Genomic DNA, 72,089 nt, shown 5'->3' with positions numbered 1-72,089 from the left:
AGGTGGGAGCACATAAATGCCCCGGCGGGTGCCATGGCGCCCACGGGCACCACGTTGGGGACTACTGGTCTAGATATACTTGATCCTGCCTCAGTGCTGGAGGATGGACTAGAAGACCTCTCAGGGTCCCTTCCAGCCCTACATTTCTGTGATTTTTATGACGACTCAGATATCTATATCTATAGTTGTGCCCTAAGTCCCTTGGCCCATGACTTGTTTGCTATCCAGATTCTTATCTCTCATCTTCATTACTGTAACTACTTCCTCTCTATCTTCCCTGACATCCACATTGTGTCCCTCCAGTCCATATAAAATGCAGCTGCTAAGATCACCTTTGTTGTTCTTGTTGATTCCTTGTACTATCTTTCACTCTTCTACATAATTTAAGCTGCTTCATGTCAATGCCTTCAAGACCTTTCACAGCCCTACCTTTTGCCTTATCTATTTTTGTCTTCTATTGGCTCATCCTCACACCCTTTGCTCCACTAGTGACACAAGATTTGATCCAGAATATTTTTTTTGCTTTCCCACAGCTGGCTTAATCATTTCTCCATGCCATCCCCTTGTGTATCAAGTTGTGTGACATACCCACCCAGAACTGATCTGTATAGAACAACTAGGCCCTCTTTCAGATCCCTCCTGAAGATCTTTTACTGTGATTTGCAATAAATTAATCAATTAATAAGGTCTAGAAAGAAGGCAGTTGGAGATAGTTGACATTTATTACTGGAGGAAAATGTATATTTTTATCCCTCCCTCTGCCTGTATGCTGCTTTTCTTAGACTAGAAGCTCTTTGAGGTGGAGACTGTGTCTGTATATACGTTTGGATAGCGCCTAGCACATTGTGGGTATTACAAGATACAAATAATACACTGTAAATTATTCTTAGTTTCTAATGAACAAAAATCCCCATCACTGTCATGTGTATTTAAAAATTTACTTTTCACTGTGGGATCCTAGAAACTGCATAACAACTACCATATCAAACCTTTTTTAGCTAATTGCACTGAACAATGGTTTATTGTTGTATCTTAATAACAATTTTAAAACTAATTTTCCCAATTTTTATTCCAAATAGGTAGCGATAGGCCAATAAGCTCTTGTGGGGTAAGTATTATCAGTTGTTTGTAATATAAAAATTTGGGGATAGTGTTTTCATTTGGGAATTAGTAGAAGGGATAAAGGACGGTGAGCAGGCAGGAGTCCCAGGCCCAACCCCTGCTCTACCCCACACCCTGCCCACACTCCATCCCTTCCCCGAAGCCCTCACCCGTCCAACCTCTTCCTGCCCCTGTCCCACCTCTTCCCACCCTGTTCTGCCCGTCCCCTGCCTTTTACTGCCCTCTGCTCCTTCCCATACCCGAAGTGCCTCCTGCACACCACTCAACAGCTGATCACGACACGTGGGAGGCACTGGGAGGGAGGGGAAGGAGTTGATTGGCGGAGCTTACCAGGTGAGAGATACTAGGAGGGAGGGGAAGATCCACAGAGCTGCCGATGGGCACTGAGCATCCACTATTTTTTTTCCGTGGGTGCTTCAGCCCCAGAGCTCCCACAGAGTTGGTGCCTATGATTGAGGCAGAAAGATTTTGTGGAGAGGCATCATGAAGCCTACCATAAATACAGAGAGCTTGGATAAACATTTTGAGAGAGATCCTCAGTTGGTGTCAGTTGTTGTAGCTCCATTGACTTTCATTCATAGGTCTCACCCCCACTCTGAACTTTAGGGTACAGATATGGGGACCTGCATGGACTCTTCTAAGCTAAATTACCAGCTTAGATCTGGTATCACTGCCACCATCCAGAATTCTCAGTGTATGGATTACTCTCTTTCCCCCAAAAACCTTCCCCTCCCTGGGTAGCCTTGAGAGACTCCTTCACCAATTCCTGGTGAGTCCAGATCCAATCCCTTGGGTCTTAACACAAGGAGAATTTAACCATCCCGCCTTCTTTCCCCCACCAATTCCTGGTGAGTCCAGATCCAATCCCCTTGGATCTTAAAACAAGGAAAAATCAATCAGGTTCTTAAAAAGAAGGCTTTTAGTTAAAGAAAAGAAAGGTAAAAGAAAGGAAGAAAAAACTCTGGGAGATAGCGTATCAGCTAATCTCACAGACAGTAACTTGAAAACACAGGATGTTCCCCTGGGCAAAAATCTTAATACACACAAGAATACCCAAATTTGATAATTCCCTTAATTTGCACCAAGACAAGTACAAAAGAAAATAAACATAAACCTATTTATTCCTCTCTAAAACTTACTACTCTGATAAGAGGCTGGTTCCTTGATCTTTTTCACTCCGGCTGAAACTGAAAACTGACTAAACAAAGGAAACTTCCCTCCTTCCTTTTGAAACATCTTGTTCCCCTGTTGGTTCCTCTGGTCAGGTGTCACCTAGGCTAGGTGACTGTCTTAACCGTTTACAGGTAAAAAAGGCATTAACCCTTAGCTATCTGTTTATGACAGACCCTCAGCTGGTGTCAGTTGTTGTAGCTCCATTGACTTTCATGCAGCTTTGTTAGTTTATACCACATTATGATCTGTCCCCTAAGTTTTGATAAATATTAATATTTATCTACCTTTCCAGGCTGGAGAATGGAGGTGGAGGGGAATCCTGTGTATATTAATCCAGAGTTTTTGTACAGTTATTTGAAGAGCTACAGCTCATCATCTGCTTCCTGCTGCTTGGAGGAGCATAAAGCACTGTGGGAGCATTACAAACACTCCTATCCGTAGGTCTACTGGCCTATACAAAGCCCACAGGGGGATTCTCAGGACATAGTGTAGAGAGGGCATTGGAGTCAGGCATTGTTTGATATGAGTGTTTTTGCAGAGAGAATTTGATTTTAAAGAAAATGAGAGTGAGGTGGTAACACTGGAGTTAGAGAACTTTGCTAACAGGGATGGATTATTATCTAAAGATGAGTTTGATGTTATTAGCCATGGGTTCAATTCTAGTCAGGCTTGGCGTAAGTTTTCTTCCTCAAGATAGATATGGTGAATACCATAATGTTTGCTATGTAGATTATTTTCAGAACAGAATTAAACTCTGGTGTTCTGGTAGTTGTGTGAACACTAAAGAGAACATGAGAGACATGTCCTAGTGTCATTTTACAAAATGTTTCTTCCCATTATTGTTGTTCCCTTTCATCTGTGCTGGTTGGCTGCTGCCTTCCTCCTTAAAGGCTGCTGCAGTTCCATGAAGCTGTATTTATTCCATGGGCTAGATTCTGGTTACCTCTGCAGCCCCTTTACACTGCTCTGCTCTTGCAGGGCTAATGGTCTGTAACAGACTCTTGGGGAATGGCCCCAGTGCTGGAGCAGTTTAGAGCTGGTGTAGCCCTACACTGTTATTGAGGTAGTGGTGTGCCAGGATAGGGGTGCAGGAATGGGTGGGTTATGGAAGTGGTTGGAGGGCTTTGTTCTCCAGCTGTTCTGAGTTGTAGAGCAGCCAATAGACCAGTGTTTCTCAAACTGGGGTCGCCGCTTGCATAGGGAAATCCCCTGACGTGCCGGGCTGGTTTGTTTACCTGCCCCATCTGCAGGTCCGGCCGATCACGGCTCCCACTGGCCACGGTTCACTTCTCCAGGCCAATGGGAGCTGTGGGAAGCGGCGTGGGCTGAGGTACGTACTGGTTGCCGCTTCCAGCAGCCCCCATTGGCCTGCAGCGGTGAACTGCAGCCAGTGGGAGCTGTGATCAGCTGGACCTGCAGATGAGGCAGGTAAACAAACCGGCCCGGCCGCCAGGGGCTTTCTGTACACAAGCGGCGACCCCAGTTTGAGAAACAGTGCACTAGACAGCTGTGCAAAGCTGATATTGAGTTGCGCAACCTAGGGGATAAACTTGGCCCAATGTGTAAAGGTGTTTTAAGGATACAGCCAAATGATGGATGCTTAGCATAGAGTCAAGGTTCAATAAAATGTGAATTAAATATGGGTCAAATCAATTTTTAAAAATATTTTATTACTTAGTGAGGAGTTTGTCTGTAACTTTTCTTAATTTATGGCCCCTGTACTTGGATCTGCACGGGCATCACAAGCTATGCTAATACAGATCCAATTGTAAGAATTGGTTCTTTCAGTTCTTTGGGTAATGGACCTGTCTCTCCTAAGCTAGATGTGAGCCACCTAACAGACTCATGGATGCTATAAAATAGTACATAGTAATAACATATACGTTTAAAATATTTTTAGAAAATAATATGCTAGACTGGTTCACAGCATATTGAGAAAGCTATATTATTAGTATGTCCTGAGGGAACTGAATGAGTCTAATGATGGTAAATGGAAATGACTTGGCTTAACTGGGAAAGTATTAGCATAAAATAGGCAAGTGTAGAATAGTTTACTGGTAGTAAGTATCTGGCTATTAAATATGAAATTCTAAGCTCTGACTGAGACCTTGGTCAAGACTGGCAAGGATCTGGTGATATCTGGCCAAATGGTTTAATTTTATGGGATTTGCACAACCTTTTTGCAAGTTTTTGTAAGCCAGCAGAGTTTTGAAGCCATGAAGACCTTGCTCATCTATGGTTCCCCCACCTCTTATTTTTTAAAAACAAAGAGTTTATTGCATGGAATTTGCTTATCTTAAATGGGCATTAACATTGTGTAGTCAGGTAGTCAAAAGTTGGGAAATGCCAAAAGTTTCATCTTATAAAAAGAATAACATCCTCGAAGGTTTCTGGAACTTCTGAAATAACTATGTTACATTCATAGCCATGCAATTATCTCTCAGTAACCCCAGATTCTTATTTTTTAAAATATAGTAGAAGCATGATCTGCAGTTAGGTTCAGCTCAGCAGAAACAACAGCTGACAGATTTTAGTTGTTGACAGTTTAATAATGTATTTATTTTGTCAACAGGAATATGATAGACCTGTACCGTCTTCCTCATGGGAACCAACAAGGACTTCTGCTAGTGCCCCTCCTATTTTAGAAAAAAATGCCACTACTTATAACTGTATTCCTATTCAGACAACAAATCTTAAAAAGAATTTTCTCAGAATCCCTCTTTTAGAAGAAGGATTAAAACAGCCACCTGAAAGACTAAGCTCTGTAAATAGTTTCACATCCAAGTGCTTCAAAACATATCCTGACAAATCTAAGATATTAATCCAACCATCTCCACAATATATCCTGAAAGAAGAAGGTGAGAAAGATATTTTTAATTTATTTTATTTGTATGACCATAGTGCCTAGGGCCCCAGTCACAGACCAGGATCTGATTGTGCTAGGCACTGTAGAAACAGAAGACAAAGACAGTCCCTTCCCCCAATGAGTTTATCATCTAAGTAGAAGACAAAAGACAGATGGATACTGCCACAGAGAAGTACTAGGAAATGAGAAAAATTGTCTAAATCGACAGACTAGACAGGGTGGGAGAAGAGGCATAACGCACAAGCAGAATGAACAATGTGATGTCAGCAAACATGTATGTTCCACAATATTTTTAATGTGTGTTTAGGGGGGTTGGTTTAGAATGGGATCAGTTGGAAAGAAAAGAGAAGTGACAAGACAGGTGAGGGTTAGGTGTTCAGTATAACTGAAGTAAAGAGACTGCGAGGGAAGGTAGGGGGAAGAGATGGAGAAAACAGCCAGTCAGCCCAGGGCAGAGATAATCAGAACTTTCTATAGTTTTGACTGGATTGTTTGACAGTAAACAGGTCCCTGCTTTGGCTGCTTCTGTTCCTTCTGCCTGGCATCTCTGGCAATCTCTAATTTTCCACCAAGTCCATGTGGTGAGGGATCCCTCCTGGATCATTGTGCCCCCAGAGTGTGTGTGTGTGTGTGGTGTCTACCTTGCACAATTCTGGGTCCAGAGAGTGCTGGGAGTGGAAGGGGCCTTGTATGGGCCCCATTTTACCTCCTCACTTTCTGTTCCTGCTGGCTGGGGTCTTTGGCAGGCTCCTCTGTCCAATTTTTCCCCAGAGTCACATTCATTTATATATAATTTTTAAAAAGGTGGAAAATAACTCCTTACTTTGGGCTTAATTCTGCCTTCCTCTCTCATAGTGGCCTGATTCTTGGCGGGCATAAATGGGCATAACTCTAAGGAGGTCTCATGGCAGATCTGGCTTATTAATTGCAAGGGGAGTGCTCATGGAGTCAGTGTACGACTCAGTGTGAGCAAGGGTTTCACAACTGGATTTATGAATAGCATGGGTGGCTCCACGCACCAGCGCAGCAAGCTCATGCCTGGGGCGGCAAGCCGCATGGGGCAGCCTGCCATGCTGCGGGAGGTCCACCGGCCCCGCGGTTTTGGAAGCGATTCAGCGGCAGGTACACTGAAGGTGTGGGACCAGTGGATCTCCCACAGGCATGCCACTGAATCCGCATTACCAGCGGACCTCCCGCAGGCATGCTGCCGAAAGCCACGTGACTGCTGTGCTTGGTGCGGCAAAATACATGGAGCCACCCCTGACGAATAGTAAGGGTTACCAAATAGTGAGAAATACTGTTTGTTTCAAATGTGCCTTCAGTTTTAAATGACAAACTTTTGGTTTTTGGGTTTTTGTTTTTTGGATGAAAAGTTGATATTTTCCACAGAAAGGAGACCCCTTCAGGAAATTTGTCTTGTCAAAAACCAAATTTTCCATCAAAAAAAAATTTCTGTGTAATGTTTTTGACCAGCCATAAACAGAATCTCATGTGTGCCTTCATGCTGACTTCTCTGCTCCCTCACGTAATCAAGAAGTAAAGCTAGATGGAACTGATGTTGCCTGCATAGCCTTGGCCTGAGCTCATCGTATTTCATCCCCTGATGTTCTCACTGTAATCTCAGAAACCACATTTCTTCCTTCCAAAGACCTCCAACCTGGCATCTCAGAAGAGAAATCGTATCCTCTGCATATCACTTTATCATCTAGCCTGGAGCTTGACAGATTCTTAGATGGGGTATTTGAATGTTATAGTGTTGTGTGTGAAGTTCTGTTGCAGTCCAAAAAGCCACTACTTCAAAAAGATACATACACTATAATGATGAGCATCCACAGAAATAGTGCCAAACCTAACCACTGTGCACATCCTTGCCTGGTAAATTACAACTGCTACTAGTGCCACTTGAGGTATAACAAGCCCCATTATGGGGAGGACTTTTTACCTCTCAGATAAGGAATCTGGAAGCTTAACTTTTTTCCTTTACTGGGGAAGTGAAGTCAATGCTATTTCGTGTTGATAGAATTTTGATGTTTATATATCTGGGAAAATGCAATGAGGCTTTGCTCTTGTGGTTTGGGTCAAGCATTTGTTCAGACATAAAAGGAACAAAACCACCACCAGTTATATGCTATAAACCAAATCCAACTTCCTATAATTTTTTACCCTATTGAACTTTTATTTTTTTCTCTGAATAGGTGGCCAAAGTCCCATAATGCCAGAGAAAGATCTAAGAGAGATGCAATGATGATCTCCTATGAATTTTGATAGTGTACTCTGTAGAAAAGGTCTAACTGGAAATTCTGAGGCTACAAAGGGCCATTTTTACACACAAAATTATTTACTGAGAGGAAATTTGCTTGTTTCTCAGCCATGAAAGAATTCACCTAGATTTGCCAGATGGAACCTTATTTCAAATACTCTGAATCAGACAGCTCCTGCATAAATATCTATATAAGCATCCAAAAACTCAAACCACAATTAATATGAATAGGTTCAGTACATTGAAACAAATATATTCACTCACTCACTACATATTACTCTTTGTAACAGGAGAGCAGATTCTTACATTGACTCATTGCATTAGCACAAGTTGGAATCCTGAAAAGAGAAGCTGACTGATTCCTGCTGGCTTATTCGGGCATGTCTGCCTCATTAACTCCATCCTGGATATAAGGAAAATGGGACTGTCTCACTGGACAAATGGAACTAGGGTCTAGGACAGAGAGGTCTCTGCAGGGAAACTCTAGGAACAACCAAAATTAAGAAAAAAGCTTAGACTGAAGTTTACATTTTTGCTGTTGTTCCTTATGTTACCAGTACACTCAACCTAGGAAGGGAGCGATAAAGTTTGGTCTAACTACAGTGTGCATATCAGTGGTTCCCAAGAGGTGGACTGTGCCCCCTAAGGGGGTCATGGATAACATTTGGGGGAGCATGTGGTGGAGCTCGGGCCAGCCCCTAATCGGGGGCAAGGATTGAGCACTACATTTAGAGCCCCACGCCATCCCCGTCCCTGCTCTGCCACCAGCTAAGCTCTGCCCCCACCCCTGTTCTGCCCCCTGCTCCACCTTCAGCCTAAGCTCCACTGCTGAGGAAGGCTTGGCTGTGCATTAATGGGGAGGGGATGCAGACAGATTCTGTTAATGGTCAGAGTGGGGTGCAACTGGAAAAGTCTGGATACCACTGGCGTAGATTGAGTTCAGAGAGTGGGTGAGGACCCAGAGGACTGGAGAAGAGCGAACATAATACCTATCTTTAAAAAGGGGAACAAAGAGGATGTGGGCAATTATAGACCAGTCAGACTAACTTTGATTACTGGAAAGATACTGTAACAAATTATTAATTAATCAACTTGTAAGAATCTAGAGAATAGTAGGGTTATAAGGAATAGCTAACTTGTATTTGTCAGGAACAAGTCACACCAAACTAACACAATTTCCTCCTTTGTCAGGGTTACAGGCCTAGTGGATAGGGTAGACATGATATATCTTGATCTTTAGTAAAGCTTTTGACACAGTCACACATGACATTCTCTTAAGCAAATGAGGGAAATGTGGTCTAGATGAAATTACTGTAAGGTGAGGACACAACTAGTTGAAAAACTATATGCAAAGAATAGTTACCAATGGTTTGCTTTCAAACTTGGAGGCGTATCTAGTAGGGTGTTAAAGGGTCAGTCCTGGGTCCAGTAAAATTCAATACTTTCATTAATGACTTGGATAATGGGGTGGAGAGTACGCTTATAAAATTTGCGGATGACACCAATCTGGGAGGAGTCACAAGCACTTTGGAGGACAGGATTAGAATTTTAAATAGCCTTGACAAATTAGAGAACTGGTATGAATTCAAAATAAAAGTCAATAAGGAGAAGCACAAAGTACTACACCTAGGGAAAAAAATGAAATGCAGAACTACAAAATGCAGAATAACTGGTTAGGCAGTAGTACTGCAGAAAAGGATTGGGGGTGGGGCGGGTATAGTGGATCACAAATTGAGTGAGTCAATGTGATGCAGTTGTGAAAAAGGCTAAAATTCTGGGATGCACAAACAGAAGTGTTGTATGTAAAACACAGGAGACAATTGTCCTATCTACTGTTGAGGTCTCAGTTGGAGTGCTGTGCCCAATTCTGGGTATCACACTTAAGGAAATATCTTCTCTCTCTCCAATTTATTCACAGCAACAAAAATGATAAAAGATGGCAGACTGGTGGGGCAAGGGAGAAAAATAAAAACGGGCAGGCTGGCTGGGGCCAGGAATACAAGGAAAGGAAGAGACTGCAACCACCACCAGCAGCTGGGGGGGAGTGGGTGGGAAACCCCTAAAGAACTTCCCATTTGTGGAAATGTAAAAAGGCTGGGAAAGGAAAGCTGGAATATAACCCCTAGCCAAGAGGCAACAGCCAGAAGGGGAAAGAAAGCTCAGAAGAAGGTCCCAATGGGGTCAGGGAGAAGCAACCTGGATGGAGGAGCCTGAGAGAGCTTGCTGTTGGTGCAGCAGCAACAACCCAACCTTCTGGTCTACAGTTGTTTTAGCAATTTTAAGGTGGCATTGGGCTATCATGCTTGCTTGATTGAAAGGGAAAAACAAATATAGATCAGTAGAAATTTTTATGGATTGGTGTAGCCTTTTATGCATGAACTTCAGAATAGCTGACATCTGAATCAACAATCTGGTGTGCAGGTTGTCAGTGCCTTTCCAAACTATTGCTATCAGGCAGGACTCCTGGTTTTGGTAGTCTAATCAAAGGACAATTATGTTCAATCAGTCCCAGAATGTTAGCAGGATAATCAGCTATGCCTGAACCTACTCAGTCAGCGTCACTGAACATCTTTATGTAGTGTGTTCAAAATTTGGTGGATGTGAACATAGTAAATAACTGTGCTCTCTTTCAAAGCTCAATGTGCCAATAAAATGGTGAAGTATGAATGAAAGTGTCAGAATGAGAGAGAGACACTGCAAAGTATTTCAGGCAAAGAGGAATGGCATTACTAATAAAACATCTTCTTTGAAGAATATGCCTAACTAGGATTTGGAACAGTAGTGCCTCTCCCTGTGTAAGGTTAAAGGTAACCTGTAAAGCCTTTTTTTGTTCTTTACTATGTACAAAAAAGACTTGAAAAGTTTAAGCCAAAGAGGCTTTTGCTGCTTGTTTTTTACATTAGAAATTCAAATCTTCCTACTCTGGAAAACTCTATAGTGACTGAGGAGGTGGTGAAATGATAACATAAGAACTGAGAGACTGAAATTTGAACAAGTGGGAGGGGAAAGGATTTCTGGTCAGGCTGTTTAAGATAGTTTGCAAAATACTTGAACCTATTGAATGCAAAATTGAAGAAACCAAAATGCACAGCTGTTCACTCCAAAGCCCTTGCTGTCTTCCTGTCCTAGGTACTGAGTGTACAGATTTTTGGAAAAGAGAAGGCTAAAGATCTTTAAGCTATCAATGCAGTGAGCATAAGGCTCTCCCTGTGGAGTGTGGAAACTTGCTGATCACAACAAAACTGAAAATACTGTTGTATCTTGTTAAATTGATTATATACCTTTTTTAAACCGAGTAAAGGTGTGGTCTCTGAAATGCCTGATACTCTTTAATTTATAAAAATGTAAAGTGAAACATGGATTAAAAATTCATGAGGCATATTAAACCTATAAAAAGGGGTGGATTAAGGCATAGGCGTGATGGTCCCATGCCTAGCCCCCACTTCCAAGAGTCATGATGTGATGACAGTTTTAGCTTCCCATTTAAAAATAAATGTTTCTAGCTCTCACAAATGTAAAGAAAAGCTTGAAAATTACACCTGAGTATAGCTGATTCCTGTCTCAGTCTGCAAACAAGAAACAGTAGTTCCAAGAAGTATGAACTACCTTATTCATCTTAACAGAAACATGCTGTCACCCCCATGGAAAGGCAAGGATCATGGCATGGGGGCTGGGCCTGAGGGCACCATGGAGGTGGTGCCTATAGCCAGGGATTGCCTTAATTTGTCCTGGCCTATAAATTAAGTAAAGAAACAGAAATTGGAATTACATAGCCACAAAGATACCTTATAGTAAAATAGATTATATGCAAAAGCCTGGCTTAGGCCTCCTTCATGGTACAAATAAGGACGAATCTGATCTGGTCACATTCCAGAGTGTGGAGGGGAGATCTAATGGGAGAAAATAGCACTCAGTAGTTGCTCTGAATCTCAGCAGCTAGTTCCTCAAGATCCTCTAAACCAGTGTTTCTCAAACTGTAGGAAAAGCCCCTGGCGGGCTGGGCCACTTTGTTTACCTGCCCCATCCACAGGTCCGGCTGATTGTGGCTTCCACTGGCCGTGGTTCGCCGCTGCAGGCCAGTGGGGGCTGCTGGAAGCGGCAGTCAGTAAATCCCTTGGCCCGCGCCGCTTCCAGCAGCTCCCATTGGCCTGGAGCAGCGAACCGCAGCCAGCGGGAGCCGCAGTTGGCTGGACCTGCGGACGGGGCAGGTAAACAAACCAGCCAGGCTTGCCAGGGGCTTTCCCTACACAAGGAGTACCCCATGAGTCTTGCTTATATTCCCAGAATTATGGGGTTTTTTTTCTAATTTTTTTTTTTTTTGCCATATTTGGATTTGGGGACTGATTTTCCCTGGGCGAACTGCCAGAATATTTTTGGACCTTCATCTGAAATGCTGATCAGGTTGCATCCACTGAGATCAGAAAAGCATAGCTCATAAGATTAACATGAGTTTGCTAAATCTTCCTGTATTTTTCTACTAGTGGGTTAGAACTCTTGCACTTTTAAGATTCCATTTTATATATATATTTTTAATTATAGAATCTATTTTGAACTTTGTTTCTATGTTTTATTTATCTTTCAAAACTTGTGTGTGTGTGTGTGTGTCTGTCTCTCTCTCTCTCTCTGTAGACAGTCAAATCAGGTGATTTCCAGAGGTGCTGAATTAGCATGAATGAGAGCAGAAAAGATGAAAACCAGACTACCAAGTCTTAACAGTTTTGCCTTGGTCCATAATGTTTTATAATATGTTTACATGGGTATTCAAATAAATAAAAATCATGTGTTTCCAAATGAATGTAGTGTATAACTAAAAGCATACAGTTTATGATGAGGATGGTATGATGAGATTGCTTACAATGGCATGTGATCTATCTGAGACTGTTAGTAGCAACTATCCTCAATGGCTAGAGAAATGACATTAGATATGGAAGATTCTCAGTTACTACAGAGAATTCTTTCCCAGATGTCCGGGTAGTGGGTCTTACCAACATGCTCAGGATCTAACTGATCACCATATTTGGGGTTGGGGAGAAGTTTTTCCCCAGGTCAGATTGACAAAGACTATGAGGGCTTCTTGCTTTCCTCTGCAGCATATCGGGCATGTATCACTTGCTGGCCAAAACTAGAGTTAATGGTGGATTCTCTGTAACTTGAATCTTTAAATCGTGATTTGAGGACTTTAGTAATTCAGCCAGAAGTTATGGGTCTATTGCAGGACTGGGTGGGTGAGGTTCTGTGGCCTGCGATGTGCAGGAGGTCAGACTAGATGATCCCTTCTGGCCTTAAAGTCTGTGAGTCTATGTTAATTTTGGTGAATAGACACAAAGATAGATATTTCTCTTCCATAATTCTTTATTTTTGGGTGGGTGAGGTAAAGAAGTGGAGGGAATAGTAGTCTTTGCCACCTTGCTGAAATCTGCCAAATATTTTTGCTACCTGTTGTACCTTTGAAATATTGCACTGCATACCTACATTACTAGCAAGATCCTTTTCTGAAGCATTTTATACAGTTAAAAGTGGTCTGGTTTTCTTTGTGCTCACAAATATAAAACAGAGCTATGCATTGTGTGTGGTCCACTTGTTTAGTGTTGAGTGAAAATTAATTGTAGAGCAACAGATGAGAAAATACTTGTGTTGGCACTATGTGCAAGTATTAATAGTTTCACAAACTTTTTGTTGTAGGAAAGCATCAAGTGTCCCATTTAGTTTGTTAAATGTGTATATACAGATATACAGCTGCTTACTTTTAAGTGTTTTTCTTTTTTGTTTTTAATAGAAACAATTAGCCTAAGTGATCTATTGACCAGGATTGAATCAGTGAATAGTGCTATGAAGCGTAAGAAAAGTAAAAACTGTGCATCTGTCAGGTAAAACTTCATTATAAGTGGCTGAAAGACAATGAATATCTACTACTCCATTTTGCCATTTATTCCCCATCCCCTCTCAATGTTATATATGAAAGTGACCTTGTCTTCTGATAGAGTATAACTTTTTTAAAACGTATGTTCACTGTAAATTACTTAAATTTTAGAAACTAATGGGTCTATCAGTGCTTTTGAATTAATTAAATTGTAACAAATCTAGAGGGGAAACAAGGCTTTGGTTTGCCTATAGACAGTGTTACATTTATGGAGTCATCAATACTTCACAAGGACATACCGGTAGTTTATATCTAAGACTTGAGGCCTTGGCTACACTTGCAAGTTGCAGTGCTGGTGATGGGGTTACAGCGCTGCAACTCTCTCGCTGTCCACACTTACAAAGCCCAGCCAGCGCTGCAATTCCCTGGCTGCAGCGATGGCTGTACTCCTGCTCGGCTTCGAGTGTAGCGAATCCAGCGCTGGTGATGCAGCGCTGCTCATCAGATGTGGACACTAACCAGCGCTGTAATTGGCCTCCAGGGTATTAGGAGGTATCCCAGCATACCTTTTTAGCCTCTCTGGTCATATACGTTTCGCACTCTCACTGCCCTGGGGCTCATGGTGACCCGCCCTTTAAATGCCCCAGAATTTTAAAAATCCCCTGCCTGTTTGCTCAGACCAGGCGTGGCGTGCAATCATCAATCAAATCATCCACTGACGAGCCTCCGTGCCCCAAACAAAGCCCCAGCATGACCAATTGCGGACGCAAGACCTCATCAGTGTTGACGGTGAGGAAGCTGTGCAGTCACAAGCTGGCGCTCGCCGTAGAAACTATAGATACCACCTACGGCCAGATATCAAAGTCCATGCAGCATAGGGCCATGACAAGGGACGCAACTCGTTGCAGTGCAGGGTTATAAAGTAGAAGAGCTGCGAGTGACCTAATTGCAAAAAGCACGTGAGGGAAACCCCCGGCGCTCAGGTGCTGCCCCCACGACCTTGACGTTTTTACAACGAGCCGATGCGATACTTGGGTCTGACCCCACTGCACTCCGAGGACGACGATGGACGCTTCAAGAGCCGGGAGAGAGAGGGATCTACGAGATGGGAGGTGAAGGAAAACCGAGAGTGATTACAGTGGGAGACCACCCCGGAATCCAGGAGCATGCAGCCAGGATCTCATTCAGCAGCAGCAGCCAGAAGAAGCTAGCCATTCGCAGCTTGCTGGAACTGGTAGTGAAGAAACAGCAGAGGGAGACGTTATCTGCTAAAGAAGTTTTATCTTGTAAAGGATTGAAATGCTTTTGAGGAGAGGGGGGTTCGTTATGGCTGCCTGCAGCATGCCTAATGTGGAATAGCCCATGATTTGGTCTATCACGATCGTGGTAATCGCTCTCTGTAATCTACTGCAAAAGTTTCAGCCAGAGCGTGGGCATGCGCTTTCCGTAAAGTTTATAGGGAGAGCCACCGTGTTCGGTCTGTGTCTCCAGTCAGGCTAACGCGTCGCGCCACGTTGCCGTGAGGGTGGGGAGGGGACCATTGCTGCTACAACCAGGCAAGCTGCATAGGGACCAGGTGGAGGCCACATAGCTGTAGAAGACCTCTCGCTCTTCCCAGGTGACACGGAGCAGCGAGATATCTGGGAGATAAAATCCCTGTGGAAATGCACGGGATACAAATCAGTGCAGTATCACCCCCTAGCTGTTCTTGACTTTCCCCAATGCACAGAAAACTCAAGTTAATCCCAGAGTCAAGCAGCTCCCCCTTAACCCAGGTGAGCCGCGTGTGCAAGTATGGCTCCAGGAGTAACTGCTGTGGCAGATGTTGGGTGTAGGTTCAGATGCAGTATCCCGCCTAGCTGCTACCTGCTTTCCCAATGAACAGAAAACCCATGATCTTGAGGTACTTACCATCTCTTGATGCTGTGCTGTGGTCTCTGGGTGCGTGCTCCTATGTGTGTAAATGATGCTACAAATAGTCTACAAACCCTTGAGTGATGATTATAAACAATGGAAGCCTCTGTAGTAAGTGTTTCTATCTCTTCTGTTTTTTATAAGGTGTCCTTGAATCAAACTGGCAATTTTCACGGACTTCTGAAAGTGCTGCAGTGTTTTACGGCGAAAAGCCCCAAGGAAAAAAGTAAAGAAAGCTAGTGAAAGCAGTTATGAATCTGTATCCACGAGATAATAAGAGCGGAGGAATGGAGGGAAACAGAAAGCAGGAAAAAAGAACGGGCTAACAACAGAAAGGAATTGGCTGTCAAAGACGCACAAACCGGCCGATAGCGTCCTGGAGCGCCAAAAACGGACTGTATGCAGTCAATGTAGCCATGCCAGGCAGAACACTACCGTGCTTTCTTCCCCCCCATCCCAAAGCTCTCTCCATGTGCCCACTGTCTCCTCAAAACCCCTTCTCCCAGATCCTGCGTTTTACCACCACTCAGCTGCCCCAACACCTGTACGTTCACTACCAGCCCTGCAACAGCTACGCCCTACCCTTACTCAACAAACTAGTGAAACCACTCAAACCCCATCACCATGCATCATATTAATCCTGAAGTGCAGCAGGCATTGCACAGACACTCCAGGCAGCACCTATTCAACCTCTAACTGTACAGTTCAGCACCGTCCCGCCGTGCCGGTTTCTGTACTGTATTTTTAATAAAGGATTCTTGTCTTTTAAAAAAGTTTTTTATTACAGAAAGTGAAACATACTGTACCACAAGGAAAAAGCAGGCAACTCGCAAATCAATTGTAGAGCCACTGCACAAATCACTCCTGTGAGCACAGGCACCAAACATTACTGTTGGCTTTCAGCCGTCAAATTGCTCCTTAACGGCATCCCTAATCCTTGAAGCCCTGTGCTGGGCTTCTCTATTAGCCCTGCCTCTTTGGCTTGTGCAAAATTACAAGCCCTCCAGGCCGGTTGAACCTTCGGAAGATTCTCATTCGTGCCTGAATGTTTCACCCTTCCCCTTCAACAAATATATATTGGAGGCGGGATACAGGCACGCAGATATAACTGCAGGATGCTGCCTTTCCCCAAGTCTACGCTTCCGCGTAAAGAATAACCTCCGCTCGCTTTATAAACGGCCAAAAGCACATCTCCACAGTCATTCTGCACGGCGCTCAAGCCTGTAAGTTGAAACCGTCCTTGTTCCTGCTCAAGCTATTCGGTTTCATTTGATCAAAGAATTAACGGGTAATAGCTGGTTCTTTAGGATCACAATGGGACATTTCGACATAACCCAGTGTGATCTTCTGGTCTGGTAAAAAAGTCCCAGGCTGCAAAGCTTTCCTGAACAGGCCCAACTGTTCTGAAAGATGCGATGCATCTGCACCTTTCCAAGGCACAGCTTGTGTAGATGTGTGAAATCGCCCACGGTGAATCCAACAAGCGTCGCTGGAGAACCATAGGAGAAATACCCCTTTCCGATTAATGTACTCGGATGCCTGGTGGGGTGGTGCCAAGAATAGAATGATAGCATCCCATGTAATCGCCCCTCCACAGTTAGGGAAACCCATTTGTGCAAAGCCATTCAGAATGTCCTGCACATTTCCCCAGAGTCACGTTCCTGCTTAGCAGGATGTAATTAATGGCCCTTGCAAACTTGCATCACAGACTATTCCATTACAACACGGTTCCGACTTTCCACACTTCCAAACTGTGGTTCGCTGACCTGACCAGATTAGCTGCTCTGGAGTTGCCAGCTTCCATACTGCAATAGCCACTTGCTTCTCCACTGACAGAGGCAGCTCGTCAGTCTCAATGTCCCTTGCGCCGGCAGGGTTTGAGGCGAGCTCAGCACACAGTCCATGAAGTGGCTTTTCTCACTCCGAAAGTTTCTGCAGCCAAGCTGCTCCATTATCCCATACCTTGTGAGGACAATGGTGATCCCACCACTCAGTGGCTTGTTATCACCGAGCCCAACAGGCGGCGTTACCCAACAGCGCTGTGAGCACGTCCGTTTACTGGCCATGAAGCGAATTTAGTGTCAGCAGCGTCAGCCGAATCTATTTCATCGTCTGACTTCCTCCACGTGTCACTTTGGAGCTGAAGGATCAGCTTCAACCTGCCAAAGGCGTGATGTGTTGGCAACAGTCATCAGCAACGTCCTCAGCAGCTCGGGCTTCCATTTCTATTCTAGAAATCACGCGACAGTACTCACAGTGGCACCCAAAACGGGCTGGCAAAGGGAAACACATGCACACGGGGGATTGGACAGGGAAGCGGAATGAGCCTGGCACCCTTCTGTCCCTTCTCACAACAGCACACGCCGAACATGGTACAACAAGTTGCCTGTGGGATAATAGCTGCCCACAATGCACCACTCCCAACAGCGCTGCAACTGCTGCAAATGTGGCCACACTGCAGCGCTGGTAGCTGTAAGTGTGGCCACACTGCAGCGCTGGTCCTACACAGCTGTACGACCACAGCTGTAACTCCCAGCGCTGCACATTTCCGAGTGTAGCCAAGCCCTAAGTAAGATCTCACTGCACGTGTAGGATAAACTCTCTTTTCAAAGTTATATTCTACAGACTTCTTTTAAGAAGGGATTGTGTTTCACTGTTTGTTTATACACTTTAAGGTCCTGATTCATCTCCCATTGAAATCAATGGCAAAACTCCAATTCCCTTCAGTGGTGCAGATCAGAACCTATATAGCAAAACGTTATATTGACACCCAGAAACAAGAACTATAAGGAAACATTTTTATTGAGTTCACAGCATACAGCTCAATCTCCTCTTTTTAAAATGTAAAGACAGATTTTAATGACTGCGTAGGCTTTTCACAGCTTCATTTTTTCAATCCCGTTGATTGAATGCTAGAATCCTAGAGCTGACCCAGTATTCTGGTCACTAAAGTACTAGCTATTCCCCACTAGTGGGAACTTAACTGGGAGACGGGTGCTGAATGGCATAATTAGCTAATGAGAGCAATCAATCCAACCCATTAGCTGGGAACAGTTAAAAGACATAATGAGGTGCAAGGATGTGGATGGCAGGGGCCAGGGGATACATGATCTCAGAATGAGGATAACTTTTCCTCTCCCTCCTCAGAGAGTAGGCTAAGGGAGAAGTTTATGTCCATTTGAATGTTGCTGCTCAAGGCTGTACTGATGAACTGGCAAAGGGGACCCAGTATGTAACAGAATGAAGCTCTGGAAAGCCTGTACAGTCATTAAATCTGCTATAAAACCTGGAAAGCATCTAGCTTGTTTGTGGTGGTCAAAAGGATGAAGAAGGTAGCCTTGTCACAGTCTCACTTAAATTTAGATAGAAAAGAGGTTCAGAATAATAATTTTGAGGCAGCATGACAAACGAAAAGAGAGCACCAAAATGAAGTTAAATATAAAAGAGAAAATGGTTGTTACCAAGTGGGTTATTTCACTTTGAGCTTCATAGACCCAAATTTTCAGGCTTCTAGATTGTCTTGAGGTCACATTCATTCTTGTGCTAGGATTTTGCAGATGAAAATGTGTGAATACCTTCTAACTGTGTATGCCATGTATATACACTACACCTGCAAGTGCTTGCATCTGAACCCTTCAATGCTTTTTATTAATAAAAATACGTGCAAATGCTGACACTTGCACATGTGCAATTATTTGGTTATTCAAAGGACATGCGTAAGAGCTCGTGAAATAGGTGTATCCACCAAACTGTATGTGCACAATTAGAGGACAAATAGAGGCCTGGTTGAAAAAGAATCCTATTAGGTACACAAAGATTTTGGGATTGATTATGGTATTTATGCTCTGCAGCACACCATGGATGAGTATCCTAATTTGGAAGATCCTGGGGAAAACTTTGCCATAATTTCTCTTGCTTCCTAAATATGAATACTCTATGATTTTCAGATACTTCTGGCATTCCTTGGCAGCCAATCAACATACCCAAAATACTGGTGAATTTGTTTAAGTTCCAGTGGGGACGCTTTTGGTCAAAAGTTTGTAATCACGTTTGACCTCATTTTGTGTTGCTTTCAGTAACCTCTTCACACGTGTCTGAACATCAGAATGATTTTGTATAACTTTTACCCACAAGATTTATTTCAGAATTCATAAACAACACTATTTAATGCTGAAGATCATGCTCCCATTGAAGTCCAGTAACTTTAGAGATGAAAAAAATAATTGAGTCTTGTTCACAAACATTTTGGGTGAGCTGTAAGGAAAATGAAAGCATGTACAGAATTGTAATTTTACTTTTGAAAACTATCTAAAATCTAGGCAATAAGACATGCACAGGCAGTGTATTTTGGGTGATAATAGCTTTCTTAGATGGTGTTACAAGGCACATGGCTGAACGCTGAGTACCTTTAACACTAATGAAATGTATCAAACCTATAGAAGTGCCCTTACTGGAGCATCTTGATACTAATATGAAACCAAATAGAACTATTAATGCTCTCAGTGTTACTTATATGGGTGTAACAGCAGTAACAAAGAGCCAGGTAGAAGGCTCCATTTCTATCCAGAGTCCTAAAGCTGTATCTAAATTTTTGTATAAGTTAGGATACTAACAAATCTAAAATGCCTAAGGCGAAAATATACATGTACTACAGTACTGGTACCTTCCCTCTGAATTTTTTATTGACTTGTTGCTAATATTTGGATGCTCATATCTCTGGTTCATGTCCCACATTAGGCATGAAAATGCTGCTTTGGGTTTTTGAAAGTCCCTCGTGTTATTACTGGCTATGGGAATTCCTGGTGTGTGTATTTGCATCCCAACATCCATGATTGAATCAAGCTGCTCTTGTGCTGATGCTCTTTCAGCACACAGTCATTTTATAGTAATGCTGGGAACTGAGCTTTGGGATAAACATACACTGTCTCACTGTCTGGCATGTAACTTCTCCATAGTCATCAATATGTAAAACTAGATGGTAGAGCAACAGCATTGATTAAAATGGGACAAATTAAATGGGTGCGATGTTTGCTTTCTGGACTGAGACTGAAACCATACATTACTGTGACCAAGCTCACACTTTCACCGATTCAGAGAACATGTGACTAGTTGAGCAGTGAATATTTCCCCAACTTTCATATTCAGACTAGAACATGCATTTTTTTTTGTTTCTGAAAAACATCCCGCATGACCCCTCAAAAAGGCTTATTTGTAAACTACTTTGAATGCAACATTTAAAATGAATGGGATTCTTCTGAAAAACAACCCTGGAACAGACAAGAAGGCATTTGTTTGGGAGGGGGATGTTGTAGGAGGTTGTTCTCCTCAGGCTGCTACCTGAGACCTGGGTAGCCAGCATGGGCATAAGGGTACCTCTTATCCTCTCTTATAGCCTTGGGCAGTCACAAAAGCCAGGCCATAGTTTGACTCATAATGAGGAGAATGACTACAACAATCCGTGTAGAACAATGTAGGGAGTTTTCTGTTTTAAGTGATTTTTCTTTTAGCGCCTATGGTGTAGTCTTGCATTAAAGCCCATCTTACAGGATAGCATGCACATAGGCACCACAAGATCCTCTTCTCTGCCAATATGCATAAACTCTGTAATCCCCAGGGTTGACATGGTAATTGTGTCTCCATGCTCATTCATTCCTTGGCTTCTCTATTGACACTACCGAAAAGGGTGGCAGTTGTGTTGATTTTTGTGATGTGGGAAGCCTGTCCACTAGGAGCTGGAGAGCTTGGACTGAGTCCATCTACTTATTTCACATTGACGCCAAACAGCTGTTGGATGGTAATAACTTTAGGGCATAACAGATTGGGAGCGGTACATTTAATCTAGAAATTAAAGACTCCATCCCATTAGCAAGTCCCAAAGCCATCCAGTTCCCTTGATAGTGGATTTTTTAAAAATGTGATTCCTCCTTAAATAATATTTTAAACATTGAAAAAATGAACATTTATACTGTATAGTAGTAGATCTCGTCATTTAAGTATGTAATATAGGGAATATATAAAAGCTAAATGATGTGAATTTATCTTGCATTTTCAAGGGGGGCCTTCAATTTACCCAGTGTTTCCACATGCGTGCATGATGAAATTCCTTGGCTTCAGATGCAACACAAAGGTAAATGTTGTTCTTGTTAATGGCATTAGACTTTATTTGCATTATGTTGCATTCATCATAAAAAAAAGTTCTTTTGTTTATATTTTTAAATGTTATGATAAAAATATTTTGAAGCAATATCTCACTTTTGAATTTAGAAATTCCAGGAAAAGGTAGAAGGAAATAAAGAAATTAATCTTGGCTAGTTAATAATTCACTGTAAAACTAAGAGTTCATGTATTCCAAGGATACCATTGAGTAGATATCCTTTGAAATCCCAGTGGTCAGGCTTTGTGAGCTGGATTGAATCCTGTATGTCTCATTAGAACCAAAAGAAAGAAGTTACAGGATGGTTTACCTGCACCAATGCTTTGATTCCTATCTTTCTGCTGCAATATACTACTTATATGCTGAACACATATAAAAGATTCTGTCAACCCTTTGGCAAGAAAGCTTTGGTGTCTGCACATGGGTAAGAACTCTTCTTGGCTGATTGACAATACTGTTGCAGTTAACAATCCTGTGTAGTCAGTGACTGTAACAGGACGGGGGAGCCAGGATGAATTGCATTCTTGTACCATTTTAGACTCCTGGTTCTGCATCAGAATCTGGTAGCAGGCACCCCTACGCTTTTGCTGATACTCAGTGACATCAGTGTGACTCTGCATGGCTATAAGGGTCTACACTAATGGATCCTGATGTGGGACTGGAACTTTAATCACTGACTTTTTTTGAATTTTTTCATCAGTCAGTGTGCACTGAAAACTGGGTAAAATGGCTGGACCTTCCTGCAAATGAGATGTTTGTCTGAATTGAGTTTGTTACTGTTTCTGCTAATCAAGGAAAAATATGTTTGCTATAATTGCCTCATTGAGTATATCTACACTGAAATTAGAAACCTGTGGCTAGCTTGTGCCAGCTGACTCGGGTCCACAGAGCTCAGGCTAAGGGGCTGTTTAATTGTGGGATAGACATTCTGGATGAGGGTGAATCCCAGGCTCTAGAACCCTGAGGGATGGGAAAGTCCCAGAGCTTGGACTGCAGCCCAAGCCTGAATGTTTACACTGCAATTAAGCAGCCCCGCAAGCCCGAGTGCGTTTGCATGTCCCAGCCATGGGTGTCTAATTGCAGTGTAGACATACACTGAGAGCTCTAATACAGATTACCAGACTCTGAATCATGATAGTCACAAAACATTTTGTTACTCTACTGTACTTAGCAACAGTCAGCCCATGTATATTTAACGGCAAAATGATCTGTCTGTTTTGATCTTATCTTTTTTTTCTGTGCACCAGACAGTCTTAGCATGAGAAAAGGTAAGGCTATTTAAAAAAGAAAAAAGGCAACATTGAGCTCTGAAAGCATCAGACATTCAGAATGAGTAGAAATCCATTCTTTCTGTTAATTGTCAAGATAGCTACACATGCACAATCTTAATTTTTTCATACTGTAGAAAAAAACAGGCTAAAAACAGTATTTGCATTGTAAATAAACATCAGGTATATTTTGAGCATATCTATAACATGCTGATAGTGAAACACTGATAGCTTTATTTTATTGTTCTTTGGGACTAGATTGCAACATAACAATCTGCTCTAGATTGTGTATAATCCCTGAAGGTCAGGGAGGGAATTGTGACTCTTGATTCCAAGTCTCTCTCTGGTCCACTCCTTGTTACAGGGAGAAAACAATTTGCTGCTGTCTGTACCAGTTTTGGACTACTTTCCTCTCCAATCTGGCTGAGCTCTGCTGGCCAGCATACTGGGGGGGAAGGTGGGAGGTCATAGTCAATGTTCTCCCTGTTCCCTGCTTCTACTACTCACTTTGTCCGCACCTGTGCAGGAGGGGAATAGCAGGCCTTTGGTGCCTTCCCTCCCCCACTTAGTGTGACCTGAGATGTCTTTAGCCCATACAATAGAGTCGAGGGCATAGGACATGAACTAATCTTGCTCTTTATTAGTAGCATAGAAGAATTTATTAAAAATTGTAATGTGTTTGTAATACACATAGTATATTGTAGAGGTTAAAGAAAAATATCCAATCCTGTTGTGAAGAAACCTGCAATGCAGTAGTTCTTACTCTGTGGAGACTGTCTTTGTTGGGGTCTATTGCTCTGAAATGTAGAGTCTGTAGTGATGACGAGAGCTTATGTGGTGCTCCAGTGATGCCATTGCTGGGATTCCATGTGGACTTAAGAATGGATCTGTGCTGATTGGATTATAGGACTGAGGCCATGGAAAACAGGAAAGAAAGGGAGAGAGTAAAGTAAATAAAGGATTGTTGAAAACTAACTTATTGATCATTTTGTTAGTACTAGCTTTTCTGTACTCATAATTTTATAGAATGGGCAGAAAGCTGATGTTAAGCACACTACATGTTCTACATAACAAAAACTCTGCCTGTCATTTCTTCTCTGCTAATGGATAGACATAAATACATGGTTATCTGTATAAACATTCTTTCAAGCGAAAATGTTTTTAACAATTCTTGTAAATTTTTACATTTTTCATATTTCATTATTTTTTGTACAATGCCATTTTTGTTCCATTAGTAAAAAAAGCAAGTTGTACAGACAGTTTTGAGCTCAAAAGGATTCCATCTTAGATTATGATAGCTTTTATCGTTGGTAAATAGGAACTGATAAGAGGTGGTGATGGAAATGGTCAGGAACATATGAGAGAAATATTTTGTCTAATTTAGTCAATTAATTTTGCCACTATTAATCAAAGAGCATTCGAGTCCCTGTTGAACTATCTGACTACATCAGACATTCATTAAATAAATTTATTTGATGAAAAAAAGCTATGTTCACCATCTGGCAGGTATCATTTGACTGGCTGTGTTGTAAAGTAAGGGGGCAAAAGATTTTCTAATATCCTCTGGGAGTGGAAATTGCCAAATGTTTGAAGTGTTCTTTCAGATTTCAGATATTTTTCCCTAGTCTAAGCTTATTTTAAACAATAAATAGTAGTTCCTGTGAAGGTAATTTACTCATTGTTAATTAGAAGAGGCGAATGCATTGTTGTGAAGGACAAATACTTTATATAACTAAGAAAATTGCTTGATATGGAGCAGGGATTCCGAAACAGTATATACAAACAGCAGTGCTTGTGCATGTGCCAAGCTGGGCATGCACAAAAAGTGTTGTTGTCCCATATTGCATATGGATATAACTTAAGTTGACAGTAAAGACTGGGTATAGTCCGTTTTATAATTTATGGCAGAAATATCAACCTGTCTTTTGCCAACAATGAATAAAAGGGTATTTGTCACACACACACAGACACACACACACGCACGCACGCACGCACGCACGCTAGCTTGGTAATACAGGTCCTGAAAAGATTCTCAAAAAGAACTAGATAAATTCATGAAGGATAGGTCCATCGATGGCTATAGGCAGGGATGCTGTCCCTAGTCTCTGTTTGCCACAAGCTGGGAACTGGCGAAGGGATGAATCACTTGATGATTGTCTGTTCTGTTCGTTCACTCTGGGGCACCTGGCATTGGCCACTGTCGGAAGACAAGATACCGGGCTAGATGGACCTTTAGTCTGAGCCAGTATGGCTGTTCTTATGAATGTGATCCTATGACCAATACATGGATTACCGCCATCCTGCTTGAATAGAGCATCCATTCTTGTCAGCATTTCCACTCTAGCCTCAGAATCCAAAAGGGGTGTTCTGCAGGTGAAGGGATCTGCAAGTAGGCATAGGGGATGGAGTAGGCTGGTGGAAGGAGCCTGAGTGATATATAATATCCTTAATCTCTCCTTGTGAAGTAAAGATATTACAGATTTAGGTACTTCCTTCCTAGTGAGAATCCCTTTTCAAGGTGGTGGTGGGATCTGGGAGCAGATGCTGGCTAGGGAGGGTCTGGTGTCAGAACTCCAATGGAGCACTGCTATCAAACACCAGGGGGTGGGATGTGGTGGGGGGAGGGCAGGGCTTTGGGCGGAGCCTGGAGCTGGAACGTGGAGCAGCTCTGGAGCAGTAGAGTTGCAGGTTTTTGCCTGGAGCTGGAGTGGAGCTGGAGCACAGCCCGAAAGTCCTGGGGGAGGGACTCTTTAGGACACAACTAGTGGGAGACAGAGAGCATCCCCGAAAATGATCCTGGCCTCTTGGATGTCCCCTGGGCTCTGCAAGGATCTGTGGGATTTGTGGGCTGGTCTTTTGGCATGTTTTGCTGGAGTTCAAGCCTGTTTTCTCCATTCTTCCTATTCCAATGGTGAACTCTTGTGAGGAGAACCTTGAAAAATTCCTGACCCTTAAATCCTGCTCCAGGATATTCCCAACAGAAGGATGATTGAACCCAAAATGTTTTACTTAGACAAACTGAAGAATTAAAGATAGCCCTGTATCAGCCAAAAACAATCCAAACCAAAGGAAATAATGACAAATGTATGAAAAGTCAAACACATTTGATTGATCAGGAAGTAGTGTCAGAAACTTCCCATTGACTTGGTTCATCCTTATTCATGAACAGTGATGAGTCACAGCTAAGCATTGCCTTGAACTTGGTTCAGCTTTGCACTCTGACCTCCACATAGACTTTCCACAACTAGAGTCCTTCTGCTAGCAAGAACTTACAGTGAGTCAAGTCCAATGTGCGTGTGTTTGCAAAAGATTTTCTGTCCCTTTTCCATTTCCCCCCCCTTCCATACCTAGGTAGGGTTGCTAACTTTCTAACTGCTGAAAACTGAACACCCTGGCCCCTTCCCTTGCCCCGCCTCTTCCTCCAAGGCCCTATGACTGCCCTGCCTCTTCCCCTGAGGCTCAGCTTAGGAACATCCAGAGCATGGGCTTGCAACCCTGACCATCTCAGCTAATAGCCATTGAAGGACCTATCTTTCAGGAACATATCTATTTCTTTTTTGAACCCAGTTCTACCTTTGGCCTTCACAACATCCCATGACAATGAGTTGTGCATTGTCTAAAGAAGTATTTCCTTTTGTTTGTTTTAACCTTTAGCTATTAATTTCATTGGATGACCCCTGGTTCTTGGGTTATGTGAAGGGGTGAATAACACTTTTTTTCTCCACACCATTCATGATTTTATAAACCTCTATCAATTCCCGCCCCCCTACTTAGTCATCTCTTTTCTAAGCTGAACAGTCCCAGTCTCTTCAGTCTCTCCTCTTATGGAAGCTGTTCCATAGCCTTAATTATTTTTTTTGCCCTTCTCTGTACATTTTCCATTTCTAATATATCATTTTTGAGATGTGGTGACCAGAACTGCATGAGGGATTCAAGGTGTCATGTACCATGGAATTATATAGTGGCATTGTGATATTTTCTGTCTTATTATCTAATCTTTTCCTAGTGATTGCTAACATCGTTTTAGCTTTTTTTGACTGATGCTGCACATTTGAGCTGATGTTTTTCAGAGAACTATCCATGATGACTCCAAGATCTCTTTGTGTAACAGCTAATTTAGAACCTATCATTTTTATGTGTTATTTTTATGCATTCTGATCTGCATAGGGAGATAAATTTTAACTACTAATCACAGTAATATTTGTACTTCTCTAGCACCTAACCTCTGAAGGTCTCAAATCCTTTGATATTGATTAATGAGGTAGGTATGTATCATCAGTCCCTTTTATAGATATGAAGACTGAGGCATAGGGAGAATAAGTGATTTGCTTTTTGGAGTTGTGGCAGGTTTAGCAATAGACTTCAGACCTCTGGACTCCTGATTTTGTGTATTAAGGATATGACCACTTTTTCAAAGGGAAGGGAATAGTATTAGATGAAAATATGCTGTCATCTTTAGTTTCCAATGCAGTTTCCTTTTCAGTCACTTTGTTGTTTTACAAAATGGTGGGGCTATGGAAATTCGCACTAGTTCCACTACATTTTCCAGATATCTTATGCAATTTGTGGGTGTTATGCTTTGTACTGCTGGTTCATTTCCACTTTATAACAGGAAGCAGATAGAAAAGATTATTTTTCTTGCTGGATTCCCCACAGTTCATGTAAATAGATCTATCATACAAACACACTTGTTTGATAATATGAAAATACTCATCTAATGGGACTGGTTCATGGGGAAAGGATGCAAAGTGTCACTTCATTTTGTAAAGGAGGGTACTGATTGAAATTGTGTCATGCAGCGGGAAAAAGAGAAAAAGCATAGTGGTGCAAATAAGCAGAGCTCTTACAAGAACTATTTGTAGCATAAAAGGAAAGAGGCGGAGCAATCTCATCTCATCAGACAGGAAAAGAATCTGACCTTTAATAAAAACATTCACACTACATTGCTCATGGCATTTAAATATTCTGTTGACAATGAAATCAAGGGTAGTTTAGAGCCCTTACAGCTGGCTTAGTTTCTGAAGTACTTGAGTAAATGAGCTCATTCTGTATATATGCTGAAATAGACTTTTGCCTCTCTAGCAAAGGCAGAGACATTCTGAACCCCAGGTTTCATTCCTTCCCATGTTCTTTCTGTCCTGTTTTTTTCTCTTTTCATTTGCAACAGCTCTTAGCAAAAAACCAAAACCAACCAAACAAACAAACAAACAAAAAAACCCACCGCTGAAGTGAACAGAACTTGTTTTGGGGTGGCATCTTCAGATGTATTTCTACAAGGATCCAGTAGACAATCTTTATGAGCACTGCTATATTTTTAGTAGTACTCTCACTTGACTATTGAATACAGAACTGAACAATAGTAATTACTGCACAAGTACCAAGGTCCCAAAGTAGCACTGCTCACTTCAGTGAAGAGCTGCTGTGAACACACATTTAAAAAATAACCCATGGTGACAAGAGTAGGAGAAAGGAAGAGTTTGCGGTTCAAAGTGCTTTTTCTAAGGGAGCATAATGCATTTATGTGAATATAGGACTCTTTCCCCACCTTTTCTTTGCATTTTCACTATTGTAGAACTTGTCTATGTGAGTCTAGGAGTCAGACTGAGTACTTTAAATCATAGGTGGGTATGATTAAGGCAAAGGGCATCCATGAAGTAGGGCCTGATTGGGGAGTTAGGAATGGGTTCCCTTTTGTCTGAGTTTACTTGAGGATGAAGGTTGAGATCACAGTGAGCTAGACACACCAGTGAAAGAAAGATCCATCCTGAGGATGGATGGGAAGTAAGACTTGGGGTAAGCAGGGAAAGGTGGGAAAAGGGAAAAGAAGAGAATGCTCTGTGGGAAGAAAAAGCTTGGGTTGAGATCCTAAGAGAAAAGGGAAAGAAAAGAGGGAGAGATGGAGAAAGTTCTATGGAGGGTGTGTGGAAAGCTAAGATCTTTTTGCTGAAGATTTTTAGGGAAATCTCCCATCATGCTCCCACACTGGTCCAACTCCACTGGCGATAGCCCTAGAAGGAGATTGGTACATAAAAGCTGCTCGTATTTTTGCCACTGTCCCTGCCTATGAAGGATTTTGTAGTTCTAATATTACTTCAATGAGGTTCAGTCCTAGTTACTGTCATAATCTTCATTTCTATACAGTAATTGTGCAGTGATGGGCAATGGAAGGCTCTGTGCACGCTCTACCAGTCTTAGTGGATATTTCTAAAGCTTCAAAAATGCAGCTTAAATACAGTAGTGCTGGAACATTTTTAATAGTAGTGGTCCTGAAAGCCAGCCTCCTTACCCTGTCTGTGCGGGCCCCAGCTGGGGCCAGGAGCAGGGCAGTGTCTCCGGGAAGGGGCGACCTGGACAGAGGTAAGGGGGCAGAGGCTGGGGCCACAGGTGGGGTGGGGGAAGGACTTGGAGTAGAATTTGGGGCATGGGGCTTGCAGCCAGACCATGCATGTGGGGCCAGGAGCAGAGACCTGTGTAAAACCTGGAGGTGTTGCAGCACCCCACAATCCCTAGTTCCCACACCTATGCCAAAATAGTAAAGTTGGTCAAAATTTAAAAAAAAAGTTAAAAAATGGCTTTTTTCGGGAAATATAAATGTTAATGAGAAATTATATTTTTTCCCAAATTTTCCATTTTATTTTTGATAAAACCTGACAATGAAACTTTATTTTTCATTTTCTATTTCCTTTCCATACCACCTCTTTTTGGAGGATGGGGGGGTGAGGGGGCGGGTTGCAAAATTAATAAAAGATGAGGGGGAGAGGAGGAAACTTCCCCTCATGAAATTTTTCTAAAATGAAATTTTTCAATAATTCTTTTCATGATAAATTTCAGATAAAATATCATTCCCTTTCTAAACCTTTAGAATAAAAAAATCATTTTTAAAGTAACAAAGCTGTTGGTTTTTAACCAGCTTTACAAATAGCTTTAAATATCCTATTTTATTCCTGCCTCAAGGACACTCACTCTAATATTATTTACTATCTCTTACGTCTATTATTCAGCTATCTCACAGTTTCTTTCCCTTAGCTCAGTGTTTCTCAAACTGGGGTTGCTGCTTGTTTATGGAAAGCCCCTGGTGGGCCAGGTAAGTTTGTTTACCTGCCCAGTCCGCAGGTCCGGCCGATCGCTGCTCCCACTGGCAGCGCTTCGCTGCTCCAAGCCAATGGGAGCTGTTGGAAGTGGCAGCCAGTAAGTTCCTCGGCCTGCGCCGCTTCCAGCAGCTCCCATTGGCTGGCAGCAGCGAACCGCAGCCAGCGGGAGCTGCGATCGGCTGGATCTGTGGACGGGGCAGGTAAACAAACTGGCCCTGCCTGCCAGGGGCTTTCCCTTCAAATGCGGTGACATCAGTTTGAGAAACACTGCCTTAGCTTCTATAACTTTGTGTACTGTACTGTAGGTGCAGCCATGCCGTTTAGCCACAATTCCATAGCAGAGACTCTGAGACTCTGAGTGAAATCCTGGCCGCATTGAAGTCAATTGGAGTTTTGTGATTGATTACAGTGGGGCCAGCATTTCACTGTCTGTCTCCCAAATCATGCATTTCCTGCCAAAAAATGGTTTACAAGGCCATTTTGTGGGAGCTTAGTTTCTATACTGCAGTCCACATTGATGACTCCACTCTCTCTCCAGTGCTGTGAATTTTAATTGTGCTAGCTGAACAACAGAGTGAGCCAAGTGACAGTGAAGTTTGTTAGGCTGGTGAAGAGGCTTCAAGATTTCTTATGTACTAAAACAATGTTGATGAATCCATGGTGTAGGTAGGACACTTAAGTTTCTCCTTAACATGGTGAAACTTTTAGATCAGCAAAAGCGATCAAATTTCTAATTAATATCGTGGAACAGTTAATTTTTTAATGCATTAAAATATACTTTATATAAACAAATGTATCTTCAGCACTGGGTAGCAGGCTCACGGATAAATCCAGATTGTTCAAAGCAGCTACCATTATTTTTTACTATCCTAACTGAATATTGAGGATTAGAGAAAATTGTACAAAATGTGATGGCACCATATCTTACTTCTTTATTCAGAGAAAAACTAAACTGGAGACTGAATTGTTTACTGCTTGAATTGTGTTTAGAAAAACTGCACTACGTTAAGCAGTGATTAATTTATTTTAACTATAGAATGAGTCCATTCCGTTACAATATATACTGACTGAATTGGGATATGGAAATATATTTCCCTTTTAATCACAATTCATTTCATTGGGGTTTGTGCTAAGTTGAGAACACTGTAATAGTAAGCTGGATGTAGACAAAGGATGTTTATTTCATGCATGTAAATGTTTTAAACATGAGTTGGCAAAAACACTGCATAAAATGTGCTACAATGCAAATGGATTTTTAAAAACAAAACAAGGCTGTTTTATTTGCCTGTTAAGTTAGCTTTAGCAGTTCTTAGAAATGTCATTTATTAAATGTCACACTAATTACTTGTAATATCAATCCTGAAAAGCAAACTTTTGCAAATGCACTCTCTGAGGCTTTGTTCTTCTCTGTTTGTAGTCTGTCTGATACATTTCTACTGAGTAAACAAAATGAGAATTTCACTTGGACACTAAACTAGTAGCTAAAAATTTAAGTCTGGTGGGTCCGTTTGAGAATGTTTTTATAAATTCTTTAATTAAAAGAAATGCAGAATCTATTTTAATTTTAAACTAAGGGGCAATATTTTAGAATAGCTGTAAAGTGGATGCACTCATTCATCTCTCAGGATTGCTCAGCCTTGCTCTGCAGGGACCATCTCTGGGTTGAGAAGATATAGTCTACATACCCATTGAGTACGTGGACTCTCTGCTGAGGCTGACCACAAAAGTGCAATTAGTGCTGATTCAGTGGCTGTATCTGTAATATGAACCATTTCACATTATGTTGGCCATTAGGCACTGGAAGCATATCACTGACAATAGCGGCAATCTTAGAAACAGTACCTGAACTGCTGTTCCTAAAAGGGGGAGGCTAAATAAGGGGGTCAGCTTGTGCCTTTATTTCTACCAGTGCTTTATGTATGTGGGCAGCTCAAACAGGCAGGGATGATCGAGATAGAGTTATGTGTCCTACTGAAAAATTAGGGACCTAAATCAGTTAGGCATTGTAATGAGGAATGCTGCTACACCTAAACATATCTTTAAAAATCTGGGCCTCACTGATTTGCTCAAGGTCACACAGGAGGTCTGTGTCAGAGCCAGCAATTTAACCCAAATCTCCTGAGCATGGGCCCAGTGCTTGAGACATAAGAATCTTGTTCCGCCTTGAGAAGAAACACATTTTTTTTTAAAAAAGAAAGCCATATCATATTAACATAGTGTGTTAAGATAGCTTTTAAAAGCAGTACATAATAGGATTTCTTATGACTCCCTAAATGCTCTTGCACCTTATTTTAACAGAGAACTCTCAATGACATCATAACCTTGTAAATTAGAGGAATTTATCATGTATTCCTCACTACACAGCAGCTGAGTTTGGCACTGTTCATAACAATATAATAGCCCCCTGTCCCATGAAACATTTTTGATTGTATTGAATCCCTTAGTCACCTGACAAATACAGGAATGTTGGTGTAAAATTTATTTAAATGTTGGTGTGTTTTTTATTTTTATGTTTTTAAATTATAAACATAAAAATATGGACAGTGAGTGAAATCACATAGGCAGGTTCCCTAACAAACCTGATTCTTATTTACACTGGAGCCTATTTACACCACTCTGACAGTGTAAAAGGCCTTAAAGTGGGCATAATTACATTCATGCTCACGCTAAGGTCCCTTTACATGGCCAAATGGTGCAAAGGGGATTCAGTGGCAATAACAATCTGGTCCAATGTTTTACCTGTTCAGTTATATTCTGCAATTTTAAATTGATATAACAGATGAAATCTAACAGTTCAAATCAACCCTCCGACTGTTAATTATTCAAACAATTAGGATTTAAATTGACAAATAGGATCCGCCTCCTTTTTTAATTACGCTGATAATCTAAGTATGAAGTGCTAATTCTGTCTTTCAGCTATTAGTTGTTTGTAAGTACCTGAAGATTAAAACTGAATGTCCAATTAAAAAAGGCATTAAACAGTTGAAAGTTTATAAAAAGATAACACAAGTTTTGAATTAAATGGTCATTAGGGATGAGAGTGCTGCTGAGAACCATGATTGTAAAAAATTACTTTTCCCCACCTTTTTATAGCTTTCACAGGATTTCAGCATCAGCCTTGCTAGCTCTTAATTTGTTCTTCATTTGGTTCATAAGTAGAAGTCAATGAAGCAACTCCTGACTGGCCTCACTGAAAAATTGTTTATGGTAAAGGACAAGATAAAGATATCTTCCTACCAAGGTGGAGCACAGAACAATGGGAAATAAAAAGGCCAGATGTTTGTTTGTAAGAAGTGGCACAAAAAGGGGGAAGGCAGGGATAGGGAGGAATTCACAAGGGGGACCTAGGCATTGCTACATTAGTGTGGCAGTGCCTGACTTTTAAGTGTCCTGCTGCCAAGTGAAATTCACAGTTAGGTGGCCTGGCTCCCCATAAATGCGTGGGGAGAGTTAGGCACAGAAGAATGGGATTCACAAAAGCCAGCATGCTGAGAGGTGTATCATGATCAGTGGCACTGGAGTCAGAGGGCCCATATTCCCTGGAGTGACCTGTTATTGATGAGACCCCAGGATAACAAGGAACACTGGAGAGTTAGACTGGACGCAACTCAGCTACATGGACAGAGCAGTCTTAGAATCATAAAATATTAGGGTTGGAAGGGACCTCAGGAGGTCATCTAGTCAACTCCCCTGCTCAAAGCATGACCAATCCCCAACTATTTATTTTGCCTCAGATCCCTAAATGGCTCCCTCAAGGATTGAACTCACAACCCTGGGTTTAGCAGGCCAATGCTCAAACCAGTCCAAAGGACATAAAGTTCCACATTTTCAACTTAACTTGCATTCAGCTTCACTCATTGTGAAAGAAACATGGTGGCAGGATCTGAGCTGTGAGTTCTCTGAAGTGCAGCAGCTGGCAGCATGAGCCATGGAAATCAATGTGAAGCCTCCTGAGGCCCTGTATTTTGCAGACCTAAACTTAACCCAGTGATGAACCCAGTGGAAGGAGATGTTTGAGCTGTATGCAGACCTGACCAGGCAGGAGGGCACAACATCAGGAAAGTAAAACTATTATTTTATCTTATTGGAGAACAAGGCAAGAGGGCTGCAGCTCACCAGTGCCTCAATCCTCACAGTAGCCATTGGAGCCCCAGAGAGGTATTGCTCCCCAAAGGAGAATGCAACTGTGGAGTGACAGGTTTTTCACAAGAGACCTATCCGAAAGGGAGGGGATAATCTTTATGTTGCTGCCTTACACACACTGGCTACTACATGCAATTTTGGGGACCTCATAGAGTTCCTGATTCAGGACAGATTGTCTCCAGCACTTGGGATCATCATTTTGGGACCGGTTGCTCTAGGAAGCTGATCTTACATTATACAGCTGCTTGGTATGCCCCAGAAGCCTCAAGAGAGAGGCTGAAAGCCCTAGAGGGGCACAACACCATGAGAAGTACATGCAGGGAGAAGGAGAGCAGGTGGCCAGGGTTTCATACCGATAGTGAGATGCATTTTTTGTGGGAGACAGCATGATCCGATAAAAGAGAAGAGGCCCAACTGTGACAGCATTGCAAGAATGTGGCGAGTTGAACCACTTAGCAGTGTGTGCAAGAGCAGAGAAAGGTCCCAGAAAGATTTGGTCAGATTTGTACAAGCAAAGGATAGCATATCGAATAATGGCAATGACATTGTGGCTTTCTCTTAGAGTCTGAGAACATATCAAGTTCAGGCTATTGGGACAGGAAAGCAACAAGGGGCAATTCCAACCTCCGAGCATAGAACAATTTTAACAGGGAAATGCACTGTGTGATTTCATCTGGATAGTGGGGCCTTCTGCAGTGTGATTCCTCAGGTTGAATTTGACATGAACAGGTTGAGAAAACAGATTGAGCAGGCACACTCTAATTACGTACAATGAGAGAATAATGCAGGCCGTAAGAAACTGTAACTTCATAGCAACTTTCCTGAAAAACAACATATGGTACCAACTGAAGTTTGTGCTGGTGGATGGTAAGTGCCACAGACCCTTCTTAGGGAATACAGCAATACAAGTCCTGGATCTGATCCGGGTTCGGCATTAGAATTTTATAGCTACCATGCAAAAAGCAAAAGGGGAAGTCCCTTGGACAGTGGAGACAATTTTAAAGCATATGGGGATGTTTTCAAAGATGAGGGGTACGTCAAAGGAAAACAGAGACTGGAAATAGGCCCCACAAAGGAAACTGTGTGCTTACTATGACGGAAATTCCAATGGCATTATGTAATCCAGTATACATGGATCTTGAAAGCAGGGGTATCATAGCACCTGTAGAGGCCAGCACAGGCAAATTACACATCTGCATAGATCTAAAGCCATTGAACTGTTTCCAGTATCCACTGCCCAAAATTGATGACATCCTGTCAGAACTTTCCAAAGCCAAAATTGTAATGATCTATAATATGAGGAATGGGTTTTGGAACGGAAGCCTGGATCAAGAGTCCAGCATGCTGACAAAGTTCCCTGCAGTGGGCTATGGGACATTCTGGGGCAGGTCTCTCTCAATATCTTCTATTGTAGTTGTTCCACTGTGTACTAGTGATTATATATGCATTCGGCCAAAGATAGAGAGTGAGTCAAAGGCATACCAAGATCCAATTACTGGAAGTCGAAGTTAAACAAATTTAACCTTGAAATAATATGCAGTCTCCTAGTGCGCATAATTAAATATTGGAACAACAGAAGAGGTGATGGACTCGCCATCTCTTGGAGTATTTAAGAACAGATTAGATATCTTTCTATAAGATATTACTAATTGGGATATCCAGGTGACAAAGAATGGCCTGTGATATATAGGAGGTCAGATGATGTGATGGTTTCTTTTGGCCTTAATTTCTATGAAACTATGAAAAGTGAAGAATTTTAAAATTTCGCATACCACAAAATTTTCTAATTTATTTGGTTCAATTCAGTCAAAGCATTTCATTTTGTTTTCCACTTTAAAATAAAGTTTTGTAACTGAAAAGGCATTTTGAAATGAAAAATTGAAAGTGTTGTTTTCCAGTATTTTTATAAGTAAACGTATGTCAAAATGAACGTATTCCTGTAAAATGTTTTGGTTTTGATTAATTGGTCTTTTTTAATGTAAAAATATTCCATCAGAAAGTTTTCAATTAACTTTTTTTTTTTAAGGCAGTTACATGACTAATAAGCAAGGAAGTTTTCACTTAGCTTACAAAGTAGAGTTAACAGGCAACAGTATAATTCACAAGAAGTAAGTTTGAGTTTAGCGTTAACAGAATATAGTCCCATATTAATCTCCTGAATATAGAGCTAAATAAAAACTACATCAAAATTAAAAGGGAACATAATGAAGTCACCTAGGTAGATTCATGATGGACTTATAGAGTAAATGTATAGTAATTTTCACTGGAATTGAGTTTTAAGTAACAGGGACATCATTCAGAAAAATTTTGTTGTGGGCAAAGTTGTACCAGCATCCCCACGTACACCTTCCCAGTAAGTCTGTGGCTGCTCATGGAGGTTTAGCAAGCTGGTCTAATCCCAGAGATGGGCAGAAGGGTGGTGTCCCAGTCCTGTTCTGGGAGTAGGGATTGGCACTGGGCTGGGGCAGAAGGCTGTGTCTCACCAAAGGCCAGCCTCGAGCAGGGATTGGGGCCTACCTTGTTCCATGCTCAGATCTGGCCCAGGCTTCATCTGCTGCTTCCTATCCAGCAAACGGGGGAAGGGATGATGCAGAAATGTGGTGATTAGGAGCCCCAGCCTGGCTTGGTCTGCCCTAGAACTGTCCCCACAGGCCTGGAGGAGACACCGCAGTGACAGCTACCAGGGAGCTATGAAAATTTGGGAATGCAAACCAAGGTCTGCGGGAACCCCGGCCACCCGTGCCCCATAGCAAATGATGCCCCTCTTATGTAATCAAAGCTGTGCTACTTTCAAAACTGTGGAGGCTGATAATAGGCAAGTAAAACTGACAGGTAAAGGTTTGCTCAAAGCCAAAATAGAGTAGTGGGAAAAATCATATCTAATTCACAACAAGGTGATGCATAGCCTTTCTTTTGTTTTTAAGACAGAAAACTATGTTTATAAAAATAATTGCAACTTTTTAGGGCATTTTAAATATAGTGTATAACTATACTAGATTATTAACTAAATAGAGATCTGGCACAAGGCTCTGGGGTATGTACACTGGAGCTGGCAGTGTGCCTCCCAGCCTGGGTAGACAGACAGTGCTCAAGCTAGCATGCTAAAAATAGCCCTGTGGACATTTGGCATGGGCAAGCCCCAGAGGTGGTCAGACAGACTTGTACTTGGGTAGCTAGCCTATGCCACCGCCCATGCAGCAATGTCTGTTCTGCTATTTTTAGTATGCTAGCTTGAGCAGAGCTCTTGAGAGTCTGTCTACCCAGGCTGGGAGGCATACTTCCTGCTGTTGATCTAGACAGACACATAGATGTATCACAGAACAAGCTGACATTCAAATGGATTCCAGGCCCACCTCAGCCCTATTTCTGGTTTTTGCCCGGTATAGAGGCATTCTGGCTGGTAATTTCAGGACACATGAGAACCATAAGTCTTGCAGTAATGCATGCTTGGAAAAGGAAGCAGGAATATATGCGAGTTTCCTTTCCTTGGTCTGGTAGGATATTTGGAGAGCTTCTTGTGGGCCTCTTCATGTAGAACACCTGGAGAGAAAGAGGCTATTGGGGGTCTCTGTTGGTAGTTTGTGACAGAATGTTGAGCTAAACCCGAGGAGAAGGCTTGCAGAAATGGAGTTTCCTTTATAATTGTCTGAAACTATTTGGGAGACTGGATTAAACCAGATCCCATCAGGAGCAATGGTTGAGATTTTACTAGTTTTATTGTCATTGAACCAGATCCCAGGCAGGGTGAGAATTATCTGAAGTTTGCTGTGGAAGTAGTTCCCACTTACAGGACTGATCCTGTACTAAGCGGGTGCTATTCCCATTGATATCTTTGGGAGTTGGACCTACTAATATGAAGGCTCAATTTAGCCCAGTAGGATTAGTGGACACTTAATCTGGGTAAATAATGTATTATTCTAAACTGTGTTGATCTTTCTATAGGCAAAGTATACCAGGACTGGCGAGGGGTGGTATCACAGAAACCTTTAAATGTGCAAAAACGAGTGAAGCAAAAGATGCCAATAATAAAAGATTCAGACAAGGAGGTATGTAAAACTGCTCTCAGCTGATAAATGAAGAATCATTTCTAATACAGTATTGCATGAGAAATATGTACATTTTAATACTGAAATTTATTTTTTTTAACTGGGAGTTCGCATAATCTATGCAACAGTATTATCAAACAGTGTTTTTCTTCTGAGGCTTTTCATTAGAAGGCTATACTAGTCATGTCTCTAATTTCACCAAAATCTTTCATATGCTTCCATGTATCCAGGGAGCCTAGGCTTAAACTTGACTAGTGTAGCATGTGCTAAAGGTCTTTCTACACTAGACATTTAAAGCATGTTAATTAGCATGTGATAGCCAATACATGCTATCATCACATCTTTAAATCCCCTTTTCTAGAAAATCCAAACTTTCTGTGAGAAAACGAATTAGACAGCTCTATTTCTAGTTTGTTATTCACATCATTCGTTACCACAACAATTTTGTTTTGCCAAATATGTCTTACACTGTATTCTTCATCAATACAAGGTTTCCTCTACTGGGCTTAAAAAAAAACACATGGAAATTGATCCAGCCCTCTGAAATGCAGTGTTGCAACAGGACCATAACAATTCAAGTCACAGTGATTTAAAAAAAATTTAGACATTAAATACTGAAAAACATGCAGCACTCCAAAGGGTGATGTTTACTCCAGTCTGTACAGTTACAACTGATGCAAAGTCTGAAATGAAATGAAATCATTTAACAAAAGTTAAATATATTTTATTTCTTAGCAAAAATAATTAGGAGGTACAGTGTGTTACAGGTTATTTATGGTATTTATGGTAGTATCTTTAACTTTTAGATCTGAATATATTCTATTTTGTAAAATCGTTTTCTTACATATTTCAGCTTATCTGGGAATTTCTGTGAAGGTTGAAAGGCTTGTAGTAAGAAAAATGGGAGGGTTATTTTCTTTAAATGTTCCTTTTGTTCTTAAAGGGGGCAAGGCGGCTTGATCTGTGAATAAAACATAGTATGAAAGAAGGACAGAGGTTTGATAGCTTAAGTTGATTTGGACAGGATTCTGGATAGTCACAGCTGGAACCCTAGCAACTCTGCAGTTGCATGATGTTATCGCTAAATGTCTGTTTTAATGATCGTGACTCAAGTAAATGAAACTTTCAGGTAGATATAGTCAATGGTTTTGTGTACCGTTTGTAAAACCCTTTGAATTGAGCCTTTGTGCCATAAGCACTCTCCCTCTTGTATTCTTTTTTCAGTCAGAATTGTGAATTTCCCTAAGAGTCAGTTAGTGCTCGAAGACAATAGAGAGAACCACAACTGAGGAGTGTATTTCACCTGGAGTTAGATAATATTGAATGTAGGATTATTGCTAAATTAAATTGTCACAATACTTCAAATAAGACATGGAACATAAAACAAAAGATATAAGACAAAATATCCATGCAGATATGTGTCTTAGGCTATGTCTACACCACTAACCAGGGGTGTGATTCCCTTGCTCATGTACACACATTTGTGCAAGCTCTTATTGAGCTAGAGCGAATATAAATAGAGTAGCCATGGTAGTGTGGGTAGCTCCAGCGGAGACAAGTCTTAACCATGCAGAGTACATACCCACTGGTTTCAGGCAGGTTTGTACACAGCATGGCTAAGCCATACCATCACTGCAGGTACCACTGTTACCACAGCTGCATTATTTATACTGTTGCTAGTTTGATTAGAACTAGCATGAGTATGTGTACATGAGCCAGGAAATCACACCCCTAGCTTGTAATGTAGATGTAGGCATAAAGTATCAATCTGTACATACATATATGAAGGTATTTTGGGATCTCTTGCTCGTGCCACTAGTCTTCATATTTGTATTTTACAAATGGCCTCTCATAGGGAATAGAATTGCCAGTAAATCTCCAGTATTGTCCTTTGTCACATCAGAAAGGGCAATTAAAAAAGCTATCTTAGGAGACCCATAGAAGATGTCATTCACTCTAAACCAGGGATCTCAAACTCAAATGACCATGAGGGCCACATGAGGACTAGAACATTGGCCAGAGGGCTGCATCACTGAACTCCCCACTGCTGCCCCTGGGCCTGCCCCTACTCCAACCCTTCCATGAGGCCCCACCCCTTCCTGCCCCCATTCCAACCCTTCCCCAAATCCCCGCCCCTGCCCTGCCTCTTCTCCGCCTCCGCCCCTGAGCATGTGGCTCCTCGCTCCTCCCCCCACCCTGGAAAGCATTTGGTGGTGGGAAGCGCCTGAAGGTAGGCAGAGGAGTGCGGACGCGGCATGCTGGGAGGAGCGGCGGGGGAGGGGACATAGGTGGGCTGCAGCTAATAATTCTGCGGGCCACATGCAGCCTGTGGGCCACACGTTTGAGACCCCTGCTCTAAACCCTCCTCTACATTATAGAATTGAACCATTGTGGACAATGATTGTGAGCAACAGGTTCTCCTGTGGTGAAGACAGTTTATTGACTATTTGGATGGGACAAAACTATTTTTGAGATACTTTCTGTAATGGTTCTGAAAATTGTTCTGTCCTTTCTACAGTGCAGTTAAGCAGTTTTCACAATTGGGTTAGGGAACCCATTGCTAACAACTGTTGTGAACACTGGGTTAGTGTTCTACGTAGAACTTCAACAGGCAAGTGTCAGGTGAGTAAGTTAGTGTTTAAGCAAGGTGTGTTCACTTTTTGGCATTTTCACTTGCATGGAATTTAGTTACAATAGGTAATCCAGTTAAAATGAAACAGTCCAAATTAACAAGGAAAAACCGAAACAAACAAAACACAAACTAAACCTAAACCATAACCAAAAATAAAGCCATCTAAAAAGACAAGCTTTTGGTTGTGAACATTTTTCACATAGAAATAAAACCAGCTTGTAGAATATTTTTGCCGCTCTAATTGCTTTCATTTTATGACAGAAAATGCACCAGATATAGAATATGAATTTTGAGAAAACAATGAGCAGACCCAGAAAGTGCCTGTAGCCTCACTTACATGTACACACAAGGGGTATTGTTGTTGTTGTCTAGAATGGCTTTAATATACTCTTTGGAAAATTAAGAAACAACAAAGTTAAATGGGTTCATTAAACTTTAAAATGTATTTCACAACATTTTTCACTAAAAGGCACATGGGAAAGTGGATAATGGATAATAGATTGCATAGGCAAATTGTAGAATTACTAGAGTGCCATTATTTTGGATTATTGCGTTGTTTTCATTGAGAAAATATAGGATGTAGTTATGGTTTGCTCACAATTCTTATTTCAATAGAGTTATTTCCATGACCTTCAACAGGAGAAAGAGTGTTCTTTAAAATGAATACGCTTTTAGTATGAGCTACACTTTGACTCTGGCACTGTGGTTCAGTGCTGGCAAACAATAGTACTATCTAAGCAAGGTGGCTCCATAGTTTTGAATTTCCCTATGCAAACTGGCTTATGTGATATTCTGAACTGAACAAAGCATGAGACATCGCACGTGAAAAAATGTAGCGGGAGAGAGCACAGTGCCAGCTATGCAATAGTGTTGAATTTCAGCTTTTAATCTAGTCCACTCACCTTTTTTCAGTCTCTCATGACTTTCTCAGTCAAATTCCTGAAATGTTGTTGGTCTTAAAAAAAAAATCCCCCAAAATCGCCGTATGTCACACAATTTGGAGCTGTTGAAAGAGACATTTTGAAACCTTTTCAGATTAATTTAAAGCTAAAGCTGTTGGTTTTTATGGAGTTATAATAGAAGACTGAAATTTTTGCTCTGGATAAAGAACCTTAAACTCTTCCCAAATAACCCCTTATGCTTAGTCTGTAAGGGAAAATTGACTGGCATATGTAGAGCCCCTTGTGTGGACACTCTATTTTGGAATAAAAGTGACTTTATTCTGGAATAATTACTCTGCTCACAAAGCATCACTGCCTGTGAGACAAAGCTGAGACTTATAACACTTAGTAAGCTTTTCCCTGAATTCCTGCCGTGCAGATGGCACAGTGGGTTGGGGAGCAACAGGACTGGGAAGCAGCAGAGGAGTTGATTGTGCTGGTGAGGAAGATAACAGGTGGCTTATGAAGTGGAAGGAAGGTCTTTATTGCAGAGTGCTCCTGTTTCAGACAGAAGGCTCTGAATTTAGCAGGGGTCAAGCCCAGAAGAGAGCTTGCAAGACTTTCTGAACCTCATGATTGGATCTTTAAGATAAAATGAGAAGTGGAGCAAAGGAGCTGTGAATGTTGGATAGTCATAAGGTTGAAGGACCTTTGGAAGTCTGTAGAGAGGAACTGGCCTTGAAGAGTGGTGGCAGATGGCAATGGGAGAACAATATTACTGGAGGGCAGTGGAAGGGAAACTCAGTAAAGATATCTAGGTGAGACAATTTCTTCTCTAAGCAGCACAGTGCATATTGCTATAACAGCCAATTAAATTCCTCTTGTAAGTGAGAGGCAGAATAAACTGAATTGGCAAGTGGATCATCATAGTGCAAAGTGGGAACAGTTCATTCTGAGTCAAACACATGCTTTGCTGCACTGTGAAGGTATTGAGAAGATAAAGCTGGCTTTTAAAGCTCTTGCTGTGAGAGTGTAGCAAAGAGCACCATTAGTGCAAACTTAACAACAAAACTTTATGATGTGCTCCTCAATCCCCTTCTTTACATTCTAAGGGGTTACTATGACATACAAATTGAGGGAAAGTAGCATACTTCAGGATACTCAGTGAAAAAAGTATCTAAAGGATCAATTCATTCTGAAAGTACAAAATATTTTAAGTCCCAAGGGTGTTGCTGTTTTAGTAGCAGTTCTGTTCATCAAAATGTTATCATTTATGTTAATGTTCAGTTTTGAAATGAATAGTTAGCAATGTGGCAGTTATTTATGTTTAGAAAAGTGTTTTTCAGGGAAAAAACAAAAACAAACCTATCTTCTACAAATCTTCTACAAATGTGATAGCTCACCTTTGCTCCCTTGACACTGAATTGTGAACAGGTCTGGTCCTGACAAAGGAGACTTTCTCTCTCTCTCTCTCTCTAACATACCAATCTCCAATCCCAAAAATTCAGAGTGCGCTCACCCATATGTGGAGAGCCCAGCGTGACAGATATTGCAACTGCATGCAGTATCTTTGGGGGACCATATTATATTAAAACCTTTCAAAAGTAACTTATCCCATTAAAGAAAATGAAAATAACCATGGTGCAACATTAGCAATGGATCATAAACAAAACCATAGAGCCTGATGTCATCCTTCTGTAATATATAACTAACTGGCTTAAAAAATGTGGTGGTCAATCCCTATACTTTTTTTTGTCTTGTCTTAATTTATTAAGTATTTGTAGAATTTTATTCAAATGAATTTTCCCTCTGTTCCACTGTTTTGTGGGGGCAAGAAGGAAAAGACTTTTCTGAATTTGCAATCTAGAAACAAGGCAGACTGTTGCTGGTCTCATTACTACCATTCATTGCTATGGTTAGACTAGATTTATGTATTTTAGCAGCATAAGTTCTTTCAACAAAGTGTTATGTAAATTTAAAACTTTTTAATATTTATATTTATATTTGAAATGTTTGGCAGTATGAACTGTCATGGATTTCTCCTGTAGAATTCACTAGCTCTATCTCTCTTTCTAGATGACAACAGATTTACAAGATGACGAATTAAAGCAAGCTGTAATTACTGCTACTAAATCAAAAAGGAAGATTAGCAGGTGCTTCTTTTGTACCAATCTTTCTGGAAAGTCATAGCTAATTGTTATTTTTGTATTGTTTTTCTGGTTATTTTGTAAAGGTGAGATGGAAGAGAGAGCTTTTATTTGCCTTAATCAGAGGTTAAATGATTTACAAAAAAGAAGCAAACACCCTAGATTTTTAATATTATTATGATGTAAAACTCCACTGTTGTGCTATAACAGCATAATCCTTTCATTACTCAGCACCCTCAACTCTCACTGGGCACTGAGAACGTGAAACTAATTGCAGGATTAAGCCTGGGGGCTCAATCCATTGAATTACTATTACCTTTGTCTTCTAGCTTGAAGTTGGACCTGCTCTTAAGCCAACTTTAACAGCTGGTCTTAATGGCAGCATTTTCTTTTGCTAGAGTATTATAAGTAGGGCCGTACCAAATTCATGGCCATGAAAAGCGTGTCCGGGATGGTGAAATCTGGTCTCCCCCTATGAAATGTGGTCTTTTGTGTGCTTTTATGCTATACTATACAGATTTCACAGGGGGAGACCAGAATTTCTCAAATTGGGGGTCTTGACCCAAAAGAAAGTTGAAGGGGAGGTTGCAAGATTATTTTATGGGAGGGGTCACGCTATTGCTACTATTACTTCTGCACTGCTGCCTTCGGAGCTGGATGGCCAGAGCATGGCAGCTGCTGGCTGAGGGCCCAGCTCTGTAGGCAGCAGCACAGAAGTAAGGGTGGCAATACAATAACATGCCATCCTTACCTCTGTGCTGCTGCTGACAGTGGCTCTGCCTTCAGAGCTGGGCTCCTGGCCAGCAGCCACTACTCTCCAGCTGACAGGGGTGGCTGTATGTTTTTATCTGCCCCAAGCATGGCAGTCAGGCGGCCTTCGGCGGCACGCCTATGAGTTGTCCTCTGGTCACGCGGATTCAGCGGCATTTCTGCGGGTGATCTGCCAGTCCCGCGCCTTCAGTGTACCCACCACCAAATTGCCACCGAAGCTGCAAGACCGGCGGACCTACTGCAGGCATGCTGCCGAAGGCTGCCTGACTGCTGCCCTCACAGCAACCGGCAGGCCACCGGTTGCCCCAGGCATGCTCTTGCTGCGCTAGTGCTTGAAGCCGCCCCTGCCAGCGCCATCACCAACAGCAAGGCAGAAGTAAGGGTAACAGTATCGCAACCCATCCTACAAGAACCTAGTGACTGCACCACAATTCCTTTTTGGGGTCAGGGCCCCTACAATTACAACAACTGTGAAATTTCAGATTTAAATAGCTGAAATCATGAACATTACATTTTTTAAAAATTCTGTTACCATGAAATTGACCATAGGGAACCATGAATTTGGTAGGGGCCTAATTATAAGTTATAATCAATGAACATTCAAACAGTGAACAATTTGAGCTGGATTTTTGGGTTTCAATATTGTTGTTTCATATGCATATTTTGTGACAGTTTGAATTATAATAACCCGGTAATCAAAATTCCTCTCCTCCATACGGGGGTGTGTGTGTGTGTGTGTGTGTGTGTATGTGTATGCTTTTATTTATGCCATATCTTAGAACTCCTCAAGGGGTCTTGATTCATTACTGCATCCATATTCAACAAAGAACTTAAGCACTTTTTTAAGCACTTGCTTAATTTTAACTTCAAAGCATTTAAGCATGTTCTTAAATCCCTTTGAAGTTAAAGTCAAGCATGTGCTTAAGTGATTGGATGAATAGGCATGGCTCCTGAATCTAGAGCCCTGATGATTGTCTTGAACAGGTGAACTCAGCTTGTCATTAATTTGAAATGCCTGACCATAAATTCATTACTGCTGCTACAATCAGGGAAAATATATTGGGAAAATAATTTCCAGTTTTGTGTTGAAATTTTAAAAGCTAAGCTGCACATTGCCAAAGATTGTGGGCTCTGTATGCAGTTGGGGTCTTTCATATTTCTTAGAGAACACCCAGTACCAGTAGAAGCAGCAAAGAATCCTGTGGCACCTTATAGACTAACAGACGTTTTGGAGCACGAGCTTTCGTGGGTGAATACCCACTTCGTCAGATGCATGTAGTGGAAATTTCCAGGGGCAGTAATTATATATATATATATGCAAGCAAGCTAGAGATACGAGGTTAGTTCAATCAGGGGGTGAGGCCCTGTTCTAGCAGTTGAGGTGTGAAAACAAGGGAGGAGAAACTGTTTTGTAGTTGGCAAGCCATTCACAGTCTTTGTTTAATCCTGAGCTGATGGTGTCAAATTTGCAGATGAATGAAGCTCAGCAGTTTCTCTTGAAGTCTGGTCCTGAAGTTTTTTTGCTGCAGGATGGCCACCTTATGCCTTTGCTGCAGGTCTGCTATAGTGTGGCCAGGGAGGTTGAAGTGTTCTCCTACAGGTTTTTGTATATTGCCATTCCTAATATCTGATTGTGTCCATTTATCCTTTTCCGTATGAGACTGTCCAGTTGGCCGATGTACATACAGAAGGGCATTGCTGGCACATGATGGTGTATATTTACGTTGATGTACGTGCAGGTGAATGAATTGGTGATGGTGTGGCTGATCTGGTTAGGTCCTGTGATGGTGTCGCTTGGTGTAGATATGTGGGCAGAATTTGGCATCGAGGTTTGTTGCATGGATTGTTCCTGAGCTAGAGGTGCTATGGTGCGGTGTGCAGTTACTGGTGAGAATATGTTTCAGGTTGGCAGGTTGTCTGTAGGAAATCGACGCTTCATTCTCAATTCCAGTAGGTTCAGAAAATTCAGTAAAATTCAGTTCCTTTTTGTAACATGAGACCTTTCATATAATGTATCTAAAAATTTAAAATTCTAAATTAAAATGAGAACACAACTGGCAAGAATTCAGAGAGAAAATGAGTAGACAATATCTAGGGAGTAAGACGATACAATGTGATATATTGTACTCCATGGTTACCATATAACCATTCTATTCTCTACAGCGTGGAGTGTTTTCTTTATATAAACATTCTTTCATAGAGTCCATTTGAACTTTTGCTGCTCCAGCTTCTATATTCTCCTTCAGCACAATATATATGAAAAGTTCATTGCGATTTTTAAATCTCAGATACTGTCCTATTGCAGTTCATGAATAAACCACTTATTCTCTATTGAAGTCTTTCAACAGTGTGCTGTTAATCCTTTGTAGATTAATATGATTTCAGTGGTAATCCTTTCATTTGTTGTACTTCTCAGATGCATAATCATTAGAGAAAGTGCTTGACAGATTTTCCAGTAAAGTTCATGTTGGTAGTGCTCTATATTATTCACTTAAAAATTAAATTAGCAGATGAAGTATATAGATCCAGGGTTAGTCACTCATCTTTCCCCCTTGGTGTCACAGTTTAAATCTAAATCCAACTAAGAAAAATTATTTCATGAGCCAGAGATGCAACAAGTATGGAATATTTTTAGGGTTGTCAAATGATATAAAAAAATTAATCACAAACTTAAAAAAAGTTGCAATTAATTGCAATTTTAATTGCATTTTTAAACAACAATAGAATGCCATTTATTTAAATATTTTGGATGTTACTTACTTCTGCACTGCTGCTACAGCTCGTGGTACCTGGCACTCAACTTGCAGCTCAAGGCAGGCTCTGTGCTGTCGCACGGGGGTTGCATCTTGCCGGAGCCCACTGCCATCTCGCAGACTTCTGACCATTTCTGGCCCCCAAGGGGCACCATTTTAGATTTTGGTTTGGTGTGAGAGAGAGTGTGTGTGTGTCGGTGGGGCTGGGGGAGAGTGTTGTCTCTTTAAGCAGAGCATTTAGTAGCTTGAATGCATTTTCAGCCAGCAGCAGTTGCAGGCGGCAGCACTCATTCCTGAGTGGGCATCAGCAACCAGGTACATGGGTGAAGGGAGGGGGACAACCCAACATCAGCCCCCCACTCTACTCCCTCTCTGCTCAGGAGGCAGGCTCCTAGTCCACAGCAGCTTGGCGGGGGTGGCTTCTTGTGGGCAGTGGTGGAGGAGGCCGGAGCAGCAATGCAGCAGGGTGGCAGGAGGAGGAGCACCCTTGCCCTGAGGCATGCAGCGACACTGCCCTGAGCACAACACCTCTGGCTGGTGGCCCCCCTCACACACCCCTAAGGCCAGCCATGTCTCCCTTTCCTCCTGGCCACAGCCAAAGGTGTCCGATTGACACTCATTTAAAAAAAAAGTGTTAATTTGTTTTGATTAATTGCATCCATTAACTGTGATTAATTGACAGCCCTAAATATTTTATTGAATGCTTTTTACATATCTCCAAAGAACTCTTCATCTCTGACAACTGAAAGCTTGAGTCATGTCTTTCCATCAGCTTTGGCTGCAATGTATGGAACTGTGTATATGAGAAAATGCAGAATATGATGTAATAAGTGAGGTTCACCAAACAAAGAGGTCCAACAAAGGGCCTATGCATCGCTTAAATCTCACACATAATTGATATTTAAATGGGATATAGACCTTGTTCTGATCCTTTGCACAGGGATATACCGTCTAGTTTGTTTGAGAAAAGTTTAGGCTGAAATATTCCTCCTCCATACAGAATTGAGGACTAAGATTATCTGGTAGTAGGCACTGCATGGAAGTTCCTTGTGACTAGGGATTTGGGTTGATGGAGATTTTTTTTATTGATTTTCCCCCCCCCACACACACCATTCCCCCTTCTCCATACCAGTACACCTCACTACCTTCCCACATTCTTCCTCTCAGGTTTCTTATGGCTTAGTCTTTTTTATAATCTTTCCTCTGCTCCTCTTCCCATGACTTGAAGCTTTTACCTGCATTCCCCTCTCTTCGATATTCTAGACAAATCACTTAAATTCTCTATGCTTCAGTTTCCACACCTGTAAAATGGGGATCATAAAGATTTCCCAGATCAACAAGGACACTGCAAAGAGTGTCTGAAATAGTTGAGGATCATCCGGTGGACAATCCTATAGACTTGCAAAATGCAAACTCTTTAGGACATCTCTTGGTGCTTACATCAGGGCTATATTTAAATCTTGCTGATTCTTTTTTGATAACATCTTTATTATATGGCCTTTCCTGTGCAACCACACGGCTGAAATTTGCATCTAGCTCTAATCATCTTGATTTCTGCAATATCCTCTTCTCTGGGCTTGACAAATGCAATCTTATCCCTCTCATATCCATTTAGAATACTGCTGCAAAGTCCATTATCCTAGCCTGTCACTTTGTCATCCCTCCTTTGCATTCCTCCACTAGCTCCCCCTTCTTTATTTTATCAAACATAAACCACTTGTCTTCACTTCCAAGGACTTTCATAGCCTTTTCCCCTTTTATCTCTCATTCACTATTGAAATATCTAATCCTGTTTGTTTGGCTCTTTATACCAGCCTCCATCATGCACTTATTACATTTTCAAACTTCGTACTTTCTACTATGCTACTCCTTGCTCTTCGGTGGAGCTCCACATCAACATCTGCTTCAAAACTCTATTCAAAATTCTCCTTTTCTATGACGCCTATACTAAAATTTAACAGGTAACTACTGTGTCAAGACCATTGCCTGTCATGCTGACCAATATTGTCTCATTGTTTCCATGTACTTTCTTTTCTATCAGTTTGTATCCATCTATCTCTTGTTTTATATTTAGGCTGTAAGCAATTTGGGGAAGGGACCATCTTTTTGTTCTGTGTCTATACAGCACCCAGCACAGTGAGGTGCTGGTCCATGACTATGGCACATAGGGCTATGATAATACAAATAATAAATCATAATTTAGGACAGGAACTGTCATTTACCCTGGGCTACATTGTAAGTTTACAACTTTTCCTGAGAAGCTGTCTCATACCAAGAGAAAATCAGAGAACAAGTTGTGACTCAGAACCACAATTCCTTCCTGAGTTCCTCCCTTGCTCTGTAGAAAGAATAGGTTAAGCTTGACCCCCTGGCCAGAGGAAAGATGAGCCAGTGTTCTCCCACTCTCCACCATTTTTCATGGTTATCCACTTGCTCTCCTCACTATAGGTGGATTTGCAATTCAATCCAAGCAGGGACGTAAGAGGGAAAGGGGGTCTTAGTCCCTCTTTCTTCCCTGCATGGCCAAGTAAGGGATAGGATCATCTAATCCTAGATGTTTCCATAGTGCCTATAACAGTGGGAATCTAGTGGAAGAATCTAGGTGCTATAACAATACCGATATTAAAGAATAATTAATGTTCACTTTTCTTCATCTGCACTGAGTCCTGGAACGATTCTTTTCAGATATTACATGTAGATGTGGAACTATGTACGCTGACAAGGCTAGAATGCTCTCCGCTCCAATGGCAGCCACAGCACCTTGATAAAACTCTATTGTAGTGGTGTTGATGCCAAATGCCAGTTCTGGAAATTACTTGGTGAATTTATACCATGAGTAAAACGTCTCCTGGGGACTGAACTGAAACCACAAACTTATGTATCACCAGCTACCCATATATGAGTATCAGGGAACCACAGGTCAATATATGTGAAACAGAAATCTCTTGACTTGGGTTCATAGCAGATCAACCAAATCAAAGTAAATTGCAACTTTGTTCAAATGTAATTTATAATAAAGTAAGTAGGCTGGTCCTGTAAAAGAAGGGTGAATATTTGCCTATACATACTGTAGGATTGTAAATGATTTGATGGCCCAAAGCAGAAGCAGACATCAAAACTTTTCTGAACTTGACAACCCTGTTAGTTTTTTCTCACATATTTGCAGCTTGAAAACTATTTGGCCTTTACAACAGCCAAAATAAGTATCCCTTAATCATTTCCAACCTATTAACAGATGGACCAACAGCTTTTATACATGGGGCATGCAAAATACTTCAATATCAGCCAAAACTAATTAGTAGCAATATCTGAACCAAAATTTATAACTTGTGTAATATGTATTAATGCTGATAAGATTACAGTTTAATGTAAGTTTCCTTTCAAACATCATACCTATTTTTTTTGATCTGGTGTATTATAAACTTGAAATACTAAAAATCACTCTTGATTTATCCTCTTTATTAAGAACAGAGAACACATTTTCTCATAAAAAAAGAAAAGTATTAGAAGTGGTATAACTAATAGAAATCACATAATACAGGAATTAACAAAAATATCAAACTTTCATATTAAGCAATGACACATATAAGAAAGAACAGTGTAGCATGAAAATAGCATTTTGTTATTTTATTGTCATTTAGGCCAATACAAAATACTGGTATAACCATAACAGGTTGCTTGTATTCGAGTGCCAATTCACAATATTGTACTTTTGTACAGCGCTATAAATAGGCACATGTAAATGGCATAATATTAAATTAAAAGATTTAAACCTTCCAATTCAATTTTCTAATCTCCATTACGAGCCCATGTAAACATCAAAACACTTTAGATGGTGACAGTTATACAATATACTGCCCTTGGATCTGCATTGCAGTCTACTCACATTTGGCTTTTCCTAGATGTTTAAGGAGCTGACAGCTGCCCCTGCACCTAACTGAGGATTTGCTTGTTTATTCCCATCTTTCAAATAGAGCTTATCTCCAGGTCCTCATACCTTCCATATTTGTGTTGTAATAGCCCCCAAAAGGATATGAGTTGATGCAGTGAATGTTGACCAAATGTGAGTGGAATCAACACAATAAGTGATTTCCCCAGACAACAATATTAAGCTAGAGTTCAGCTTATGAGGAAAAGAACCCTTAAAAATCTTACTTTAGAGGGAAGAAACCCAGAAAGTTAGAAAATCTAAAATGTAACCCTAATGTTTGTGAGTCTGAAAGTAGAGGTGAGATAACCCAAGCAACCTTAACTCCATCTCAAGTGACGCCACAGTATCAATCATCCTCATGATGTAGATAAGGGTCTATGATAAATGTTTCTGACATTTTTCAAAGTTTTGAATTGATTAACAAGAAGAAAAACAGTCCATTCTGCTTCTTGATTCCCCTCTGCCTGTAGCATAGGTGAGGCTGTTTCTGTCTAGCCTGTTTGAGACAATGATGCACTCTGATCCACAGGCCACAAAGTGGTGGTGAAAATATGACAAGAGGCCACCCTTAGCCTCTCCTCCATCTGATGTCCCAGAGCAGACCAGAACTGCCTGCACAATGGGCACCACTGTCTAGGAAAGGGTTGGAGCCAGGATGTCACGGAAATTAACTAATCTGATATATTTCTTAAGAAGCCTTTTATGTTACAATTGCTGTGGAACCCCAATGGCAAATTAAAGTTGCCATCCCCTAGAAAAACCTGGAGGAAGGCAGCAATGTAAACACTACTTGCCCTTTATTTGAGTAAGCTGCCGCTGCTGGTGCATGAGTGAATCAGGGCCAGTATTGATCAGTATCTACTTATGAAAAATGTTGTATAAGAACTAGGTATTATTATTATTATTTGTAGAATGGAAAAGGTCAGAATGCGTATCTGATTGTATGTGAGTGATGGAGTCACAGATCCACTTTGGAAAGGTGACTAAAATAATCAAAAGTATTTCTAAACTAGAGAGAGAGAACGGCTGATTGGATTTTGCGGTATATAGTGGAATGATGGATAAAGTGTTTGTGGATTATATGTAAAGGGTATAATGTGAAAATGCTGTAATGACTTGATTATAGGGAGAAGGCCCAATTTTATAGGGCCAAACCCCTCTCCAAAACAAACGTACCCCAAAACGGAGGCTGAGGGGCCAAAACCAAAGGAAACAAAACTGCACACACATATGGGAAACTTTCAAATGGGAGAAGTTCAGTTTTTCATACTTTCATAACTTACATAACTTACTAGCACCTTGTTCAATTAATACCAAATTTTAAAAACCCAACCATTCTCCTGTGACAGAGATACTCAGTGGCATTTTCCATGGAGTAGTTTAGTCTAGGTGTAGGAAATAGAATCACAGTTGGCTTTATAATACAAAGCTAGTTATGACTTTAACTATGAAATGATTATTTCCACTCATGATTATACCTTTAATACTTGCAGCCTAGTAGGGAATGTACTGATCTACCTGTCTGTAAAACACAGCAAATTTTGGATGCTGATTTAGTAATAGGAGATGGTAAATGATTAAATGCTTCTTTTAAAGCCAGGAATTCATTGTACAATTATTTTAGATTCAAATTGTATCAATTCCTTTGCTAGAATTTTGATTTGATGGTTTGTGTTGAATGCTCTACACTTTCCAAAAATAAATTTAAAAAAACCTTTTTTGTTTTAATTTCTAGTGGAAAAAATATTGCATTTAAAACTCAGGAAAAAGTCAAAAGAATTGGACCACACTTAGAAATCTTTGAGGCTTTCCATGCCAGAAAGGACCCTAGCTCCAGAAAAGTAATTAGAGCATCCATTTATATTCAGAAATATGTCAGAGGATGGCTTGAACGTACCAGATTCAACAGAGTAAAGGCCAAGGTAATGTGTCAGATGTTACTTTAGCATTCTGCCTGGGTAGTGTTAAAATTCTAGGAAAGTAGCCTAAGCACTACTGCTTTTTATGATTTTAATATGAAATATTTGTTTTATGTCCAGGCCCAGTTACCTTTCTATTGTAACTGCTGTGTTGAACACCGTGGGCTGTTTGGAAATTCAGTGACAATGAAGATAATATCTGAACCTTCCTGCTCTAAATGGACAGATCTTCATCACTTGAGCTTAATGAAAACCTCCATTAGCTTGTAGGAGTAAAGGGCCTGTGATTAACATTTGATCCCTTTTAATTCTGTCCTGAAGAGAACTGTGGCACACGTACATTCTAATCAGTTAATTCCAGGATTTCTTTTTCACATATAAAAACAGCATAGGTTTATCAACCTCTTCTTTACTCACCCCCATTTTAAATATCAAACACTTGAGCTAAGCATGCATAGAGTATGTCATAAAGTTGTCCTTTTTGAAATTTACTTCTTTTTCAGACCATGAGTCAAATATGAGCTCCTGCACATAGGGTCAGAAAGCACTGGAATGTTTACTTTTGCGTTCCATTTCAATATGCACAGTAGTTAAAAGAGGTCTTGCTTACTGCTGGCTATAGAGATAACACAGCTCCATCTCAGCAGGATTTCAGTCTTTAAGTAATATGCCTCCCTCTAATCTAATAAGTATTCCATAGCCTACCCTGCACCTGACTCAAATAGTTGGTCTATTATAAACTGGGGTCTTCATTAACCTGTTTATTATATGAATGTATAAATCAAACTGAAAACCATAGTTAAAGGATTTCCAAGAATCCTTAAATAGAGCTAATACAAACCAGATAAAAATATTCCATAATCGTCAAACTGTCCTCAAATTCCACTGCGAGTATGCTGCTTTATATACTACAAAAAGTGGCTGTATTGTTTATATGACTAAAGATGAACTGAACTTGCATAGTTTTGAAATCTGTTGTTGGACTAAAGAGAATGGGGCATATTTTCCCTTACGTGGCTATACTTTGGACTGAACACTGATTGTTAGGTTCAGTGGTTGGCATTTAAAAGTCAGCTATTACTGTACCATGGAATCTGAGATACCACATTATTTTTCTATAATTATATCTGATGATAACTGTGGTATCTGATGCAGTTTAGTGGCTGCTGTTACCCTGATTACCATTAATGAATTCACAGGTAAGTTATGCTGATTCAGTCAATGGTTAAGGTTTTATTTGCATTTATTAATCCTTCATGTTTCTAGAAATATATGTAACGGTATAAATTATACCATCCATTTTAAATCTTTTTGCAGCACTGATATTTATTAACTCCTGCCCCAATCCAGTGCCCACTGAAGTCACTGGAAAGGCTTGTATTGATTTCAGTGGGCTTTGGCTCATGCCCCATGTCTATTGTTTCTTGAAATCTCAGCATTATTTCATTGGGCAGTTGTGATTATCACATTGCTGCTGTATTATGATGTCAGTCACATGATCCTGCCATACTGATGCTTCTGACAAGTTTCCCCTGTTCCTTGGTAATTGCTCCGTCCCACTATTCCTTTGTCAGATCCCTAATTCTGACAAATAAAAACGTCTGTGTCTCTTCATTATTCCAGCTCTGTTCTTGTAGTCTTCATGTACCCCACACATCCCAAAATATTTCCACTTCAACATATTTTGAAAAGATCAGCCCTTATTAGCACTGCAGACTGAAATCAGGTCTTGTACACTCATCTTTTATATATCACATGGTGCATAACAGTTTTTCAGATCTACAGTTACTTATTTGTGGCAATAGAATTACCTCTCTTCACCCTCCTCTAAGATCTTATTTTACTCTGCACATCTATCAGTTTCACCTCCTCATCTGCTTTCTTTAGTCATCCTTCACTATTTCTAAAAGTAATGAAAGTGAAATATATCTGTAATTGCAGGCTGCAAGTCATGGACCATCCCTTTTAGCAGTTGTAAAGGACTACCGTAAAATGATGAATCGCATTCAACGTCGAGCTGGTGTTTTGAATCCATCCACACCACTAAAGTATTCAGAACTAGAAGAGTGGTTGGACAAGAAAAAATGTAAGTGCTGTTGACATTTTTGTACAGAGTAATCTTTTATTCTAATTTCAGTGGTTGAATCTGTTCTTAAGTAATACTGCTCATTTATCACTTCATTTTAAATTGCTCCTTTGTGGAAAGGACATTGCATGTTTCTGTATGCACAACTGCTTTTGTAAGATGTCATTCTGGCCTTCAGACTGTGGGATTTATGTCAGCGTGGGTACAACAATATGTGACATAGTCATTGCACTATTGACATTTGATTTTTGTTTTGTAACTTTCAGATGATGGACAGTGTTATGCACTGTCAGGGAGAAGGAATTCTTAATGAGCTGGCAGGTGGCAGAGGACAAATTTGCAAATCATCTTAATACCTACTATATTCTCTTCACTAACAGTGATTGCATTTAAAAATTCCTACTGGTTCGAGAATTATTACCAGTATGCCCCATTTCAAGTACAGTGAATCTCTCTCAAACTAGTAGCATCTTCCAAAATAGAAGAAATTATTTGTGAATATAAACAGCTTTTTGTGAAAAGATCTCTGCATTTTTGAATGTTTCATTTTTCAGACATTTTATTCACAGAACTATTTTTATACTGCATATTGCCTTTCCTACAAGCTCATTTTAGTTCCAGTCTGGTGGCTACTCCATAGAAGAGCATAGGTTGTGGAATGGCTGTATGTTTGTATGTGAGAGGCAATCCTATATAGCACAATGTGAAGTCATCATAGACCCTGTGCATGTACTGGGGTATGCAATGGAGAAACTGGGCATGATGATAATAGGTTAAGACTAAAGCCAAACAAGTGGTCTTTTTTTAGGGGTGGGAAGATTTTACTTCTCTTGATCCACACCATCACTAAGTGCAGGGAAACACCAATAGGGTGGGATATATTTGATGGGTAGCAGCAATGCATCCTTGCTGCTCTTCTGTTCACTCCTGCACTGATTTGCATATCACTACTGGATCAATCTTTGGGACATAACAAAAGAGTAATAGGATGAGTTTAAGAAAAAGAAAATTTTAGACTGGAGAAAAAGTCAGCAAAACTTCCTCACGGTGAGATCTATTATACTGCAGAATATTCCCCAAAGGAAGTGATAACAGCCCTATCACAATGAGTATGTAAAATTAGACTGGCAAAAGCACTGAAGGGCTGACATACTGTAGCAATTGCTGCGGTGGGTGGGAGCAGTACTGTCCTAACAGAACTTTTCAGTATCTGCCCTGTGATATCCAGCCATGTTGGAAGAATATATTGACAGGATGTTTCTTCAAGATGGGTAGCATTGTTAATGTTGATAATTAAATTGCCCTCATCAGGTTTTAGAGTTAACTCACCATTGGGATGAATGGATGTAGTTTGTGCCTCTGAGTTACTGGTTCATTCCACCTTTCTGAAGTCTCAAGAAAGCAACAGTATACACTGATTCCATAGTACGAAAACTACCTTCACATCCTAGGGTTGGAAACATATTTTCAAAGGAACATGTAAATTCTGAGAAAGCTAATGGGTCACCAGATAAAGATAGGAACTAGATTCCAGCCTTCTTGGTTTCCTTTGAGCTTCATATGTAGAGCTTAATTCTCATTTACGCTACGTCCCTTTTATTCTGCTTTGGAATGTATACCTATTTTAAGGCCCCTTTACACTAAGATTTTTCTTTTCAGTGTCATGTAATGTGTACTATTGCATGGTTTTTTAAGTCACTGAGGCATTAATATGAAGACAGAAAAATGTACCCCTTCAAAGCTTCTTTGTAGACATAAGATGTTACATCCTGACATTTTGTTTCTTGTGGTCCTCCTATCTTCATAGTCCTTGAACGTTTAGAAGGAAAAATCCAGTTTAGCAGCCAGATGTTGTTAGTTTTCTTATATGTTAAAGTGATAAGTGTATGCTGCGTTTGAAGAAGAGAGAGAAAAAGTCCTACTATATGTAGTTGTGTTTTTAATATCAATACTTAATCCAGTCAATTTCTATTAACTTTATCTAAAAGTTCAAATTAATGGTTAATTTAATAACTAGTAAACCATTCATTCTGACAGCTAGACTGAAATTGTTTGCTTACTGAGGAGGAAGATTGTCTATAAAAGTCTTTGAGCTATGGTAGATTACCTAAAATGATCTTTAGATTTGCAAATGTAGAAGATTATGCAGACATTTTTATACTTTGCATAATTATTTGCCTTTTTAGCTTGTAGCGTGCTGTGGAGATTTGCAGGGGCGGCTCTAGGAATTTTGCCCTCCTAAGCACGGCAGGCATGCTGCCTTCTGCAGCTTGCCTGTGGACGGTCTGCTGGTCCCACAGCTTCTGAAGCCACAGGACCAGCAGACCCTCTGCAGGCATGCCTGCGGGAGGTCCGCCGAAGCCGCGGGACCAGCGGACCCTCCGCAGGCAAGCCATCGAGGGCAGCCTACCTGCTGCCCTCATGGCGCCGGCAGAGCGCCCCCCCGCGGCTTGCCCCTCCAAGTACGCGCTTGGTGTGCTGGGGCCTGGAGCTGCCCCTGGAGATTTGATCAACACAATCGGGACGTGTTAAAAACATTTGAAGCTGAAGTCATTGGATGGGAATAAGGGTCTTTTAAAAAAGTGACAAATATTGAATTCAGTTGTCCTGTCTTCTGTAATTTTACTTCCACAACTGTCCACCATTTTAGGCAATGAAATCTGACACCCAACCACCCAACCATACGAAAAAGAAAGAATTGACGATTATGTTCCAGCAACCATGTTTCATCATTCTGGGTTCCATCCATTACTTTTGTTTTAGGGATCATTTTTGACTAAAAAATGGAAAGGCTGAGAACAATCTACAAATTAAAAACTGGTCACATTTGTAGACAGCTGACAGACAGATGAAGAAATTAAAATTTTCCAAACTACTCCCTGCCAGATATTCTCCCTCTTCTACTAAAATCTAAATATTACATTTACCACTTTCCCTCTGTACCCTAATTTTTGTAATTCTTTCAAAGTAATCCAGTTTGTCTAGAAATATTTGTTTGTTTTTTATAAATCCAACCTATTTACTGCTCTTAGTTCACTTATAATCTAGAGTGATTTTGTCCTCATAACAATTGTTTCATTATTTAATTATAGTATATCGTAAAACTTTTCAGGATTACTGTTCTTTCCTGTTTGGAAAAAATATTGTACCAATTTTCAAATCTTCTAGTTCCTTTTTTGGCAGTTATTTTGTTTTGCAAGTCCAAAGGCCTCATTAAGGCCTTTAATAATTTCCCTGGTCTTTGTACTGTATGTGTGTATGGTATTTGTACCGTACATGAACCTGGTTCTAAATAAGACACTTCTTAGACAAATACAGAACATTCCAACATAGATAATAGACCTAGTAAGATTTTTTTTTTAATTTCTGTAAATGAAACTATGAAACTTTTCTTTTAGTTTATGAAACAATGTTTGCCAAGAGGGAGTTCTGGAAAGAGATGAATAAAAATGATCTGCAGGTATTTTTCAAAGACTGTGGAGAATTACTACCCCCGCAGCAAATAGATAAGGTTTTGCATTTGGTCTGTCCAGGTAAGTGTCTTATTTATTTTTTTTTAAATGTTTTCAGAATGGTCAGGAAATATCTATTGCAATTTTGTAATGTCTTTGTGTAGAGGCAGCAGAGGAGCTGCTGTTGTTATTAAAAATAGATTAGACAAAGCCTGCTCAAATTTTTCCTCATGTAGTGTTTTAGAATTTCAAATGAAAATACACTTTGTAGAGTTTCTTTGTTTTAACAATGCAAGACACTGATCCTTCACAACCTTGAATGGCATTCACAAGAGTACAAAGAAGCTTAGTGTGCCCTAGTTTGCTGCTCAGCCATTTCAGATATCTGCATGCCAGGCACTTCCTTCCTTCCCTACTCTGCATCGCAGGGGTGCCAGCCTTCCACCATCCCCTTTAAACATCCTTCTGCACACAACTCTTTACAACTCAGTGCAACAATCTGCTACACCAAACATCCACAACTACTAGTGTATGCGTGCGTGTGTCAATATAATCTGGCAAAGGGGTATAGAAGACAAAAGTGGGCAGAGTTAAGTTTGAAGTGGTATATGGTAGTCGTGGAAATGGTAACGTGTGCTTGTGAATGGAGGATCAGAGCAGATGTACTGTTAAATGGTTTAACTTTTCATTGTCTTGCTTTTTGGGGTTTATGTCAAATGCTGTGTATATAGCAACCCTACTGCTTCACAATTAAGTTTTTTGTGCACTTATATTATTAAAGAGAGCAAGTCAATGGAATAAAATGTTATAAGAGGAGAATAATGTTATGCTGCAGTATAAAAAGGTGATCAAAAATGAAGTAAAACAAACTCCCCTCTTTCTTTTATCAGAGGGGTAGCCATGTTAGTCTGTATCCACAAAAACCACGAGGAATTTGGTGCCACCTTAAAGACTAACAGATTTATTTGGGCATAAGCTTTTGTGGGTAAAAAACCCACTTCCTCGGCCTCGCCCCTCCCTTTTGGCAAGTAGTGTATCATCAATGTCAATATCTTGCAGCTGGGCTTCCTGCCAGTCAGCCGCATTGAGCATGGGCAAGGGAGATTGGTCCAAAGCAATATAGTTCACTGAAGCAGAAGGCACGCATTCAGGGGGTAGGCCCAAAGTTTGAGCAACACATCCATGAAGGCTCTCATGGGCCTCCGGCGCTCTCAGCGACTCACACTAGCAAATAGCTCTCACTCCATCCATGGGTATCACAGCAATTTCTGGTGCCTCTGGACCGCCTGGACGATGCATCTGCAATCTACATTGCTTCTCCCTGATCGGTATTGGAATGCTGAAGTCATAGCTAGCCAAACGGCGCCACCCATCTTTTCCCTGTTAGCATCCAGTTTAGCACTTGTTAACACATAAGTCAGTGGGTTGTTGTCTATCCACACCTGGAACTGAGCCCCAAACAAGTAGTCTTGAAATTCTCAGTGATGGCCCATTTCAAGACCAAGAACTCCAGCTTGTGGGTGGGATAAGCGGGTTTCACTATCAGACAGTCCTCGGCTGGCAAAGGCTATAGGTTTACGCTTGCCTTCCACCTCCTGGTACAGTACTGCCCCCAGACCCTCCGAACTGGCATCAGTATGCAGGATAAATGGCTTACTTGGGTCAGCAAAGACTGGGACTGGGGCATGAGTTAGGCAAGTAATGATTTCTCGAAAAGCCCTTTCACATCTCTCATACCCACCCGTGGCCCAAAGGGTTCAAAGGGGCCATAGTGTCTCTGCACGGAAGGCCCTTTATTCTTGGTCTTTAGATTTGTTTCTTGCTGGACTGATATCCCCTAGTAAGATCATTGAGGGGTTTTACAATTGTAGCATAGTTTTTCACAAATCTCTGCGGTAGTAGCCACTAAACCCAAGGAAGGTCTTGAGTTTCTCTGTAGTTGCTTGGACTGCGGTCCATGTAAGTGAGTGCTTCTATTTTATCAGGATCAGTACTCACACCCTCTTGGGACACGATGTGACCCACATACTTCACCGAGGTCCTGCAGAACTGGCATTTTCAATTGAAAGCTTCAGATCATAATCCTCCAACCTATCAAGCACTTTAAGAAGTCTTTTTCATGCTCCTCAAAGTTCTTCCAACACATCAGGTCATCCAAAAATAAACTAACACTTGCAGTAAATTCATGTCTCCCACAACTTTCTCCATAAGATGTTGAAATGTGGCAGTGCTCCAGAATCCCTTGGGGCATGCGTTCGAACTGATAAAACCCTAATGGGCAGATGAAGGCTGTCTTCTCCTTATCTTCTTCACAACCAGAGGGATCTGGTAGTATCCACTCCTGTCCTAGCTTTGCCTCTCAGATCTGAACCTTAGAGTTCAGAAAATGAGATACTTAGCACATGAATCCTCTAAGCTTAATTACCAGCTTAGATCTGATAGCACTGCCACCACCCAAAAATATAGTGTTTTGGGGCACTCTGACCTCCCCAACCTTCCCTGGGGACCCCAAGAACCCAAATCCCTTGGATTCTTAAAACAAGGAGAAATAAACCATTCCCCTGCTTTCCCCTCCCAGACTTTCCCTCCCTGGCTATCCTGAGAGATACTGAACCAACCTCTTTAAATCACAATACAGAGAAGCATGTCCCCTCCCTTCCACAAAGAGGCAAACAGATTCAAGGAAAACAGAGAGAGATTCTACCTCTCCCCCCCCGTCTCCCCCACCAGTCCTGGTGAGTTAACCCAATCCCCTGGGATAAAACAAGGGAAACAAGGAAAAAAATCAATCAGGTTCTCTATAAAAAGAAATCTTTTAATAAAAGAAAGGAAAAAGTAAAAATTATCTCTGTAACTTCAAGATGTAAATATACAGGGTCCTATAGCTACAGACACCAGAAAGAAACTTTCCCCCCGGTACCAATACAAATCAAAATATTCCCAGCAACTACACATATAAAAGTTAACCAGCCAGATCCACAATTGCAAATAGAGTAAAACAATCAAAAAGCCTAAACCGCCTGTTTTTACTTACTATTTGAACAGAAACTTAGAGAGCCGTAGTAAAGTCTGGTCTCTCTCCGACCCCCGAGAGAAGAAACACACAACGGACAAAGAACACACACAAAAGCTTCCCTCCACCCAAATTTAAAAGTATCTTGTCTCCTGATTGTCTCTGATCAGGTGTTGTTTGTTAACCCTTTCCAGGTGAAAGAGACATTAACCCTTAGCCTATTTGTTTATGACAACTCCGAAGATCCAACGCAGAGAACCACTGGCTTCCCAGCAAACAGTCTAAGGCACTTGGACTCGGGGCATTGTGTACTGGTCAACCACAATACAGCGATTTAGGGTGCGGTAGTCAATACACATCCGGATTTTCCCATTATTTTTACGGACCACCACAATGGATGAGGCGTGTGAGCTGCGGGACTCTGTAATGATGCCAATTTGCAGCCAGCTCTTGAAGATGTTGTTGCACATCTTCCATCTCAGAAAGAGCAAGCCTCTTAGATTTCTCTCTGAAAGGTCAAGAGTCATGAAGTCTGATGTTGTGCTCTACTCCTTTTGCACATCCCACATCCCATTCATGCAATGAGAACACCTTGGGTCTTTCACAAAGTTTCCCCTCTTCTCAGGCGATCTTTCACTCCTCGGACAATGGTGAATCTCCAAAGTCAAACTTTGCTGGGTCTATTGTCGGAACTTGAGTTCACACTGGGGTTTTTACAATTGATTCAGGCTTCAAGAGGATCTACTATCTTTTGTCCTTGCCTCACAACAACATCTCTACTTGTTTCATTAGCAATCAGTATAGTCACCTTTTCCTGGGCTTCAGCAGGTAGGGTTATGACTCCAACTGGGGACCAGCACTCCTTCCGGGAGCTCTCCTTCAACCTGGCTGCTCTATCATTGCTAATGCCCCTTTACTGCCATTCAGCCTGGTACTCGTGACAAGCACTTCTTGCTCCGTCCTTGCAGGCACTACTAAGGTGTTGTACCCATGTACTTCAGTGCCCCAATTGGTAGCTCAGATGTCTCCTTTTTAGCACTCTTAATCTTCCTATAGGCTTTCAGCAAAAGCGTATGGATCATCAGGGTACTCAGGTACTGGTCCTCAGCCCGTCGTCTGCAGTAATCCGCGAGTACCTTGAAGAGACTGGAGTTGATCCCGATCAGCAGACACATCAGAGGTCCCTTTAGGGTCAGGCATATTAAGGCATCTGTGTCTACCTCTTCCTTTACCCCAGCAACGTCCTCTGGGAATTTCAGGTGCACTATGACATACCCTTGATAGGGGTATTCATCCGTGCTGAGGCACACAGACCAATGCCAGTCAGTGGCTGTATAGGCAGGTGCCTAAGCATCTGTTGGTAGAATGACTGAAAATAATAGTCACTTGAGAGCCAGTGTCAAGCACGGCTTGACACTCCGCCCTCTTCAATCCTCACCATGACTCTGCTCGAGGCCTGTTCAGTCCTGCAGGGATCCCAGCTGGACGGTCTCTTCTGGGGAATCTTCAAATCCTGTAGGCCTAGGTGGTCACCGTCCCCAGACCTTTTGTCAGCTACTGGATCTCTCCCAACTGATCCTCAGCTTTTCATACACTAAGGAGGGGTTTCTCTTCCTTATGGCAGTTAGCAGCACTGTGCCCATCCTGACTACACCACTTACATCACCGGTAGCGAAAGAATTGTCCTTTTCCCCTCACCAGGTGGGATGTGGCTCTAGATACTGACTTCTCCATCGTCACAGTCTGAGGCTCCTTACTTTTCCTGGAAATCTTAGCTCGGTCAAAGATACTTTGCAGCTCAGCTATCCATTCCGTCAGGACCTGCATTTGTTGGGCAAGTTCCTCTGTGGTGCTCACCATCAGTACATTGGCCATTGGCAGTGGCGCTGTGCTGCCTGGTTCCAATGTTTGGGCTTCCCAACGCTCGCTGGCCGCCTGCCTTCTTCTTCCTCTTCCCTGACTCCTTTATCAGCTGGGAGTAACTTGGGGGATGTTCCTGCCGTTCTCTTAATCGGAGATGAATTAGGATCGGGTTCTGATACTGAGTCCTTCTTACAACTTGAGCCAGTCTGGTCTGATCCATCTGCTCAGCAGTCACTGCTCCCCTCATAACAGCTCTCTGAAGCAATCTCTCCAGCCTCTGTATATAGGATGAAATTTCTCACCCTTTGCTGTCAGGAATTAAGGAATTTTACAGTAACTGTCTCAGGGCCTCTACGCTCCCAAAGGTATTATCAAGGGCCTCTAGGCAGTCCTTCACACTGACCCAGGGTCAATGAGCTTTAGGGTGCGAATTACATCTAATGCTGGCCACTAAGGCTCTCTATTAGACATCTTCGCTTTTCTGCATTGGGTACGGCCCACTCCCTGCAGCATTTTTCAGTGGTATGCTCCAACCAGGGTTCAAACTCCTCTTCCCCAGCAAATAACCTTAACTTACGACAAGAGTTTTGACGTAGCAAGGCCAACACAATCTTTTCCAATATATGCCCCAGTGCTTTTGCCCAATCATAGGCTGTGTCTGCTGCGCCCTGAGCTAGAGGCTGCAGGATTGGGGCCCAACAAACCTGACATATTAGCCATTATACAACAGTAATGTCCTCAAAATATAAACACAATTATTTCCCAATACAGTGGAACACTCAACAGGTGCTTGCGAGGGGTACTGACCCAGGGATCCTGGACGAGCCCTCAAAATGTAACCCTTCTGCCCCTCTGAGTTGGCAGCAACAAGGCTGGGTTCAGTATCCAGGGGTTCCGTTTCAATAACACATATGCATAACCGGCTCGAGCCCCACCCAGTGACCTGGGACACTTACATACCACACCCCCCCGGGCACCTCTAGGAGGCAATACTTTCCCCACTCGCAAGCACGGAGTCTGAGTGTAGCAAAATCCTTTTAATAAAGGAAGGAAACAATGCAGCATCCATTGGAGAAACACCACAAACAGGATTATAACACAAACCATAAGCAAAAACCCACCTCCAAGTACGTTTGGCAATGTCCTTTCCCCCCTTAGGGTCTTAAGCCCAATCACCCCAAAGTCCAAAACCTGAAAGTCTCTGGTTAGTGCCACCCCAGAATTCAAAAGTTTATCTGCAGAGTTTTTACCTCCCCCAGCCTGGGTGGAAATGTGGGGGGGGAGTCCACACAAGGTGTTAAGGGCACCTTATTGGGCCAGGGCCAACTGCTCTCGCACCTCTCCCTGGAGTTCTGCTGCAGCCTTCACCACGACCAGCTCCACTACACCAGCTGTGTGCCGCTCACTCCAGCTGTCCCTGCAAACTGCTTCACTCCGCTCACTGTTCCATGGGCTGCTCCAACATGCTGCAAACTGCTCCGCTCTGCCAGCCACTTAGCAATAGGTCTTCAGGCTCCCCCACTAGTTTACAGCACTCAGTGATCTCAGCTCAGCTCTTTCAGTGTTTCAGCTCTTAGTAGGGGAGCCCTGGTGCTGGTGCACCATTGGCCCAACATGAACTCAGCTCAGCAGTCTCTAGATGGACTCCTAATGGAATAAAAATTAGCTCTACTCTTTTACAGTGGAGAGAGGAGGCTGTGCAATTGGTGTTCCAGGCCCTCAAAAGGGGCCCATACCATTAGGTACACACACCAATCCCCAACCTCTCTCAATTCACTGGGTATTGGAACCCGTGTCCCTTGTTTAGCAAGTGTCACGTAAGTTATACTGAGACATCTCGGTCATAAAGCAGTCTCGTAGATCCTCATTCACATAATCAGGTGGCAACACTTTATTTATCCTGCCCCAATAACAAAGAAATTGGGGATCCCAGAGCTGTCAAAATAACCATCCCAGGCTGCATTGGGCTATGCTGGGTGTGCCCATGCAAATATCTGAGAAGTCACACTTTCTGAAATTCTTTCTACACTTCCCATAATTCACCACCAGATGTCAGGGTAGAGCTCATCCTGACTCTGCTTACACTCTGATGCCTCTCTCTTTTGCATCTCCCTCTTCTGGGGAAGAGAATGAAGCCGTCTTGGAACAGCTTAATCTCTTCCCTGATCTTCTGGGCAGTCGCAGAGAATTCTATGAATGGAACTCTGGACCCAGCCTCAGACACTGAGAGACAGGGAAAGGACAGGTGGCATTTCCAGATTCCATTGTGCAGCAATACACCTTTGTTTTAAATTCATGGTGTTTGTGGCCATCCTTACCCAGGTTTGCCAGTACATCCAGTAAGTGTGGGAAGGTGTGATACCTGGATATTTCTGATAAAATGCAGTGAAAGAACTGTCGGTGTTTGCAATTAAATTGTTATTAGGCTACAACAACACAGTATTGAGATGAATGAGATGTTGGCCACAAGTTTTGGGTGCAGCTAAACTGTACTCAGCATTGCACCAAAAGGAGCCCCAAGGAGGTTTTAGATCACCTTTGTGGCTCCCTAATTTTGGGGTCAGCCAGGGTAGTCAAACATTTGCGAAAAGTGACCCTGTTTTGGAAAACGATAAATTTGAGGTCCATGAAATTCAGGTGGAAACTTCGTTAGGTTTGCCATAGTGTGATAAAGTCATGTTCAGTTGTATCACCTTTGGTTTGTTAATGACTTACTATTATCAATGTGATACTTCGTTGAGATTTTTAGCCTACTGAAGTTGAATCCCTGGGTAGTAGGTTTTCCTCTGAGTGTCTGACCCCATATGTCACCTTACACAATAGTATATCTCAATAATGTTTACTTCTAGTAAATTTAATTAATTTCCAATGGAAAATCATGCATTATATGCCATTTAGGTCACATTCCTAAGACAGTCTGAATAAGACCAGGTATTTTTAATCATTTGCTCAGTCCTCATCACTATGGTAACGAGATTTTATAACTGTGAGACATATTTTTAGTCTAATATCCTAGCTTTTTTAAAATATTGCTACTATTCACTATGCTCACAGACAGGCCAGCAAAGGTTAATGTTCCCCCACTCATTATTTCATTTATTTAGCAACTCTCAGTCATAGCATAGTTTCAACCTTGGCTTCACCAGTTTGCTGCCAGGGAATGGGCTGGTCAGAGGATGAATTTGGAATGGCAAAGATGTCTAAAGTTTCACCAAAGCATAAACATGTAGATCATGAAATATTTATACAGCAGCCAAAAGTGGGCCAGGGGCTTCTGAGAACAAATGTGAAGAAGACATAATGCTTGTCCTGAGCAGCTTGCCATCTAATTTTGTATTTGTTGTCTGAATCCAAATATCATCAAAGCAATGGGGCCTCTGAAAAAAAGTGTCACCGGACTTCAATGGGCCTAGTTCACTAATCTCCAGTAGCAACTTTTTGTCAGTCTAATCTTTGGTGCCATTAAACTAATAATAACCTGGGAGTGAAAGCTTCCATGTCCCATTATTATCCCTGCAGCTGTCTGGTATTCTTATTTAATTATAGTCGTTTTACGTAATTTCAAATCTTGCTTGTACTACTTGGAATGGATCTATTTCTTCTTTAAAATAAGTTATTTCTGTGTAATAAAGGTATTAATTGAAATACAAGCCTAGAAATGGGATATATGCAACAAAATGTTAACTAGCTAAAAGTATGCAGTAGTGCGCTTTATAGCAAACTGGAAGGAAAATTGTCAATTGCAGGATATGAACAACAAATGAATAGGAAATATAATATAGAACACTGCATAGCTAGCTCTGCTAATGCAAAGATACAGGGCTACTAGAGATGTCACTTTAAAATCACTACTCCTTAAATGATAAATATATTACAGAGAGCAAGACTCCAGCCACTGAATGAATGTTGGCATTGTCAAAAAACAGATACTGGCACATACAGCGGTACCTACCAAGCCATTGGTTTGAACTCAGACACAAAATGAAATGTGTTAATGTGTGAGATTTTCTTCTGAAATCTGGTTTTTAGTTTCTTGGGGATCAAGTTTGCTTGGCCACTGAAGTCGAATGAGAGCTTGACCTTAAATGGTGCTCAGAAATACCTTGTTTCCTACATCCTAAAGAAAAATAAGTGACAATGGTTTGATAGTAGCTAAATACATTATTCTAAGTTATTAAAAACTTAAGGGTTGGCTAAAACCCCCAAATGGCATATCTATGGCAAGGTTACCCTGGTGGTGTCAGGAAAAAAAGGAGATTAAATCTAAGGATCTCTGGGACCCATTTCTTGATTTTGTAAACCAATAAATACATTATATCATGACTTTATAGACCAGCACCAGCTGTCACTTCATTCTGCAATATACTGTAGAGTTCATTATGCAGTCAGAAAAAGAGTAAATGCAACAATGTCATATTTTCTTTGCTAATTCAGTATATTTTTTATTTGTCAATTTATTTTTATTTATTGACTGTACATTGGATGCATCCGTAGAAATTATAGTTAGCAATTGATAGCAAAATACATCTTAAAAACTGTTCAAAGGACAGGATACATAGAGAGAGAGCAGAAAATCTTCTATTTCACTTCTGTTTTTTCTATAATATGATACAAAGTACATCACTGGGATCTGATTCTGCAAGCACATAGGCAGGTGAGTACATTAAGTTCAGTGGAACTATACATGTATCTAAGTTACTTTCATGAGTAAGTGTTTGGAGGGCTGCGGCCTCTAGTTATTTTAGTAATGGTGTAATTCTTGAAAGAGTTTTATCTTTTAAAATGCAAGACATCTAAAGTTGCTTGTAGTGTTTTGTGTGTGTGTGTGTGTGTTCATCAAGAATTGCTCGCAAGAATGTGAAATGAGATTCTAAAGATGTATGGCTACACTTGAAATTTCAAAGCGCTGCCACGGCAGCGTGTGGGAGCGCTGCCATGGCAGCGCTTTGAAGTGTGTGTGTGGTCGGAGCGCCAGCTCTGGGAGAGAGCTCTCCGAGCGCTGCACGTAAACCACATCCTGTACAGGTGTAGCTTGCAGCACGGGGAGCCATGCTCCCCGTGCTGCGGCACTGATTACACTGAGGCTTTACAGTGCTGTATCTTGCAGCGCTCAGGGGGGTGTTTTTTCACACCCCTGAGCACAAAAGTTGCAGCGCTGTAAAGTGCCAGTGTAGCCATACAAGCCAGCAAAAGTAGTAGAAACTACATCACCACTGAAATATATGCTGATGAAGACACTATATCACACTAGTTTTTAAGTATTAGCTATCTGTAAATTAATTATGAACAGATACATTGAGTTCAATATATACAAAACACAGACAAGGCTAGATTTATACTCTGAGCTAGGGGTGTGATTGTTTTGCTTTGGAAGATTTTCAGCACATCAGAATGAACACAGCACTAGGATCATAAAAGAGAAGAAACTGTTTAATCAGACTGTCTCATTAGATTCTGATTTGTCCCATCCCAGAGAGACTAAGTTCACCAAGTCACAGCCAGTTCCATCTGACCATCTGTGTTTTATTAGTGGATCAATTCAATAACATTTAATGTAATATTTAATTTAATAAAGTACAATTCATTAACTTTATAAAATTTAGTATCCAATATGAACTTGTTTAAGATTTATAATGACATTAGTGTGCATGCTGTATTGAATTAATTAAAAATATCTGCAGTTCTGCTTGGTATATTTTGTATTTGCAGACTTTATCTAGGAGATTTTCCAAATCATCAACTGGTACACGTAGGCTGTCCCCTTTTCATTGCTATGGACAAATATGAAAGTAGTTCAGCAATGCACAATTGCTGATTTGTCTCCAACTTGTTATCATCTGTCTTTAGTCTCATTTTCTCTCTCTGCTATGGCTAGCACCTCTTCATCTGCTGAAATCTCTCGCATGTCAGTATCCAAGTAAAGTCCTTTTTATTCATAAATGAAATTTGCAAACATCAAGATCACTTTTTTCTTGCAACAATATTTATTATGGGAGGCAGAATTATTTCTTAAACACTATTCATATACAGTATAATATTCGTATGACAGCTACAAGGCACAAAACAGCAAATGCCAAATATAATGATAAATCCCTCCTCAAGGCTTGCTTCTCCAGTGACACCTACAGAAAACTGGCCAAATAAGAATGGCTAGGCTAAGAGGTGGTTGGCTATAGCTGATATGTACTTGTACACATTTTTAATTAAATACAAAATTATTTTGGAGCCTGTCCCTACACATATTTATAAACATAACTTTATACACTTGTGTGAGTAGTTTCACTAGCTTCAATGGGACTACTCGCATGTGTAAAGTTACTCACCCACATGCTTGTAAGGTTGGGATGCATGACAGTACACTCTTTGGAGTAGGCACTGTGTCCTCCTGTATATGGTCCCAATACAGCAAAGCATTTAAGCAGTGAACCCACATCTAACTTTTGGTTTTGTACTTAAATTTCACTGACATCAATTGGGCATAAAAAGCAAGTGCAAAAATTAAGCACATGATTAGGTGTTTTGCTTAGTTGAGGCTTCTGTGGACACTGCCACAGCATACTGTGGTTGCTGCTGCTATTATTGACTTGCTTCTTCCTTATCCCCACTTCTTCTAACCTCTCCCGATGCTTCTGCTCTCTTCTGTTCTTCCTTTCTCCTGTGTTTTTTCTCCCAATTTTCTACAGTGTCCAGTAGCAGAAAACACATACAAATATATAGATATATGCTTGAAAATAATAGAGGTTTAATAAGAACATCAGAACAGCCATACTGGGTCAGACCAAAGATCATCTAGCCCAGTTTCGTGTCTTCTGACACTGGCCAATGCCAAGTGCCCCAGAGGGAATGAACAGAACAGGTAATCATCAAGCGATCCATCCTCTGTCGCCCATTCCCAGCTTCTAGCAAACAGAGACTAGGGACACCACCTGTGCCCATCCTGGCTAATAGAAAGGGGGGAAAAGGAATTAAATGTTTAAAAAAATGATACAGGACTAAAAATGGGAAATAAAGAAAGTGTTTTAATAAGCAGATGGGGCTCCTTATTCTTGATTGAGGCCTTTAGATGCTACAGTAATATACGTAATAAACTAAACAATCGAATACTGTTAAAAAGAATAGAAACAGGTCAAGGTATAAAAAGGGGAAAATAATTGAGCAGAAGTTTAGAACACCAAATTAATAAAGAATTATTATAACACAAAGAGGAAGATGTGAAAAAAGGTAGCCACAAGTGCTGAACATATCTATCTGTATAATATAAAAACATGGGACCCCATCCAGCAAACTTACACATGAGAAGCTTGATACATATGGAACTGCTCGCATATATAAATGTACTATGTATGTGTGGAAAATCACACCCATTGTTTTTTGAACATTTACACTGCACACAAACTATGTAGTCCTCTATCTTATTTGTTATGTTCACTTGTTATAGCTTGCCTTAAACTAGATTGCAAGCTCTTCAAGGCAGGGCCTGTATATTTTATGTACTTGCACAGAGCCTAGTACAATGGAGACTTAGGGGGGTGATTGCCATAAGAATAATAATTATAATAAATAAAAAGAATAAATGTAGCCGTTGAAAATCCAAACTTGGAGACTATGGTGATATTAAAAGGTTCAAGAATTCTGGAGTCAAATATCAAGGAGATATAGGGGAGATATATTAAATGTTCACAATTTGTTACAGCCACAAAGATGTCTTTTACATGATTTATCTAAGCTTCCTCTGGAGAAGTGCAAGAAAAGATTTATCTGTGCAGTACTCTCCATTGCAAGACTATGTATTATGCATCACAGAAACAAAGAATCGTTGCCATCTCCGAAGGAATGGATCACATCAATTGATATATCTGTAATCTTAGAAAAAATAACAATAATTAGAGACTCCCTTGAGACAGCTGGAAAAAAATACAGAATCTGTACTTGGTCACTTGCTATGATTCAAATGCATTCGGTTTGGTATCTGTTTTGAAAGTCACTTTTTGTTCATTATTGCCAATGTTCCAGACCAGTCTGTTGTCTGAGACACAACAGTAAACACAATTTCTGCATGAGAAACTTCTGTAACAATTATCATTATTGGAGCTTTGTCCTCCATCTGTATGTTCATGAATGTATTTTGTGTTTTTTTATTACTTTGCTATTTGTGCTGAGAGTGACATACCTGTGGTAAAATATTTCCTTTTATTGCATGTGTGACCCTGCACTTCTTGCGCTGGATGCCTTTGTATCATGTTATGATTACCACCAAACTTCTTGCAAACAAATAGTCTTTGGCCATAGGTGAAGGATAAGGTTGAAGATGTTACCCTGCCCTGTAGCTCAAAAGAAAGTGTAGCAAATCCCTGGCCTGTGTGTGTGTGGGTGAAGAGGTAATCACAAGTAAATAAATCCAGATATAAATAGAAATAATTGATTAAAATAAAAAAAGTTATATAAATACAAAATTGAATTTTATTATTATTTTTCTTAAATCATTGTTTGATCCTCCCTCTTTTGTATAGATGTTTTGAGACCTGGGTGTCCTCCTGAATTTATAGAACGTATTGTATTAAGTGGATTGGGTTTTGAAAAATAGATCTAATATAAATATATCTAATATAAAATAGATAAAATATAATATAATATATGTATTATAATATAATAGATCTAATATAAAAATAGATCACATAAAAAAGAATCTGGCACATCAGAAATGGGCAGACAAATAAACAAGGACAAGTTTTTAAAGTGCTTGT

This window comes from Chelonoidis abingdonii, chromosome 5, assembly GCF_003597395.2.
Source record: "Chelonoidis abingdonii isolate Lonesome George chromosome 5, CheloAbing_2.0, whole genome shotgun sequence".
Taxonomy (NCBI): domain Eukaryota; kingdom Metazoa; phylum Chordata; order Testudines; family Testudinidae; genus Chelonoidis; species Chelonoidis abingdonii.
This window is presented reverse-complemented; position numbering follows the sequence as displayed.